The 72,089-nt window shown below is 40.1% G+C and overlaps 2 protein-coding genes across 3 annotated transcripts; one reads left to right on the top strand and one right to left on the bottom strand.

The window, feature by feature from the left end:
• Positions 1 to 13,644: 13,644 nt before the first annotated feature.
• On the bottom strand, positions 13,645 to 14,751 carry LOC133003735 (gap junction gamma-1 protein-like). Its single transcript, XM_061073537.1, has one exon. It carries the CDS (start codon positions 14,749 to 14,751, stop codon positions 13,645 to 13,647), a length of 1,107 nt encoding a protein of 368 aa, XP_060929520.1.
• Positions 14,752 to 19,418: 4,667 nt separating this feature from the next.
• LOC133003423 (vascular endothelial zinc finger 1-like) lies at positions 19,419 to 39,171 on the top strand. 2 transcript variants are annotated; one of them, XM_061073151.1, is made up of 7 exons: positions 19,419 to 19,487; positions 23,363 to 24,114; positions 24,698 to 24,767; positions 25,489 to 25,657; positions 33,543 to 33,584; positions 34,237 to 34,302; positions 34,490 to 39,171. In XM_061073151.1, exons 1-7 carry the CDS (start codon positions 19,455 to 19,457, stop codon positions 34,855 to 34,857), a joined length of 1,500 nt encoding a protein of 499 aa, XP_060929134.1. In that variant the 5' UTR covers positions 19,419 to 19,454; the 3' UTR covers positions 34,858 to 39,171. The 2 variants fall into 2 exon arrangements, with proteins under 2 accessions (XP_060929134.1, XP_060929135.1); XM_061073152.1 differs by lacking the exon at positions 34,237 to 34,302.
• The last annotated feature ends 32,918 nt before the right edge of the window (positions 39,172 to 72,089 follow it).

Genomic DNA, 72,089 nt, shown 5'->3' with positions numbered 1-72,089 from the left:
ATACGGTCTATAAAGAACTATATCAGTTTATCCTACCTTGGCCTTGTTAAGTCTGGTCTCCAGGCTGCTTTTTTCAGCCTCCAACTTAGTGACAACAAGACATAACTGGTGGCCAAGGAGAGAAGGAACAGGGAGACACATAACATATTAATATAATAAACTTTCTTTTAGAGCTCCTCTGAGTGATGACCATTTCCTGTGAAGTGGAGGATCTCTGCAGGGGACGAGCGTGTTCTCCTTTCAGCCTCCCTCTGAAGACAGACAGATTTTTTTTATGTCTTACTTAAATCTTACACATCTTATATCTATGTTTTTAGTGTGTGTATTTGACCATTTCAGGGTTCAACATTTTCAATTGCATCGTCATTGTTTCTGGCAGCATTTATGCCATCAGATAACACTGGATATGCTTCTCAGCATTGCAGACCATTATTTTGGTTGGCTGTGTTTGCAGCAGAATGATGCCAAAAAAGAGGCAAAAACCAAAAGAATACCATCATATCAGAGATGGATGTCAGACACTAAATTTGATTTTCAATAAAGGAAAACTATCATATATCAGTCTGAGACATTGTAAACCAATATATCTGTCTGAACCTACTCTTGTCAAATATTAATATTCCTCCTACTTCAATTACATGTGCTTGTTTTCCATGAGACATTGAACTTGGTGAATCAAGATAAAAGCGAGAAAAGATGGGAAACAGATGCTTCAGATTATAGTCCAATACATGGCTAAGTCTGCTGCTGTTGCAAGTCAGTTTATGTAAAAATTAATATATGTATGAATCTTAATTGTCCATATGCAGTATTATTCCTGTATCTGGACAATATTTTGGATGTATATTATTCTCTATTTTCTGATTGTTTTATTTTGTCCAAGTAAAACTTGGCGGTGTGCTAAAACTACATGGCGGTGCTGCCTCTTTTGCTGTAATCTTAAAATTACCAAAAAGTAACTTCCTCGAGTGTCACACGCTTATGTGCAATTCCAGCAAGTCCTACACGGCCTGATTTCTCTGGATTCTCATCCCGGTCAGTCTGTCCAGGCGCTCGATCCCATCCCGGATCCTACATACTCAGCTCATTTTACACTGTTAGCGTCGCGTGGTATACCGAGCACAAAATGTTGAGTCTTTTTCATGACGGTCATGCAGACTCATAAACTCTGGAGCGAATTCAATAACATTAAGTACTTCATGTTCCGATCAGGTCCTGATAACTAGTGATGAGTGTTTATTAGTTCAAGCAGGGCCGGCCCTAGCACATTTGGCGCTCTAGGCAAGCTTCACTCCTGGCGCCCCCACCCCCCACCCCCCCAAAAAAAAAGGTTTTCCATGAAAACGGAATTGCAACTCTAAGACTGCATTTCTTTCAAACAAACGCAACAACGATCGCAACAATGAACAATTTTTTATTTAAGAACAAAATCACTGACATAATGTTACAATATACAATCAAAACAAACAATAATGATAACAAACAATACAATAATATATGTAAATGTAAGAGTGTTAAATAATATAATATTAAAAAAATCTAATATTAAAAATAAACAAATAAATTGTATAATATAAAAAGTGCAAATGAACGTTGTCTAAAGAACTATATACATTTCACTCCCTTCACTTCAAGTGTTACAGTGCAGTCCTTCTGGCTTTCCTCGCTGCAAAGTCATCAATTACATCATTGTATTGAATCTGACCACCAACTTCATGGTTAATGCTGATGACAGCCAGACCACTGAGGCGTTCTTGAGCCATGGTTGACCTCAGGTATGTTTTCAAAAGTTTTAATTTAGAAAAACTCCTCTGGCTGAAGCTACTGTTATTGGGATGGTTGCACTGCACGTTTCTCTTCTTCTTCCTTTCTTTTCTTCTTAAATTGCGCTCCGGATGGCTTTCCCTGAGCGACGCATGCACGCTGTGGAGTTGCATAGACAAGCAGACCGTCCCGATCGATGTTCGTAACAACATCGTCAAGGGCGGCGGGCGCGCGGTTGCCCGCGCGGGCGCGCGGTTGCCCGCGCGGGCGCGCTCCCTCACTCAAGGGAGCGCGCCACCGCGGGCCGCGCTCCCTTGAGTGTGGAGCGCCCACCACACTCAAGGGCGGCGGGCGCGCGGTGGCAAAAAAAAAAAGGGGTACGTGCGCCGGAGCGTCCACGTAACTGCCTCTTGTCCAGTCGTGCGTTCGATCGGTAGATATTGGTTGGAGATATAAAAGGGGGTGCAAAAAACTCAGCTCAGCAAGTTTTGGCGCCCCCCTTCTGAGGGGCGCCCTAGGCAACCGCCTATGTCGCCTGTAGGAAAGACCGGCCCTGAGTTCAAGTGAGAGCAGAGTGTAGGACACAGAACTCCTGCTAGCTACAAACCAAGTGCAGCTTCTGCTCTGATCCCGAGCAGCCATGACCAGAGAAACCAACTAACACACACAACACATTTCCTGCGTCCCTGGTATTTCACTTAATGGTCTGCTACAATTATTTGAGAAACAAAATAAATATATATAGATAAATAATAAAAATTAAAAAAATTAAAAACACTATTAATAAATAAATAAAATCACATTCTTCATATGTAAATCGTTCAACTCATCGTTCACATAAAATTAAAAAAAAAAGAAAAAGAAAAAATTAAAAAAAATAAATAAATAAATAAAATAAATAAAATAAATAAAATAAATAAAATAAATAAAATAAATAAAATAAATAAAATAAATAAAATAATATATGAACGCGTTCACATATGCATTAAAATACAAACTATCTTCAGTGGCGAGATAATAGGCACGCCGTGATCTGACCAAGGTGCAAGTGCAACAGGTGACTTAATTTAAACTGTCAGACTCGTGTTCCTGAGAGGTCCTGCGGCTGGATGATCCCCCTGGTAGTTCCCCGGAGTCAGGTGCATCACTCTCCATCTAAACGCTTCATCACTTGACGTCCTGCAGTCCGAATTGAAAAAAAAAATAAAATAAAATAAAATCGTACAGCATATTTGTGACATCACAAAATCCTCCCTTTCAGCTAAAACGTCACAAAGCAGCAGCTGCTTTCCTCAGCACTTCGCGATGCACATCATCCCTAATGAAGCCATTTAAAAACTCCATCTATGGGACTCGAAATTTCACGCAAAGGTGCCGATCCAACCTGCATCTTGCCCCATTTTCACGATCACTAGCGACGTCACTTCTTTAAATAAATAAATAAATATATGAATAATAAAATAAATATTAAATAAATATTAAAAAATAAATTAAAAAATATATATATATTTATATCAGTGCATCCTTCTGATTATATGCAGTATTTACAAATGCACTCCATTTGTGAGTTTTTGGGGGATTTTTAAGGATAATGGCTGCAAGCCCTGGCCTCCATTTGTCCTGTTTTCTTCATTGCTGAAACCTCCCCTCTAAAACAAAACATGGATCTTCAGCAACAAGTTTAATTAAAGCAAACGCTTGCCTGCACTCTATTCAGCTCATGCATTCATGATAGGAACTGCTAATTCTTCAGCCTACAAAGGTATTTCCCTTGGTTCACTACAACAATTGGGAAGATTATCTTCTGCCTTCATTTCCTATATCCATCCTCGCATAAACACACTCCTTTTTTAATCAAAGTTTGAAAAACCAGATGTCAGAAAATCCTGCATATATCTGGTGGTGGTTCCGTATTATCTGCTCACTCTTTTGAGTCATGCTAGCTATACAGTTAAGTTCTCATTAAACACACACCTGGGCACTTGCTCTTTGCATACACGGTCTGTTACGGTGGTCGTGCCACTTTGCATTTTTGTTGACATTTAATTTCAGTTGGTCTTGGACCTTAATTTCTTTGGTCAAATGACCTTTTTATTTATGTTTGGTCCTCGCTGACCGTTTTGTAAGTTTACATCTTGCACTCACCATGGCTTAACTCGGTCAGTGGACCTTCATTTAAGTTTGCCATGCCACTTAATTTCTTTTGGCGGTGTGCCGAGCCGTTTTAATTTCTGTTTGTCATGCGACTTAATTTTTGTTACGGTGGTCGTACCGATTTGCATTTCTGTTGATATTTAATTTCATTTGGTCTTGGAGCTTCATTTCATTTCATTTCATTTTGGTCAAACAACCTTTGCACTCACCACGACATTCACTTCCGGTCCAGCGGACCTTTCTTTTTGTATCAAGCAACCTAAATTCTGGTTGCGGTTGCTTTACTGAGATATAATTCTGTTAGCATTTTATAATCTTGCCTTGGACCTAACACTTATGTCTGATAACCTTGCGTTATGTTCTACATTTCAGATCCCATAATAATATCTGCACATATGATCTTTTACTGTTGGTGTCCAGACCTTCGTCTCATATAATTATCACTCGGGTTGCAGGTGCACTCTAACGAGTCATCTCTATATTTCTATTAGATAAATGTTATAACGATTGTCTGTTTACCAAAGCATGTATTACTTCGCCAGAATACTGTAACACGAGGTAAGACTCATCATTATCTCACTTCCCCTGATCTACCTTCTTCGTCTTATTCTTTTGGGGGTATTCCTGTTCGATGCTCTGCTCCACCCCCTTCTAATCCTGATGACATCTCACAAGGGTCTAAATGCCACAGACTGTAAACATTCATATTCTTGTGTGTTTGCAAAATAAATATTGTAAATTGGAAACCAAGTCTCTCCTAATTGAAATGAAGCTTAGCGCAAGTTCAGTGAGGAAGACTTAAGCTGCAGACGATCAGCTGATTGTACGGAGCACTTAACCTGCAAAGTGATCAGCTGATTGTGGGTGTTCCTAAATGTCCAATCAGGTCTGGCGCGGGCTCTTCAGCCAATCATTCAGCACCTGTCAAACTTTAAAAATCCCTTCTCTTCTCTTCCGCAGCCAGGCGTCCTTCAGTGACGCGCATAACCCCTCCTCCACCCCTATCTCCTCCAGTCTCCAGTAGAATATTCATCGACCTCAACTGATCATACGCTAATCTCACATCATGCTGGCAGAGATCATGGACCTTGATGACGGATCCCAATACTGTCAGTGGATCGTGATTACGGCGGCACCCGATCACGGTGGTAGCTGATCGCGGACTAAAAAAGCAACAACCTGCCTGATAATATACCTATTACTCTTGGCATCCATTGCACTTCTGTCCGTCCTGGAAGAGGGATCCCTCGCATGCGGCTCTTCCTGAGGTTTCTACGTTTTTCCTTTTTAAGAAGGTTTTGTAGTTTTTCCTTACTCTTGTTGAGGGTTAAGGGCAGAGGATGTCACAACTGGCGAAGTCCAATAGGACAATTCTCACAAATATGGGCCATCCAAAACTATCGTTTGACTGATGAACCACCACCAGTGTCTAGACCCCAGGGGGTATTCCTGTTCGATGCTCTGCTCCACCCCCTTCTAATCCTGATGACATCTCACAGGGGTCTAAATGCCACAGACTGTAAACATTCATATTCTTGTGTGTTTGCAAAATAAATATTGTAAATTGGAAACCAAGTCTCTCCTAATTGAATTATAGTAGCCAAGACTGGACAAACTAAACACCCTTTGAGTTTTTATGAAAACTGAAGGTTACCACAGGTTTCATGTTTGGAACTCGAGGATGAGGTTAGTGTTCAGCTGCAACCTGCAACTTCACCACTTTATGTCACGAAACTCTACACACAGCAACTTTAACAGAAATTGCAAAAAATAATGAATATGACCCTCCTAAGTGGGTTCTTTGGAAGATATCAGGATGGTTAGATCAGATTACGTTTACGTTTGGAATTAAAAAGTGATCTTCGGCTAGAAAAGGTTGGTGACCACCGTTGTGCACAATATGTATACAACTTCTTTTGAAATAGTATGGCTGACATATGGAAGCAAGTTTAATCTCATTAAGGTTGCACTCAGACAAACACAGTTAAGAATATGCAATGAAAGACAATTATTTAAAGTTTCTCAGGCTGTGTTAATATTGAGGTCAAAATTATATGAATGGCATCTCGATCAGCACACGTTGGTGACAAGGTTTTCCCACCCTCCGGCGTGGGACAGGGACAGGAGCGAGGACAGAAGCAGGCACCGCGAGGACCTCCGACGCCTGAACTAGAGTGGCGTCTGCCGGGACCCTCCGGCGCGGGACAGGGACAGAAGCGAGGACAGGAGCAGGGACTGGAGCTGGCTGGGGCCCAGTCGGGGCTGGAGCTGAATGGGGCCCAGTCGGGGCTGGAGGTGGCTGAGGCCTCTCAGCCTGCTGCTGGAGAGAGAGGCTTCTGCTGTGGATGCCCCCTCTCCAACGTCCACCACCCACAGCAGAACCCTTCTTGAGGCTGCGGGGACCACCAACCGCAGAACTCCACCACGGGCCAGGCGGGTTCCCTCGAAGGGGTCCGTGGATGGAGCTGGAGGGTTGTGGAATCTATTTAGTCTGTACCGCACCTCGGAGAGGTACGGGACAAAATGACTCACCCAGGGGCGATCCTTTAGACAGGATTCAACACGTGAGATCTCCTCACAGGTCTCTGCCTGGTTCTGGGTTCCAGGAAAACACAACTCCTCCACCAAACAATCAAAATAAAAAACTTGATCATGAAAAAAACTTATCTCTGCTGAGTCCATATTGTGGTCGGATTGTTCTGTTACGGTTTAGATAAGGGGTGTCCAAACTTTTTGTCCCGAGGGCCACATACAGAAAAAAATAACAAGGACTGGGCCACTCACGCCGCCACGCCCCCCTGCCCTTGAGTAGACTGTTGAAGTCAGCAAAGCAATTCACCGCCAGACCACTAGGTGGAGTAACGTTTTTTGTCGAAGACGACCTGAGAGACACCTTCTTTGTGTGTGGCAGTCTTTGTCGACTGTTTATTACTTTTTCTGGAGGACAAATTTGTCCCTGATCATTCTGCACAGCTTCGTACACTCGTCGACCTGCAAACTGACGTCAGCCGAGATCTCCTTCCAGGAATTGCAGGTCATCTGCGTGTCCTTGTATTTAGTCAGTGACGGGTTATACAAGTTGTCATACTTTCAGATCTCTTCTGCCAAGTGCTCTTCTATTAGGTACATATCCGTTCTTCTAAATCTTCCTTGGTTTCTGCCGGTATTATGGGGCATGAAACCGGAAATATGACTCTGGAAAGGATGTAGTTAGCGGACCAATCACAGCCTTGCGGGCTGATAGTTACAAAAATTGGTGAACGCACGCAAGCACGAAAGATGGGACACGCAAGCACGCAAGGGGCTCTTGCGTGCCCCTTCTTGCGTGTCTCTGAAAACGCAGAAGCATGCACTGGCCTCTCCCCTGTCGACGAAGCCTGGTCCCATAAAGCAAAACAAAGTGCTTTAAGTGAGTACCATTTGAGCGCTACTAAATTTCGAGTTTCAAAAAAAAAAAAAAAAAATAAATAAATAAAAAATGGATGGCGGGCCGCAGTTGGCCCGCGGGCCGTAGTTTGGACACCCCTGGTTTAGATGAAGAGATGGACCCAAATGCAGAGATTATAAAATAAAAGGTAATTTAATCAAATAAGTTCTTCAAACAAAACAAAACATTAACACTAACAGGTAACAAACAAAACAAAAGGAAGCTTACACGAGGCTCAGGAGATCAGGAACGCAGGAATGGAAAAAACAGCACCAACAAACACCGCAGGAAACACAGACAATCCGACAGAGGACAAAGGGAAGACAGAGGGTTAAATACACAGGGAAGGCAGAGGGGGAACACAGGTGAAACACAGACCGCTGCTCAGTTGAAGTAACCCATCCGCTTTACTTTGGTCTCAACTGCGATCATTATCTTTTAGGTCTGCATTGATGGCCAGTTCACCTTTGGTATGTTTTGTAAAGGGTTCTTCTCTCTTGTTGGTTTTCCTGGCTGAATGGTCTTTATACCCTCTTCTTCTACTGCCTCTGTGCTTGAGTTAACTTCCTCAGATTCTGGGGGCTAATGTCAATCAATCAATAAAATTGTATTTGTATAGCCCATATTCACAAATCCCAATTTGTATCCTAGGGCTTTAACAAGGTGGGACATCCTCTGCCCTTAACCCTCAACAAGAGTAAAGAAAAACGAAAAAAAAATTATTTGAGGGATCCCTCTCCCAGGACGGACAGAATTGCAATAGATGCCACTTGTAATGGCGAACATCAGAAAGATAAGGGTATTTGCAGCATTGATTAGAATAAACACTTTTTCAGCATAATGTCATGCGAACTTTGGGTTGAGTCCATTTGCTGGACTTCATGCGACTGACTTGATTGACTTCTTAGAAAGTACTGATTAATTCCCTGCTCTCTTTTGACTTCATACCCCTCAGGCCTGATTATACCCCCATGATATCAGTAGTGTTGAGGCAGCAACTATATATTTGTTGCCGTGTGATGTTTCCTGAAGGGGACCGATCATATCATCCCGACTAAGCTCCATACTTTTCCAGGCACTGGTATACTGTTGAGTGGTGGAGCCTCCTTGCTGATTTTGCGATTCATGATAAAACATTGTTGTTCTTCAATCCCCTCCAGTAATAACGGTGTGAGATTTTGGCATACGTTTTATCTCTGCCAAAATGGCCACCAGAAATTGGGTTGTCATGACAGGCCTTTGGGATATTTGGCAGTCGGCTTTTAGTGAGAACCTCCTTTTACCCATGGTAAAGAATCCCTCCTTCTGCTCGATATGGCTTAGCTGTTTGTCTCAACTGGGACTTGGCATTTACATGTTTCTCTGGAGGTAGATCGTAGATCCACTGGGGATACCCCTGTTGTGTTGCAGTGTAAAATCTCAAAATCGGATAAAATCTTCCATGGTTGTCAAAACTGGTAAACTAAAGAGTTTGGTGTTAGAGGAAGCAGCTATCCCACTTCGCCTCAGCAAACTCTACTCCTCTGCTTGCATTAAGCTGGGCTTATATAGGCACGCTTCACCCCTGGCGCCTCCCCCAAAAAAAGAAAAATTCAAAACTTCTTAACAGTTCTACAGTAAAGTACTGCACCTTTATTTATCACAATAATGAGAGCTAAGAAGAAATGCAAAGTGCACACTAAAGAATCAAAACAAATGTCAAAACATAGCTAGCAAACAATAATAATTTAAAAAATATATAATAATAAATGCAATTTTGCTTTTAATTGAAATTATATATTGTAAAATGTTACACGTATTAAATAATCAAAATAGAATATGCAAAATAAACAAATAAATAAATAAATAGTACAAATTAACTTTGTCTCAAGAACTATTTACATTCCACTTCCTAGCATCACACTTCAAGGGTTACAGTGCAATCCTTCTGGCCTTCCTCGCTGCAAAGTCATCAATCACAACATCGTATGAAATCTGACCACCAACCTCATGGTTAACCACTGAGGCGTTGTTGACCCATGGCTGACCTCGTTTTCAACAGTTTTAATTTAGAAAAACTCCTCTTGGCTGAAACTACTGTTACTAGTAGCGTTGCACTGATCCACAGAGCAATACGCAAGTTGGGATATATTTTTCTGTGAGCTGCTTGCATGTATGAATGAGTTGTCATGCTCTTTGATGACCAGTAAGGTACAATTTTTAACTCCTGGGCCAGCTTATTTAGTTATTAAGCATTTTGGTGTATTTGGACAGCCTGACATACTTTTTTTATTCCAAGATAGCTGTTAATTAGTTGAATCAGGTCTGATTAAACTGTCTAGCTCGCTACACCAACACTAACGTTGCTATTATTACTCAAATTTCAACTTCATGACACCATTGATAATGTTGGCATCTATTTTACATTTAGTATAGTCTTTAGACGACAATGCAAATTAGTTACATTTAGTCATTTTTATCCTTCTTAGTTTTAGTCTAGTGTTCGTTGATGGAACCTTATTAATTTTAGTCTAGTTTAAGTCTCATTTAATAGTTCATCATATAGCCACATTTAACTCCTTTCCTTCCCTTCTCAGGCCCAGGGACCCCCTGTGTTGTGTCTACAACTGCATAATAGTCTAGCTTGCACTGCAGTACTTAAATTGTGGATACAATTAGTCTCTAAGATATATTTACATATCTCCTAGTATATGCCTACACAAAATTCCATTTAATGCAGTGTAAATTATGATTAAAATATAAAAGAATATCAAGTCTAGATTTTGAGGATTCAAATGCTTTGATAGCACAATACAACTCTTATGCCTACCTGACCTTAAAGCTAAATCAACCACATATCCACCATGTAAAGTTTTGCCTAGGACAGTTTATCCCCTGGGGTATACTCCGGCCTGGAGGGGTATAGTATGGCCTAGGATGTTTTACACCCCCAGGTATAGTTTGGCCTAGGTCAGTTTATCCCCCGTGGTATACTCTGGCCCTAGCTAAAGTATACCCGGGTTTAATTTGGGCGGGGGTTAATTTGGCCTATTACATCTGTAACCAATCCAACCTACGGCAGGGCCGACCCCGGCAATGTTGGCTACCCCCCCCCCCCCCCCCCCCCCCACACACACACACACAAATTCCTTCCTTTACTCCAGAGGTTACATTCATTAGTTAATAAAACGAGTTTACCAAAAACAACAGGTTACATCAAATACTGAATGTAGGCTATAAAAAACAATACAAATGTATAATAAAAAATATACAAAGAGTCTGAAATCTGATGTACTGACAGCTAGCTAGCTATTTATGTCAACAAAAATAACCATTAATGATGTCTGCCAGTAGCATATGCTTGTCTCAAAGATTAAGCCATGCAAGTCTAAGAACACACGGCCGGTACAGTGAAAGTGGGAATGGCTCATTAAATCAGAAAAAGCTTGAAAAGTTCAGGACATTTGTCACACATATTAAAGCCAGACAGTTTCAGCTGTTCACAGAGCAAGCGCATTTCTCCGCTGATGGTCTTCATAGGTGACTGACCTACACAAGCCTATAGACGCCCCCCACAAGAGATTGTGTGCTTGTGTGTTTCTGTTAAGACACAACTGACAAAGGTGTGGATTAAGTACATAATTAAAGATGGGCAAATTTCATCATCATGTGGGGGTAAAAATCAGGGAAATTGAAACTCCAGGAGAAGAGCCTGGAAATCGGAAGTATGTGATGCCTATTTAATCATTTATAAAATAAATAAAATATCACCTATTTTGTTTAAAATAGATTTTCAGTGTGTCTTACGGTCTGATTTGCTCGCGGTGAGCGAAAAAAATAGAACAGCCACCCAAAACCATCGCTGTAGATCGTGAGCCGGCCACTGAGCTTCTTGGCGCTTCCCAGTACTTCACTGCCTGTGCAAACAGCCCAACAGATTAACATGGGCGCAAAAATGAGGCGTACAGCTTTTCGAGGCACTTTGCGGCACTTCTGCCGCCGGTGTGTCTCCGGGGTTAGAGGACGATGGTGTGACGTTACAGAATTGGTTAACATTGCATTTATCACGTCATGATAAATCAGCCTCTTGTGGTGCCCTCTTGGTATTTTGTGGCCCAGGCAACCGCCTATGTAGCCTATGCCAGGAGCCGCCCCTGACCTACGGCGATTTATGCATGTCATCCCCAACTCTCTCACTATCCCCCCTTTCACAGGCTTACTCTGTCCTATTCATTAAAGGCGATAAAAAGCCAGAAAAATACATTTAAAGAAAAAATTGACACGGCCATATATTTTTGCATAACTTTCTTTGATGCAAATCATTGGCTGCCTACTGCCCTATGTAGAGGACCTTTTCACCTCCCTTTGCATCAGCAGAGAAGCCAACCTAATTCAAGACCCATTGCACCATTGACATCGACTGTTTTATCTGATTCCTCAGGCAGATGCTTCAACTCCATCATATCACAGACAAATAGACTTAGAAACACTTTCTACCCCATTGTAATACATGAACTGAGCACTGCCAGATACAAACACTGACCAGCTCATCACTTGACTACTTGCACACACACAATTCTGCAATGTTCACAGTTATGGGAAATTTTAACAGGGTAACAGTGTATTTAGCAGTGCAATACCTTTTCAGTAGGTTTGGATGAGAGCTGGTACAGCTCATTTTCCTCTGATGTCATGCTAGGATGGGAAATCACATTAACATATGTATTCTGAAAAAATTTGCTCTTTTTGATTGAACATACAAAAAAATTGGACAGTAAAAATCTGGAGGGATTTTCAGCCATGTTTCAAGTTAAAACAGCATATTATATGCATTAACTACAATTAGACAACAGCTAATGTTAGTGATTAATCACTTTCAAGCAAACATAACACATTGATGCTGTTTCATGATATGATAGGAAAGGTGTTTTAATGTTGATAAACCTCTTGGACATTTGCTTGAAACTACTTTTTGCCTCAGAAATGTTCTGGTCAATTCATTTACATCACACACATTTGCTTGTAATGTTCACACAGTTTACATCCTACACGTTTGTTTAAAGTTGATTTTACTGAAAACACATGATAATTGAAAACACACACATGCACACAATGACTCCTCCGGTTTAAATCAGGCTTTCTCATTGTGACATTTAATTAGCATTTCACACAATTATTGTATTGTAAATTACTGTTATTTAAAAGTGATAAATTGAATTATTGTATGCTGTATATAATTAGTATGCAGTACATACTCAATACAGTCACTTTGTATTATGGACCTAGAACACAGCTGAATAAACCACTCCACCTTGTTGTCTCCAGCCCTCACTGCCATACTTATAACACTTGCATCACATTAACAATTTCAAAATTTTACCACAACAATGATTAAAAGTGAAATGTGTAATGAATATGTTGACATATTTGTGTAAGGTTTGTTTCAGGTATTAGAGTTTCTTTTCTCAGTAGAACTGTCCATGTTACCACACGTCTCAGGTGATTAAATCACAAGTGGATCGTAAAGACATCAAGGCATATTTAGATCACTCAGAGCATTATTAGAGGTGTTCTGGAAAACACGTGGCCACGTACTTTTAGCAGTGTGAACATCAATGTGTCCTGAGCCACAATGAACAACTGCTTACTCAGCTGATGACCACTGACCTGCTACAATTTCATAATTTCCCAAAATTTGAGGAATGATTACCAAAGTCTTATTTTATTGTAAAGCTGCACTGTGCATAGAGTCACTCAGCTTCTGCTTTCCCAGTTCTCTCTCAATTTGACAATGTATCTCCTCCACAGACCACTGCTGCTTAGCTTTGGTATCCATAGTTCTCTGAAGACAATACATTACACAAGCTCAATGTTTAAAAAAGAATTATGGCCACAACAAAGTCCCGATAATCACGCCCCCAGACTCTGACGTAAGCAGTTCTTTCTTGTAGACCAGCAAAGAGTTTGGTGCCACTCTTCAAACAGTTTCTCTGACCGAGAGTAATTTCTTTGGCTGTCAAAACACAGAGAACCGGTGCGATTTTAATCTGCCTTGTGGAAAGAGGGGTATCCCTCTGTCTCTCTCTCGCGCTTTCTCTCTAACACAGACACACATACACAATGGATTAAACCGGTTAATCTGGACAGAGATAATGTACATGTTTTTTCCATGTGGGAAGGCTGATCACAAGTCACTGGAGACACACGTAGAGAGACATACTAATGCCAGGTGGGATTTGACATACTTCCACCTATGATAGGATAACCCAAGAGTCATTTTAATGCAGGTATAAAGGAAAGATATTGGCACTATTTCTGTCTCATAGCCATGACTTCTTAATAAGTCCCAGCCTGGACATCTTAGCCAGCTTGACCTTCAGTTTGTCTCTGCTCTCTGGACTTCTCTTGGAAGTGCATTCCACAGTTGAGTCTGTTTCAAAGGAGAAAGCTGGGGCATGAGTAAGCAGACCTCCTGTCTTCTCTTGGGCCATAGTTACTGGGGTCTGCAGAACAAGCTGGCCCCTTAAAGAATGCCTGAGCTGAAGCAAGAGGGGTTTATGGTTCGGGTACAGATTGACAGTGTCCCTCTCCTGACTGCAGCAGTTTGAGCAGGCTGAGCAGAGGATTCGAAAAATGTAGACCCAGCCCAGGTAGTGGAGCTCTGCGATGTTAAGCACAAAGCAACCAAGGCTGATGCTGAACATGAAGTTCAGGAAGATGGTCTTCTCAGTGGCACGTGATACAAAGCAGTCTGTACGAGTAGGGCAAGGGTAGGTCTCACAGCGGTACAGGTGAGGCACCTCAAACCCAAACAGGAAGTACTGCCCTACCAAGAAGGTGATTTCCATGATAGATCTAAGCAACACATGAAGGATGTAGATGAGAAGAACTTGATTGGACTGCTGGGTGGGGTCTTCTCCGACCTCACCATAATTATCCTGCAGAAAGCTTTGTTCTACGGCATCCCTCTCTCTCATGTCCCATTCCTCCACGTAATGAGGACAGTAAGTGGGCATTACAACACTCAAGGCCTCCATGCCATCCTTCCCCATGTGGCTGCATCTCTGTGTGGGAGGTTTCTGGGCTACCACCTGTTCTCTTTGACCATCCAGCTTTTCATCCTTGGCAATCTTATGCAGAACAAAAACAATATAGAAGATGGACGGGGTGGAGACCAGAACAATTTGGAAAACCCAGAACCGTAGGTGTGAAACAGGAGCAAAAGTGTCATAACAGACGTTGCTACATCCAGGCTGCTGGGTGTTACAGGTGAACTTGGACTGCTCATCGCTGTAGACGGCATCACCTACCAAGGCTACCAAGAGGATACGGAAAATGAGCAGCATTGTGAGCCATATCTTTCCTATCACTGTGGAGTGGTTCTGGACCTCAGACAGGAAGCGACCCAGTATGGACCAGTCGCCCATGGCTGAACCTTAGGGTGAGAAATTACAATAATGATACAAAAGGACAAGTCAAGAAATAAGGTTTCTGTTTACATCAGTACCTCTCACAGGCTTTCTTTCTGTTTGGGGGCAGACATGGCAGACATGTGTTACTGTGGCTCAGGAAGTAGAGTGGGTCATCCTCTCAACATAAGGTCAATGGTTTGATCCCCAATCTGCTGTAGTGGGCAAGACACTGAACACTAAATTACAGCTGACAGCTGTGTACTTCTCCTAAGGGGGGTTGACCCCATAGGTGTAGAACTACTGGTATAAGTAGGCAAGCTTCTAATGAAAACATGTTTTTAAGATTTGTTAAGTAACCTTGTAACTGTATGTAGTACTCAGTCAATAAAAGCATAAATATGATGATGATAATTAATGGTCTATGTTTATATAACGCTTTTCTCATCTTGATGACCCCTCATCATCTACCAGTAGTTTTAGTCATTCACCCACTCACACACATTCATACAGTGAATCTATATGCAGCACATTCTCTATCCCGACTCCATTTTAGATTTTGTTGGAGATATTTTAGTTTTTGCAGCTCCTAGAAAGTTTATTTTTATAAATAAGATTAAAGCTTTCTTTACTTTATTAGATATTAAAACCTAGCGGAGATTTGTATTAATATATGTTAACACTTTTATAGAGCTGTATGATCATTTTTTGTTGTATGAGTAAAGGTCTAAAAAAAAGGGAAGAACAATCACAAGCCCACATACCTCATACTTTACAGTCTTGTGTCCTTGCACTCTACCATGAAGGTTGCAGTATTTACAAATGTATTTTACAGACATGTATTACTCGTCCCTTGTATTTACATTTGAATATCAATATAAACCAGTCAGTAGGTTATGAGAACGTAATTTTCAAAGTGAAAGTAAGTTTTAATTTGAAAGAAAACTGACCAAACAAATATTTGTTTAAGCCTTGTCAAAACTTAAGTGTAAACTGCACTTCAGTTCCAATCCCAGAAATATTACTGAGGATATTTCGTCTGTGTCGTCAGTTAGCACGAACACTACTTTGCAAATATAAAAGTGTGAATTTGTGGCTAATTTTCAATCCTGTCAGACAAATGCATAAGCTACTTTTACACCGTAAACCGAGAGGAGGAAGTACATAAAAATAAAGCGTAATGGAATGATATTTGGACTCACCTTAATGTAACCTTGAGCTTTCCAAAATATATATTTACATCCAGACCTTGCCATGCAGGTTGCATGGCTATTTTTTTTATCTTTAAGCGTGATGAAATTAATCCTGTTGGGCTTGGTGAGGGAGAATAGGCTGACCACACAAATTGAGGCAGTCTATCTGAAACTGGCTTTGTGCTATGTGGCTACAAAGGCTGGCAATGTACAGTGCAACAAAGATTTCAAAACACAATGGGGGGTTCCTTTTCTGAACAGCCTGGAACAGTCGAACAAAAAGCAAATGGAACCAACTGGAAAGACAACACAATGCACGTTTATGCAAAAGTTCTGTGTTTAGCCAGCTTGAAAAGCACAAGTTAGAGAAAAGTAAATCATTCTACATTTCTTTTGTTTTCCAGATGATGCCTCAAACGTTTTCAAAACAGAGCAGGGCAGTAGCAGCATGTGTCAGCTAGAGCCAATTTATCTCTGTCCAATCAGCAATAAGTGGCTCAGAAAAAGAAAACATGCTCACACTTTCATGTCTCTCGTAGTACTCGTTGTCAACCAAAATATACTTGATATAGAGAATGCTCTCTGGATGTCATTGTTGGTAGTGAACAGGGTGTAAACAGGTTCCATTCAGGAATCTAGTCCACTTCCAGACACAATAATCTCTGTAAATATTCTCCGGGGATTTGTCAGTGATAACCACCGCTGCTGATTAGTAAGGGGCACAGGGGCGCTGCTCCTCAGACATCCTGAGACCCAAAAAACTGTATAAAAATGTTAAACATAATTTAATAGGATAATAATGTTTGTTTGTACAATGCTCCTGGTTGACCGTAAGTGCTGTTGAGCAATTTTTGAATTGTATTTAGTTCATTTCTGTCCAAATACATATACTTCCAGGTGTGTGGCGATGTCCAAATGAAGATGAATAGCAGTGCGTAAAGTTTTGGCAACCACAGGGCCTGATGCTACTCTTTAATAGTTTTTTCCAGATTTTCCACGCGATGCAGCTCTCTGCGCCCTGGACAATCCAACTTTTATTTACAGACAATATGTTTTTTTTATCTAATGTGATTGTGCGACTCTCGACGTCATCTCAGGTACATCCGTTGAGAGCTGATAGGCAAACATATGAAGACTTCATGGGGAACTGCGGCAAACCCTCTAATTTCTTTACAAAAACCCCCCTACAAGAATACAACAGGTTGGAGGAGATTGTTACGAACTGACCCAATTTGCAGATAAAAGAGCCGGAGAGTGATAAGGACAAGTTTACACCAGGGTATTATTTTATGAGAAACAGAGTTGACTAATTGGATTTGGTGTAAGAAATGTCTTTTATTGCTTCCCCTGTTTTGTGTTTCAAAGTGTCGGCACAGAGGTACTGTAGACAACGATGGGGATGCGAGACTCTGAGCATCTCTCAAATACAAACGGCCTGAAATTTGCCACAGTCATTTGGACACTGTGAGGCTCCATTTTTCCGGCAGGCTTAGTATTGCTCAGCAGCTCAATGTAGGCTACATGATTTATAACCAATTAATTGATGTTTACAATGGAATGTTTAAGATCTTCATCAGCATCCGCTCCATCATCTGCAGCCAAACGCACAGACTAACACTGAGGATGCTGGAATGGAAGCAGTGCACCAGTGACAGATCAAGCAGTTTGCTGTGGCTAGGAATTCAGTGAAAAGTAGGATTATTGAATAGTGTATTACAACTGTTTATTTATCGTGTCATCATTTATGCCACTATGTGTGTGTTGTATTTTATTCTTTATACAGAAAGAAATCAGAAAACAAGTTTGTTTTCATCAAGGGTTTAAAGGAATTGTTCAGCAATTTGTTAGAAAGTGATATTTGTTTGCTTTCGCAGTCTGCATGCAGTCACTACTGTCGGCAAAGCAAAACAATGCCTGGAGATGTTTATGTTATGTCTCTCAATGATTAAAACAAATTTATTTACCAGTGAGCTTGAAAAGGATTGGTGGGTGTGTTTTCAGCCATGTTGTGCAGCATGATTCAACTTTGAGCGATGGTGGATTATTTCTAGCAATGTTGGTGACTCCTAAAGTTGACATTTGTAGGCCTAAATAATTATTTATCTCAGCAACTTTTGGACACATTTTTTGAGAAATGTGGAACAGTTCAACGTGTCTCAGGGGGGAGTACAATAAATCTGATTCCCAAAAAATGTTATGGGTCATTATTGTGTCAATATTACCATTTGTCCTATACTCTTCTAAACATGCAGAAGATGGAGGGCTCCCCTTAAATGGACATGAAAGCCTTAGATGAGACAAGTTCTCTGTATCATAACTACATGTTTGAAATTTGAAACAAACTAAACTACTTGAAAATTCCGCCAGATATGATGATATTTATTGTGGATAGACCTTCCTGTCTTCATAGGTAACTCTCCCTCACCAATATGGCGACTGCACACGCAGTGACCACATGTATAACATGTGCAGAAATTTAAACAAAAGGGTTGTGTTTACTGTGTTCACAAGGAGAGTCCATACTAATTTTGACCTTTTAGGGTGTTCAAGACCTTGGATCTCAGAGTTTTCTGAAAACTCTGAGTTCAAGAGTTGTTACATTTTTGCTCACAGAGGGCAGAGGCCACAGTGTTAGGTGGAAAAGTTTCTATAGTGTAATTTGTGTCACTAAGACTTTGCATTTATTGTTTTACAGATTATACATTACTTTCAACAATGGAACCACAAGCTCATGACTTTAATTGGAGGGCAGCATCACATGCAGCATTCTGATTGATACATCTTTCACTGTTGTATGGGGTTTGTTAAGACTGGTAAATACATGGTAACAGGGGAGCTGCCATTTGTCTGGATAAAAATCTCTATAACAGTTACAACTTACCAATTTCAATATGTTTAATATTCAAGGGTTTCATATTTATTTGGAGTACAAAAAGATTTGTGTCCAGTTAGGCCTATATAGAGTTTCGAAAGTTATTAAGTTAAAATATATTTTCTCATATGACACCTTATTGTATCTATAGGCTATGAATAATTATAAAATCTACTATCTGTATAATTGTCAGACTGTATCTTTAGCAGTTTAATGCAGGCTGACTACCATTGCCTCACTATTTTTGCTTTAGTTGTTTTATTTATTTTACACACCAATTTTACAATTCCTATAAAAATGAGTTATGATGCAGACTCCCCTCTATTTAGATGCAAATCTAGCCGTAACTGTTAGTGTTTAATGTTGATCATATACCAGGGGATATATAAACATCACACCGTTATATGTAGAACTTTTTATTTGTTATGTCTATTTTTCATCATCAACTATTTGTCTCACATAGCACAATTTTTGGTGGTTTGTGACTGACCAGAAAACATTTGATTAGACATTTCTTGTAAAGTCTAGTATTGCGGATAAAAGTCCTGTGGACTTGATTCAGCCCCGGGGGTTACAGGAAGTTGTAGCTGCCATGTTTGGCTGCTTTGTTGTAGATTCCTTGTAGGTCTCCTGCAGATTTTAGCCTAAGTCTTGCAATGGAGCCGAGCTGGAGTACGTTTTTATTTCAGGTAAGTGGCATAGTTGAACATTAATCTGAGGCACCGCATCAACGTTTTCGACATGGCGTAAATGTTGTTAAGCAGATGTACTTTATCACTTAGTGAAATGAATTTGTTACCAAAGCAAAACAATGGTGATAGCATTAGCCTGCTTGCTAAGTCCACTGTGGGGACTGCTTTAGCAAACTGCTAAGTAGCTTGATCAAACCCCAGATATGTGGTCGAAACAGACTATATTTCTGCCTCCGTGGTGTTGGTTAAAGGTCTTCTGTCAAAGTGTGTTAGTTGCACTAAAATCACAGCGGAGTTCGTTTCTGGTACCAGTGCTGTTGATGCGCGCGTTAGCAACATGGCTAGCAGCTTGAGCCATTGCATGTTGGTGTGCTAAGCTAAATGGCTAATGGGATAGCTAACCAGGATGCTTCACCGTCTGCCACATATAAATTCACGCAACAGCACATATCGGTAGTTGGCGGTTAATTGTTAACCCAAACCAGTTAATGGAGCAATGGAAGAGATGGAATGTATTTACCAATGTGAACGTTATACCCGTTCATTACCGAGGAGTTAGCTAATGCTAACGCTGCAGCTGGAAGGCTGCCTAGCACGCGGACTGCTGCGATTAAACCACGCGTAAGTGACCAAACTTCCCAGTTTCACCATGGACGTATAGTCAAGGATCGCTTACTAGAAATAGCAAAATAAATCTCTGCCATCATTGACCACCCACTTAAAAAACGCTTTCCCCATCCACCTTGTAACTTAAAAGTTCCAATGTGGCCTTTTGTTTGAAAACAGAAATGTGCCGTTTACATCGCGTTTTAATAACTTTTTAAAGTTAATAATAAGGTACGTTAGTATGACACATCACAAGCACCAGGAAAGTATAGTTCAATGTTGTAGTTATGTCCCTTGCTCACGATATATGCAAGTAACGCTGTGTGAAGTACTATCTGAGTTGAGATTTATTGGAGATTCAGGCCTGAAAAGAACGGTAGTTATTCTTCTAAACCGTCAAGAGTTTAGTAAATTAAGCAACAATTGGTTCAGTAAATCCGGAATTGCTCCTGTTCGTTCTGCTCCTGACAAACTAAAGCAGCTCTTTCAGTCAAGCCTTTCTACCTGTCAAATGCTTTGGCAAATACAAGAGCATATCTCAAGAGTGTCTGTCCGGTTTGAATTGGCCACAACTCAACACGTTTTTGCTACTGTAGAATGTTACTGCAAGTGTGTTGCAGTGTCCGATGAAGGCATAAACACCTGTATAGTATGAATAGTTTCTCCTGCTCACAAACCGTTGTCTTTTGAGAACTTAAATCATATTCAAAGGCTTACTATTATTGGTAACATTAGTATTAACACAGAATGTGGATGATCTTGGTAATGTTATTAGGTTTGTATTTTTTCCACCTATCTACATTTTCTATTCGCTTCAACATCAACCGCATCAGAGCAAATGCCCTCCCTGTGAATATTGGCAACATTGATATGTAGCAGGGTTTGAAATGTGTGATTTGCTGTAATGAAAAACAAATCACTGCAAATAAGTCACTGAATTAATTTCACATTTTTTTGCAGAATTCATTGAATGACGAAAACTTCCTACATATATCCATTGATCTGTGTAAAACCTAACATGTAGTCTACTACTGGTGGTATTATTGGCGTGAGAGTCAAATTTGATGTAATGTTTGATAGTGTAGTGTGTACTCTATGGAACTAAAAGTGAACCCCTTCCCTCAAGTTGTTTTGCATTCTTGACAGGACCTGGCATAATTTTAGCTTTGTGAGGCATTTGGTAGTTTTAATTAGGTGGCAGATCAGAGCTTGTGTTAGTATTATTATTATTATTGGATAGGAGGCTGTTTTTGAGAAGACAGAAGTATTTCTATGGCAGTAGCTTAATACTTAATACACAAAATCTGTGCTGAAGTTCAATTTTGTTCATAGTTATGGAAATGCCCTAATTGCTAGTTCCTCATTGTCTGTTTAAAAATAAGAATAGAACCCAGTAGGATGACACATCCTCATTTGCCACTCAATAATTTTCCAATGATCTGAACTGGAAATGTATGATATCCCATTTGAGACTGTTTATCTGACTGAAAGACACAGTTAATTTCATGACGCTTCAGTTGCCATGGTATTTGTCATATTTGTAATGCAAAGATCACCATGAATGTAGGCTGCATTGCACCACTGCTAGTGCTGCAACTATTAGTTGTTAGTTTTTTTGATAGTTAGTTGTAGACATGGCCAGAATATCTGGAGCTGGTATGTAGGAGACTGTTAAGAGTCACCTCACATGATGAAGCATCCATAAGCTAATATATAGGTTGTTGTCAGGCGATGATTCTGTTATTATATAAATATTGCAATTTTATTAATAACTTCTCGATAGCTTGAAATTCTAGATAACTCTATTGCTCCTTAAATTTAGTTTAAGTGATAACTGTTTTCATCTGGGGTTTTTTCAAGTGTCAGTTAAAAGGCAGTGTATGTATAACAGCTTTGTAAACATAGCATTCTTTCAAATGGGACGCTGTTGTGGTGATTCTATATTCCTCCTTCCTGTGGGCGGACAAAAAAACAATGACTGGAGTATTTTTATTTGTACCATTTCGTGTCAATTTCCATGCTCTTAATTCTTTTTCAGTAGTTTCATTTGAAGGGGACCCCAGCCTTCACAGAAGATTTGTATCAAAATCATCAGAGTGAGTGTGATGGAACAGCAGGCCATGCTCTCTTTACTTGCTGAGAAAGGGTGTGCTTTTGGCCATCCAGGACGTGCATACACATATGCTTGGAGAAATGCTAATTGCATTAATGATTTTGTCTGAGTACAGCTACAGTGTGGCAGATATAAAAGCGAGTCGACAACCTGTGACGGCCCCCGGCTCTCTCCACCATGCCAAAACAAATGAAGTGGCCGCCTGCACCAAGTAGCCCCCCCCCCTTTCTTCAAAGGGCCATAAGTGCATCAGTGCTTGGATTTGTGTCGTCCATTAAAGAACACAGTGGGGGGAAAAGCAGCACTTGGGACCTTGGCCCCCTCAAACCTCATCCCCCTCCTGACTGACCGGGTTGTAATGCTTGGCTGAACCTGAAAAGCCATGGGTCAGGTCTTTAACCCTGCCCGATGGTGATTACAGAAAAGAACAAGGCTCTCTCAATCGCCAGGCTCTGAGCTGACCTGTTGTAAAGTTGCTGGTTACAATGTGAATCTCTGCTTTCTCCCCGGCCAAAATATTCATATAAGCCCCCACCTTCTGTTCGTCCTATCCCACTGGGGATCTGCCATGACCAATCAGACAATGCCTGCCAGCAGCTGCAGACTTAAGATGTCCTCCCAACAGTTTTTTAAAATGTTTTATTAACTGCTGTTGGGTAGCATATTCTGTGCTTGTCTTTGTGATAATTATTTCACTGGAACATTTTTCTTTTCTTTATTGTTCTTTATTATCTACCTACATGGTTATTTTAGATTTTCAGATATTAAGATGGGTGATTTTCCAATCTTATGTATTCCTCTGCAGAGCCCCTGCTAAACTACTAGTCCAATATGTTTTAAGTAAAGTAGAAAGTGGTTTAGTTGGTTTCTTTAAATATAATTCAATCTCATACATAAAATGACCTAAATTGATCAAGAAATCTCAAGCTTTCTTTGGTGGTTTCCTTTTATTTTTTCAAGTGTCACATAGTGTCTGTATATTTGTGGAGACAGGAGGCAACCAATATATCTTTATTAATAAATGTATATATATATATATGTGTGACTATTGCACAGTGTAGAATATAGTTTTTCCACTCTAGTGATGCTTTGCTTAATCTGTGGTTTATGGTGGTTTCCTAACATCATTGTAAACGGTTCTGTCTCATTACAGCAAGCCAATGAGGCTCTGCATCACCAGCATCAAGTAGCCGGAAACAGCCTCTTGCCTTTGCTCAATTCTGGAACGGAGCCACCTGATCAGAAACCAGTGCTGCCCATTCCTTTGGACCAGAAACCCCCTGTCAGCGCTGCAGAACTTCTTAAAGACAATGTGGCCAGTGGGACTGGAGGAGGGGGTGGTGGGCCTCCACTTACCATGATCAAAAAGGAGCCCAAGTGCAAGACGCCCTTCATCTGCGGCTACTGCAACAAGGCTTTCCGAGACAGCTACCACCTGCGGCGGCACGAGTCCTGCCACACCGGCATCAAGATGGTTTCACGACCAAAGAAGACTCAAACAGCCCCCACCATGGTGCCGCTTATATCCACTGTACCACGTGAAAATAGCGGAAACCCTTCATATATTACTACTGTAGCTGGTATCTTAACTACAGCCACCACGTCAACAGCAACAGGTACGAGCATCGTGACCCCAATGCAACACCAACAGCAGCAGAGCATCCCTAAAAAGCCCCCCAAGCCAGTGAAAAAGAATCACGGTTGCGACATGTGTGGTAAAGCCTTCAGAGATGTATATCACCTCAACCGCCACAAGCTGTCGCACTCTGATGAGAAGCCGTTTGAGTGTCCCATCTGCCAGCAGAGGTTCAAGAGGAAGGACCGCATGACATATCATGTCCGCTCCCATGATGGAGGAGTTCACAAGCCTTACATCTGTTCTGTCTGTGGGAAGGGCTTCTCCAGGTATTTGGACATCACAACCTTTTATATTTACCATCGCACCAGTTTGCAAAATAGCCCACCATATCCTATAATAGACAGTTTTTAATGAAGAATATGTTGAAATCAATATTTTTGAAGATTAAAAAAGGGATGTCCCCATCAAGTTTTTGATAAGCCCTTTCCTGGTCAGAAACTTTTATTTACCTATACGGAAAAGGACAGCTGATTTATTGGAATCTACTCGGCTGTAGAAGGGCATTATAATTACTCCAAATAGTTTTTGTTGATCAATCTGCTTTGACTCAGCTATAAACACCAAAACCAAAAACAAAGGGGTGTTAAAATAACTTAGTGTTGGCATTCTTAAAACTCTTTACATAAGACACAGTCACTGTTCCCAGCGTGTGTATTCTGATTGACATGATAAACTCCACAATATGTCCAATCTGTTGACTGATGCAATCAACACTATGACTGCGTAGCCCTATGAAATATTCTGCCATGTTACCGAGCCGTTATCATTTAAGTGACTGGAATGATCCTTCCAGCACAGCTAAAGGTAAATAATTTCCTGTCTCTTACCTGTCTTCATCTCAATTTGCAGACCTGATCACCTAAGCTGTCATGTCAAGCATGTCCATTCCTCAGAGAGGCCATTCAAGTGCCAAGTAACAGTAAGTCAAGACTTGGTCTCCTCTGCAATATTGCTGTCATGTTTGCTCTGCAGTTGGTCCTGGGTGTATCATCAACAACACAATCATGTGATTGAGATCTCTAAAGGCCAGGAAAGACGATACAAGCACCTAGAGGCTAAAGGCCGATATATGCTTCTCCGTTTTGACTGACACGGACAGAGAAACGCCTCCGAGCGCCTCTGATGTTTCTAACTACCCGTGGGCATTTCAGAGAGCCTAGGGACAGCCCTTGGCTTTGATTGGTCCGCTAACGACATAATTTCCGCACAACGTAATTTCCGGAATGTCACATTTCCAGACCTCAAACTTGTTTCATAAAATAAGTTACAAGCAAGTCCTCTTCCATGTCAAGCAGCTCCAGCTCCATCAACAGCCTTTGTCTGTTAGTTGCCATCGTTCACAGTATATGAGGAAAGCCGGGAGGAAGTATATAAACAAACATGGACTTCTTCTACATACAAATGAGGTAGGCTTCTCTAATCTCGTCTTCCGTTGCGCCACCTACTGTTCTGGCGGTGAATTGTGTTCAGCACCCAGCCTTCATAGAAGCATCAATGAAAGAGTCCGTGGGATCCGTGCGTCCCTCCTCGCGTAACTGAGTCGGAGTAGCATATTTCGGCCTTAATACAGCCTAATCACTGTTGGTGCATGTCTAACCATTTCTGAGCAGCAAATAATAGCCCCCATTTTTCTTTCACAGGCTTGTACCTCCGCCTTCGCTACCAAAGACCGTCTGCGCTCCCACATGATCAGGCACGAAGGCAAAGTGACCTGCAACATCTGTGGCAAAATGCTAAGTGCTGCCTATATCACAAGTCACCTCAAGACACATGGCCAGGCCAGCTTCAGCAACCCATGTAACAATAAAGGTAGGCCTTATTTCTCCTTTTACTCGTCTTTCTTCACTTCACACTTCAACAACATCCATGTATCCCTCCAATATCCACAACATCACAAACCGTTTTTAAAGTCTAGGGCCTAACAATGGCTGATAACCTGGGCCGAGGAGAGACACTAAAGCTGACTTCTGCAGTTACCTGGATGAAGATAACCGAAGATGGTTTAGAACAGGGGTCAGCAGCCTTAGGCACCATAATCATTGGCACACAGGCGAAAACTTATTAAAGAAATGTTCAAAGTTTTTGCCGTCACGAGGCCTGTATTATTTAGCTTGATTGATAACTCCTCCCAGCCACTAGGTGCCAGTTTATGCGCCATAGGTCATTACATAATAATAAGAAGAAGCCGTTCAGGTGTATTGGTGATGTCATGCCCGCTAGCTAAACAACGAAAGTACAGGCATTTCAGCCCTCATAGGCAGAAGGCTACGGCTTTGTTTTTCAGAAGAACCGTGCTGTGTGCACATTATGTTTTGAAAATGTTGTTTGCCGAACGTCCAGTATTGAGTGCCACTTTGAGACAAGGCACGGAAGAAGTTTCAAAGATCAGGGGTCTCATTTATAAAACAGTGCGTAGGATTCTTACTAAAAGTGTACATACGCACAAAAGCCATAAATGGCGTACCCCAAAGATAATTCTGATTTTTATGAAACCGTGCGCATGCACAACTGAACGCAATGTTCGCTTTATAAATCACAGTCCACCTGGAAACGTTCGTACGTGGATCTGCCTCCAAATCCGCCCTCCACACACCCACTTTGAACCATAAATGGTCAATGCAAAGCACAGTATGAATATTAAATTATGCTGCTGACCAATGGGTTTCCACCGTGAGTCCTGACGGAGTCACGATATCAAGCGATGATAAGAGGAAGCAAAGCTTTCTGACATTGACATCGAGGTGTTTGTTACTGAGGTGGAGGTGGAGAACGATTTTATGGGACAGCAGTGATGTCCCTAATAAAGAAAATACACTGATACTCTGCCGTTGCTGTGGATAACACAATGTGTGAGATCAGAAATCACTGAACCCTTGCTTCCTCCTCGTCCTTCCATTCACGTGCACACATCACGCAGATCCCCGCACCGGTGTCACGGCAGTATTTAGTTATTTAGGGCATCGGACCGATTCCCTCACATCAGTGGATCCTTACCTCCACTCTGGGATTTTAATTGGAAAGTTTCTTCATTTCTTGTAAGTGATCTCCAGTGCACTCTGTGCGCTGGGTCACTCTATGCGCCTGATGGCACAGTCACCTTCACTGCAGCGATTTGATAATACACGCACAGTGTTAGAAGATATTATTTAAACCTATTAATGACTTGGCTCCGTAAATCTGCTGTTAAATGGATTCGGAGCGTAATTTGTTGTAAGTTGTTTTATATATGTTTAAATTAAAAGGTTTGTGTGGAACAGATACGTCTCGCGAGCAAAACTAAGCTGTTGGTTTTAATGTAAATGATGAATTGGATCAATAATCTGGCTTCAGTTAACCATCCCACGTCTGCGTCGCCACTTTCCCGTCTCCAAAACGTTTGTACGCATGGGTCAGAGTTTGCTTGGAAATACGCAAATATCCCCATCAAGTTTGTTTTTATAAATCCTAACATTTGCGTGACAAATGGCGTAGGCACGTTTCAGGCCCCGTTTTGTGCGTACGCAACGGTTATAAATGAGACCCCAGGCAGACAAAGGAGAATCAATCAAACGTGCAGTGTCCAGTATGAGACGCAAGCCAACTCTCTCAAAGTCTTTGCCAATGCCAAAAAACATGCGACTGAAGCAGGCTTTCGCAAATCTGAATATGAGTGGGGTTGGTGGGGTTAATGAAAAACTTATTATTGCAATTATAATAATTGCCCGTCGTCGTATCGCAGACACCGCCACACATTATACAGGTTACTGACACTTTAGGTAGACGTAATGTCCATACGATAACGATAAACCGAGACTGGGAACATTGTGGTGACAAAAAGATAAACTTGCAGTAATTCTCAAATACATTGAATAAATCAATTACAGCATTAAAACAATGAATGACAACCAAATTGACTCATTTGGTTCAGCAGCCGGTATTGGCTACTTCGAATTCTTTCTCCCTTTCCTCTGTTCTCTGTCAGTCAAATCCTTTATTAGGGCCCGAGCACCGAATGGTGAGAGGCCCTATTGAATCTGTAAGGATTATTATTAGGGCCCGAGCACCGAATGGTGAGAGGCCCTATTGAAATTGTAAGGATTTTTCTTATTAGGGCCCGAGCACCGAATGGTGAGAGGCCCTATTGAAATTGTAAGGATTTTTCTTATTATTAGGGCCCGTGCACCGAATGGTGAGAGGCCCTATTGAAATTGTAATTATTATTATTATTTTTCCGGCAAAAGGATGGGCTTTTTGAGGGCTTTAACGTGCTCAAAAAGTTATGAAACTTTGCAGTAAATTAGAACGTGGTGAAAATTTACGTATTCTGGACTAATTTGAAATGGGCGTGGCAAAATGGCTCAACAGCGCCCCCTGGAACCCAGCCCCTAGGTTTCCACACAACAGTTTTTCACCAAAATCGGGCAAGAGGTGTATCGTGACTAATCATGAAAAAAAGTCACAAGGGGCATTATGAAAAACGCAACAGGAAGCCCGCCATTTTGGATTTAGTGGCCATTTTGGCGATTTTTACTTTTACTTTTACTTCTACTGATGATATCTACACTGAAATCATGACTTAATATCACAGCGCCCCCTGATGGCAACAGGAAATGTCTGTTTATTTGCATGTCTTACACTTCGATGTATTTCTCCTCATCCACTGACCTCAACCATGTCAAACTGTACCAAATGGGTCTCAAGACATTGATAATGAAGATATAAGATTACTGTGACTTTGCGTCAAACATAGTATTAATGGCGTGGCATCAAAGTTCATGAACTCGCTGTGAAACACGAAATTGCTGTAACTTCCGTGTTCATGGTTCCATCTCACTCAAACTACATGTGTGTGTTAACATCCCCCCCTGAAGATATTCATATGGTTTTTGAGAAATGGGCGTGGCAAAAAAACTGACTAGCGCAAGGTCGGCCCTGGCACTACAATTGGCCGACATGTACAAAAATTGAGTATGGCATGTGTCTTTTCATAACAAACAAATAAGTCTCTTGGATCGATATGTTAGACCAAACAGGAAGCCCGCCATTTTGGATTCAGTGGCCATTTTGACCATATTCCACATTTTTACTTTGACATACACCGCGTTCCACATTATTATGCAAATTGGATTTAAGGGTCATAAACATTCATTTTTTAGTTTTTGAATTAAACTCATGGATTGTATTGTGTCTCATGGCTATTTGGATGATTGACATCAATCTCAGACACCTGTGATAATTAGTTTGCCAGGTGAGCCCAATCAAAGGAAAACTACTTAAGAAGGATGTTCCACATTAAGAAAGCTACATGTTTCAGGCAAAATGGGAAAGAAAAGGGATCTCTCTGCTGCTGAAAAGCAGCAAATAGTGCAATACCTTGGTCAAGGTATCACAACATTGGATATTTCCAAAAGAATTGCGCGTGATCATCGGACGGTGAAGAAATTTGTCACTGATTCACAGCACAAGCGGGTTCGTTCAGACAAAGGCAAAATAAGGAACATTTCTGCCAAACAAATGCGTAGGGTTAAGAGAGCAGCCACTAAAATGCTATTGAATAGCAGCAAACAGGTGTTTGAAGTCGCTGGTGCCTCTGGAGTCTCGCGAACTTCAAGATGTAGGATGCTCAAGAGGTTTGCAAGTGTCCTAAACCTGTTATTCGTTCCTCTAAACCAAGCTCACAAGCAAACAAGGGTTGCAGTGGGCTCAGGACTACATGAAGACTAACTTCCAAACTGTTTTGTTTACGGATGAGTGCCGTGCAACCCTTGATGGTCCTGATCGATGGAGTAGAGGATGGTTGGTGAATGGCCACCATGTCCCAACAAGGCTGAGACGTCAACAAGGAGGTGGCAGAGTCATTTTTTGGGCCGGAATCATGGGGAGAGAGCTGGTAGGCCCCTTCAGGGTCCCTGACGGTGTGAAAATGACCTCGGCAAAGTACGTAGAGTTTCTGACTGACCACTTTCTTCCGTGGTACAAAAAGAAGAACCGTGCCTTCCGAAGCAAAATCCTATTCATGCATGACAATGTACCATCTCATGCTGCAAAGAATACCTCTGGGGCATTGGCTGCTATGGGCATAAAAGGAGAGAAACTCATGGTGTGGCCCCCATCTTCCCCTGACCGTAACCCTATTGAGAACCTTTGGAGCATCATCAAGCAAAATATCTATGTGGGTGGAAGGCAGTTCACATCCAAGCAGGTGCTCTGGGAGGCTATTATGGCATCCTGCAAAGACATTAAAGCAGAAACTATCAAAGAACTCACAAGTTCAATGGATGCAAGAATTGTGAAGGTGATATCAAAGAAGGGGTCCTATGTTGACATGTAACTTGACCTGTTAAGATGTTTTTGATTAAAACTTTTTTTGATTTCAGTAAATATGACCTTAATGCTGCAAATTCAACAAATGACAATTGTTAGTTCTTTACAACCTATAAAATATCTTGAAACTCTGAAACTCAGAAACTCTGCATAATAATTTGGAACACTGCATTTTTAGTTTTTTATTTTTGAAAAAAATACTGTTATCATTTGGAGGTTTGTTCAATAAAATTTGAATTATACTCTAACAGTTGATGACTTGAAAATTATACTGACTGGCTGTGCATTACTATTTAGGAAAATCTGAGCAAAGTGTAATCTGCATAATAATGTAATAATGTAACTAGACATGTAAGACTAGAGTCCCAGCCTGATGACATCTACACAGAAATCATGACTTGAAATCACAGCGCCCCCTGGTGGCTACAGGAAGTGAAGCGTTTATTGTCCAAACTAGACATGTAAGACTAGAGTCCCAGCCTGATGACATTTACACAGATATCATGACTTTAAATCACAGCGCCCCCTGGTGGCTACAGGAAGTGAAATGTTTATTGTCCAATTTAGTCCAAACTAGACATGTAAGACTAGAGTCCCAGCCTGATGACATCTACACAGAAATCATGACTTTAAATCACAGCGCCCCCTGGTGGCTACAGGAAGTGAAGCGTTTATTGTCCAATCGAGTCCAAACTAAACGTGTAAGACTAGAGTCCCGGCCTGATGACATCTACACAGAAATCATGACTTTAAATCACAGCGCCCCCTGGTGGCTACAGGAAGTGAAGCTTTTATCCTTGCCACAGAGAGGAAAACGCATCCAAAGCGGAGACGTGCGCTTGGTCATCGATCGCTCTCTCCCCCGACCGCAACAGACTTCAACGTGCAGGTGCTCGGGCCCGCAAGTGCTACAACGTAGCCCTAGTTAGGGCCCGAGCACCGAATGGTGAGAGGCCCTATTGAAATTGTAAGGATTATTATTATTATTATTATTATTATTATTATTATTGTGACTATGCGGAATTTGCTTTTTGAGGGCTTTCCCATGCTCAAAAAGTTTCTAAACTTTGCAGTATATTAGAACTTGGTGAAAATGACAGTATTCTGGAGTATTTGGAAATGGGCGTGGCAAAATGGCTCAACAGCGCCCCCTGGAACCCAGCCGCTAGGTTTCCACATAACCGATTTTCACCAAAATCGGGCGAGAGGTGTATTGTGACTAATGATGAAAAAAAGCCTCTTAGAGCATTATGAAAAACGCAACAGGAAGCCCGCCATTTTCTATTTAGTGGCCATTTTGACCAAATTCACCATTTTTACTTTGACATACTTGTCCCAGGGCTTTCATCAGATCAACTTCAAATTCAGATGAGTGTCATCACAACAAGATGGAGATAAAAAATGATTTAGGGATTTGTCCTTCGTCACACCATGTGAACGTGGCGTTGCGTCAAAGTTCATCAACTCGCCGCGAAACACGAAATTGCTGTAACTTCAGTGTTCATGGTTCCATCTCACTCAAACTACATGTGTGTATCAACAGCCCCCCCCGAAGATATTCATATGGTTTTAAGAAATGGGCGTGGCAAAAAAACTGACTAGCGCCCCCTAAAGGGCAGCCCCGGCGCTACGATTGGCCGACTTGTACAAAAAATGATTAGGGCATGTGTCTTTTCATAACAAACAAATAAGTCTCTTGGATCAATATAACTTCAGTGTTCATGGTTCTATCTCACTCAAACTACATGTGTGTATCAACAGCCCCCCCCCCTGAAGATATTCATATGGTTTTAAGGCCGTGTGACCGTGGCGTTGAAGTTTGATTAAACGCCATCAAAACACGTGATTCTGTATCTCGGACATATATTGTCCAATCGAGTCCAAACTAGACATGTAAGACTAGAGTCCCAGCCTGATGACATCTACACAGAAATCATGACTTTAAATCACAGCGCCCCCTGGTGGCTACAGGAAGCGAAGCGTTTATTGTCCAATTGAGTCCAAACTAGACATGTAAGACTAGAGTCCCAGCCTGATGACATCTACGAAGAAATCATGACTTTAAATCACAGCGCCCCCTGGTGGCTACAGGAAGTGAAGCGTTTATTGTCCAATTGAGTCCAAACTAGACATGTAAGACTAGAGTCCCAGCCTGATGACATCTACACAGAAATCATGACTTTAAATCACAGCGCCCCCTGGTGGCTACAGGAAGTGAAGCGTTTATTGTCCAATTGAGTCCAAACTAGACATGTAAGACTAGAGTCCCAGCCTGATGACATCTACACAGAAATCATGACTTTAAATCACAGCGCCCCCTGGTGGCTACAGGAAGTGAAGCTTTTATTGTCCAATTGAGTCCAAACTAGACATGTAAGACTAGAGTCCCAGCCTGATGACATCTACACAGAAATCATGACTTTTAATCACAGCGCTCTCTCCCCCGACCGCAACAGACTTCAACGTGCAGGTGCTCGGGCCCGCAAGTGCTACAACGTAGCCCTAGTTTGCTATATTTTTTCTTCCCCGTCTCTCCTGTCTTAGAAATTCTTTCTTTTAATTCTGGATGTGTACTAATTTTCTCTCTTTGCTCTTTTGATACTCTCTAATCCTACAGTGTAATATAAGAAGGTTCTTGAAAAGTATTGAAATTAATCTCAGGATTGCTGCATATACCCTGATATTGTTTAAGGGATCTTAAACCCTCCATTACCGGTTACCTCATATTTGCTTGTATTCTGATAGTTTTCTAATTTAACTACTGGAAAATACAAACAAAACACTAACAGTCCTTTCTATCAGTATTAAACCATAATTATCTTATTAACTATTGTAATAAGGCTTGGGGATAAAACAGTATAGATCATTTTCGCAATATGATTTTGAACACGTCAGATATATATTTGGTACAATGCTTTTGCATTGTGCAAACTCGGAGATGAGAAATGACGTGTGATTGAACTACCTAAGATCTGTAAAATGTTTGTCATTCAACCACAATCTTCATTCAAGAGCAAACATGACGTTAATCTTTAACTTCAAACTTAAAGAATATAAATATTTAGCAATTTAAACAATTATCAACATAATTATCAATATTTACCAAATTCCATTTTTTGTCTTGATATAAGTTTTGGCCCGAGCTCTGTGCTGAGAGATATGGCTATTTACCAGGTAGAGGAGACAAAAAAAAACACTGTCCCAACCACTGTCAATTATGAAGCCAATAGAGTATTTGTTTTGGGTATTTGGACTTGAGATGTTGTTTTCAAAAAACTCCACCCCATGAACAAACAACCTGACTAAGCCCAATTGTTGAAGATGACTCCCAGATGATGGCACTGCTGACCTGTGCTCTTGTAACCCCATATGTGTCTGTATTTCTGAATAGGCATAAGTGACTGGCAGTGGAACCACTCAGGGCCACGAAAAGGTAATCCAGTAGCTAGTAACAGAAACCCCTTAACACTCAAATATAACCCCTGCAAAATACACGTGGCCAGTTTTTCTTCACATTGTACCATGTCACTCAAGTACAGAAGCATTTATCTTCTCTGAGGACTTGTGTCATTAAGCTTTCTCTGATTTAAAGATGCTGTTTAGCATATTATGCTAATGTATGGTTAAATTCCATGAAGCAGGATCAGTAGAACAAACTGGACCATAACACTCAGCCTAGATTCACACTAACTGACCTTACATAAGATGCCATATTTCTTTACCGAACTGTTATCTTACTTTGACCTGATTGATAGCTCAGCTTTTTAAACCACTAATAAGAAATGAGAAATACAAAGTATAGAAACAAACATGTCTGAAGACTGGGACTTGCCAGTCTAGATTGGATCAGAAATGACTCCGCAGTGAGCGGATGCCCTCAGTTTGGGCTAGATAATGTTACAGTGAGACTGTGATGTGCTGTCCCAGACCTTATCTAATATGGTCTGTAGTGTAGTGTGAATCCAGGCAAACATTGAGACTAAGATGTCCTTTATAATGTGTAACTGTTTAAAATGAAAGTTTTGAATAAAAACAATAGACAGCTGGTTAGTCTATTGATCCTGCTTTTTGAATTTACCCCTCAGGTGAGTTGACAGTAGGAGAGATTTTAAATAACTCCTTCCAAGTCCTAATTGACAACTCTCACAAAGGTAGGTTTCTTCAACAATATTACCACAGTTGACATAACGTATTCATAACATTCACATTTTCAGTGACCCAGTAAAATGGCCAAGAATTGATAGGGCTGTTGGCTTTCCTTGTTTTGGAGGGGTAGCACATTTCTACAAGGTTGACAATCCCTAAATTGACTCTTGTGTATTTTTTGTCTCAACACAGATGCCAACAGTTTGCACAACAACTCCGCCACCACGACGCCGGTCAGCAACTCGGCAGCCATTACTTCATCTTTGAACCGGGTTGGACATTCCAGCAACCCAATCACCATCGCTGCGCAGATGAACATCGCCACCAGCACGGTCAACATCACGTCACCAATCAACCTACAGCACCCTGTTACCATTACCGGCCCAGTGAACCTGGCCTCTGTCAACATACCGACAACAGCACACATGAATATTGCTCACCCAGTTGCTATCACCTCTCCCATGTCTATGAATATCACAGGGCCACTCAACATTGCCATGCGGCCCATGGATAGCATGCCTTTTCTATCCCAAGTCCTGCCTTCCTCCCCTCCTTGGTAGAACTGTGATTGCTCATGTAACAGCAGATAATGTTGGAACTGCCCAATAATACATCAGCCTGTCAAATCTATGAAATGTCTCTCAAAATGATTGATAGTGCGTTTAATTAAAAAAGGTGATAATGAATGTTATACGACCATAAAAAATAGTAACCAGTGATCTTTACTGGCAGGAGCCATTTTTATGGCAAATGTTGGCAGTTTTTATGTAATAACGGGATTTTTATGTGGTGAGGTGAAGATGATCTTCAGCACTAGATGTGATGTCCGCCACTATCCAAGTCAACTTGTCACACTCGGATAGACATTAAATTTCGTACCTCTTAACTGCCTGAATGACCTGAATGGTGTCAAAGGCTGCAGAGCATTTTAGAGAACGTATTTCATATGTCATAACATGACCTCATGGGATACAGTAACTGTGTAAATAAGGACTATTTTATACCAAAGATTTTCTAATTATAGGGTTTCCACCAAATTATATATTTTGAAAGATAACTAAACCTTTAAACAGCATTTAAACCATCAAGGATCAAAACGTTTTCTTTAGAAATTGTAATGAGCCTGGTGAGCTGTCTCATCTACTCTGGAACTGTGAGAGGACGGGTGCCATGGGTAGCCTATGTTTCTAAAAAATATAACCGTAGCAGCCAACATGTTCAAATGTTGCGTCTTTCCCGAGACTCGTGTACCGTATGTTGCCATTATAATGCTACTTATTGCAGCATTTCAGTATGTGAAATGTTTACCTGCTTGCATAAATGGCAATTAATCGTGAACTTCATAACACTTCAAAACCAAAAGTGCATTTTCTTACACTTTGATTAGACAATGGTTAGTTGGGCAGTTCATACATTTTCAGCTGCTGCATTTTCACCTGTGTTTTGCCTCTTTTTATCCGATGCTCTCCGCTTTCTACAAATGTGGGCAGTTTGTGTTACTATGGTAGTTGTCAGTTAGCTGGCTCACTGCAGCAGTGATGGCAGTTAACACAATATATGCTTAGAGAGTCTAACCCTCTGCGGGTGTTTTTGCACCTACACTTTCCAGAATGGTTTAATCGGACTGGTGGCACGATTTGTTTGGACAGGTGTGAACATGCATATCACACCAAAATCTACCCCACCAAGACCCTTGAAAGGGGGTCGATTTAGTCTGGTCCCAAACAAATTCTGGAGCGGTATGTTTGTGGTGGAAACGTGGTCCGACCTGGGTCTGTGAGCTTTGCATTTTCGAATGCCACTTACAAAGCACCTTGTGTATTAATGGTAGTAACAGAAAATTGGTCTTACTTGGACCAGTGATAAGCAACAAGAAACCTCCTAACAATCTTACTTTTTGCCCCCAAAACATCTGACCAGTAGGTGGAAAGAGTTTTGATGTTTGTAGTGATGCATTTTGGCTCAAAATTTTCTGTGTGAATAGGAAACGAACAAAGGAAAATTAGCCAAGTTCACAAACTCCCCAACCAAATCGGACCAAAGCAAACAAACTATAGGTGTGAAAATGCCCTCTGAGCCTTTTCCCCACAATTCTTCAACTATTCTTCAGCCATTGAAGTGTCGGGTCTTGTAAAAATGACTAGTTGAAATTGATTTCCTCAACTGGCCATCTGACTTCAAACATGGATGACGTGTGATAGCTTAGCTACACCTAAGGCATTGTTTAGCAACTGTTTCAATGGAATCGATTGCCAGACATGTTATGAATTGTTTCCTCTTGAGGCATATTTTTTCATGTTCATGTTTTTTCCTATTGTTATTTTAGTGGACTTATCAGTATTTAATAGTTAATGTATTTTAAAGTTTAACAACAGAAAAACAAAGCTTCCACTTTGGGGAAGGGTGAGTGATATTGTGGATTTCACTGTTGGTTCAAAGGCTGGTTAGATCCATCAGCTTCTACCATGTCTGTATTTTTGAAATATCTGTAAACCAGTCACTCCTCACTGCTGGATATTCTACATAAGTTTATCTGTGACATTTGTTAGGACTTTTTTTATGTATTTATATCAGGACATGACAGTTGAAGGTACAACTAGGAGGAAGTGTCTCGTACTGAAAGCACGTCTTCTTGTGTGTCCCTTAAAATCGCAGTATTATCAAACGTCAAATGATTTGAAATTTTGATTACTGTGGACCTTTGTTACTGTAGAGGTCAGAAGAGCTACACAGTGGCTCATGAGACCTGTGTGCTACAGAAGCATTTCCAAAGTCAACTATTTTGGTGTGTTTGTTTGGGTAGGTTGTTTACTTTAGCAGGTATAGGATCCCATCACTGTCAGTCAAACTCAGGGGGGTTACTGAGAATAGTCTTTTAAACCATGTTCAACAATTTACACACTGACCATTTCTTTGTAAATATGAAACACTATTTTATTGCCTTTTACCTGTGAGAGAGTGAACCTCTCGACTTACCACAGGCTAGCAATGCAAGAACTAATTCACCACTGGTGTGGCCGTCCATCCTGGAGCGGACAGAAAAATGAGCAGAGGCTAATGAAAGGATAAGAAAGGTGACAGTTTCTTTTGATATTAAGCAAATTGCATTAAAGGCCAAAAACCAACAATTTACATGCCAACAAGTACCATCTGTTGAAGGCTACAGCTTGATATACAGGAGCTTGTGTTTCCACTATCACACAATTTCATTGTTCAAAAACTATTAACACGCATGAAGCAGCTTTACTGTTTAGTTGAGATAAACACAGGCCCTGTCCAGACCTGGCATCATCACCTGTTTCAGGTGATCTGTTTGCTCAGCACATTTGGGGAAGTGTTGGACATGTGCCCACATTCCTATACTGACAACAGACCTGCCTGTAGACCCACACTGACTAAAACAACATAATTTGGTCTTTATGAACAGAAATGTATGATTATAACTGCACATGCATTTTAATGCCAGGTGAACTGATGAAATCAGAGCTAAACACACTAGCTTGGATCACCAGAGACAGTTATTATAACCAGGTCTGAACAGGTTCTCAGTGTTATTCTTGCCTAACTAACAAAGAAGCAGAAACACATGTTTGCAAGTGCATGTCACCTGCTTTATGTAGTGCTTTGCCTAATGGAATACTTGTTTTAAACACACTCGTAGATAAATATGTCACAAGTATGGCTCTTCTTTCATTTATCTCCTATGGTACAGTTAAGCCTTGTCAGGCTGTAGCTACACAGATCCAACTTTTCAGCATGCTGAACTAATTGTTGGTTAGAGCCTCTTCAGGGAAAGTGTCAGTTATATAAAGAGGTGAGGTAATTTCAGACTTGTCCTTTTTAATCTTAATTCTCTGTAGATGTCACTTGCTTACTCATTGTTTTTTTGTTTTTTTATCCTGGCGGTTGATCTTAACAGGAAAAATGGAGGCTGTGATCACAAAGAATGTATTCAAAGCTCGGGTGTACCTGAAAGAGCAAAAGTGTAGAAGTATTATCCATGTTGCCAAGATACAGATTGGTTGATAACCTTGGTGTGATGATTGAACATCATGTGTTGAACCACTGAACTATTCAGTGGAGACCACAAAGGACACCAGAACACAAGACCCCCTTATCCAAACAGCTCTCACTGGGATCTGGGAGACATTGGGCAGGTTATCTGATAGGTGATTTTTCAGTCCTAGAACATCATGACAGTGGCACACAAAGACAAATGCCAAAAGACAAAGCTGCCTGGTCCAGTGACTCTTGATCAGGGCTGATATGTCTAATGAATCCTGGTCCCTGTTGTATGCTGTAATGGTCGTATTGGGGTGTGGCGCAAACATAAGAGGGGCCATTTGATTCTAGAGCGGAGCTGAACATGCGGTCTTCCAGCCGCCTCCTCACTTCAACCCAAAGCTTTATCTCTCAATGAGACCTTTTTTTTGGTGTCTGTAGTGACGAGGCCATGAACAGAGTTGAGCATGTGCAATCACCTACTCAATCAATCACTGAGAGACGTGGGTCTGATTATTGGAGAGGCTGTTTTTGAAAGTTGCACAAATTGTCTGATACAGCCCCTCGAATTCCAACTTGAAATGAGGAGTTGTCAGATGTTGTTACATGAGCCGATTCATTTGAGTTTAGGTTGTAAGAAGTGGAATCATTAGAGTGAAATAGGTCAGAATGATGATGTGAGGGCTGCGATGTGTCATTCACAATTACTGGAAACACTTGGTACACTTCACTTGAATACTAGGTTGTGCTTTTCATGGACAGTGACTAAACAAAGGCCTGGATATGTTCACAGGTGTCTTGTGATCTCAGCCTCAACAGTTCCTACACCAGACTCACAAATTGTCCCACAGTTCCGTGTGTGTGTGTGTGTGTGTGTGTGTGAGCCTGTGTGTGTGTGAGCCTGTGTGTGTGTGAGCCTGTGTGTGTGTGAGCCTGTGTGTGTGAGCCTGTGTGTGTGAGCCTTTTTCAGTGCAGGAACTCTGAAGCACCTGCAGCAAACTGTGGGATGTGCACACTACAGAAGCGTGGTACTTATCAAGGGCATTTCAGTTTAATGGGTAAAGACGATCTGTGTTTGTTTTACAATTCAACCGGCCACATCTGCATTTTGTTTTGGCTCAATAATTTAGCCGTATGCATGTACATCAAGGGAAATGCTCTGATGTGGAATGGCATTATGATCTTTGAAACCATTTCATGAACCATCTTTGTTATTATTATTATTTTTTTTATCCAATGTTGTGGATGACTGTGCTAGTCCAGAGTAGGTTTGAGTTCAAAAACCATATTAGAAGACTAGTGACTTAATGAAAACAAAACACTAAAAAAATTTAGGATGAAAGGAAATATGGCGTCATTTGTCCTTCTCCAGTGGCCGTAAACATGTGTGCCTGAAATACTTTGCAAGACTTTTCCTCATGTCAATGCTTCCTCTAGATGTGCTGTGTGATGGAACAGTTTTGTGAAGGAAGCCTTCATAATTTTAGACAGCTGAGGGCCATGGTCTGGCAACCAAACAATATTGTGATTAGCTTTTTGTTTTTATTATTATGTTTAAACCTAATGATTGTGACGTTATCATATTCTCTTTAAGAACAACCTTGAAACATGAATTACAATCTTAAAGTCAAGGTCATAAATGTATCAGTTACATTCACCCATGTGGTTTAGTTTTTAATTTGACTCCAACCGTTTATTGGCCAAACTATGATTTGGAAGATGATTCTTATTTTCTGTGAAGTTTGTATGATGAATTTGGCAGATGTGAAGGCAAATGAATGTATATCTTTGTACAAACCATTTAGTTCAGAGGACATGTTAGTTATGACAGACATGCAAGAAAAAAATAACCTTTTATAAATCTTTTTGTATTAGAACATTAACAATGGTAATTTTGTATATACGAAGGCTAGGCTTTCTGATTAGCAGAAAGGTAAAACATTCCTACATTTTTTTTTAAATGTATGTCCATTGAGAATAATTATGTAAACATGCGCAATGTTTTATGTGCCTTTTATTTGGGTTTGTCTAAATAAAAGAAAACAAAACATGATTGTGGAGTCTCCATACTGAGTGGTACCCAGGAAATAAATGCTGTCCATCTCACCTGAATCTTTGGACTGACCCATCTACCCCCCGCGCCCGCCACACTCAGCACGTTCGCCTAATCAGGAGCCATGTACTCTTCTGGATGTCTTCGCTCTTTTCGTAGCTTTTCCTGAGGACTCTGGGAGGCTGCTGAGGTTGCCCCAAAAGTCTCCTATGTGTGTGCATGCTCATGGGTGTTTCTGGTCTCGAGGCTCCTCAGTATCTTTACAGTTTAAACTTCAGGGGATTATGTGACAATTCATGGTCTGTGTGGGAATACAAGAACATTTCAGAGTTTTTTCAGTCATTGACGATTAAACTTGGGAAATGTTATGTGTAGAGTTAATTGTGTCGTAGCTGAACTGGTGGTTAACTGACATCTGAATGAGAAGTATTTTTAATAAGAATAATAGTAACTTGAATATGTATATAGCGACTTTGAAGAGACCCAAGAACACTTAAAGTGTCCCTAGGGGCAAAAAATAATTACATTTTTTGCAGCAAATGAGATACTCTCATACTACACATGCATTCTATACGCTACATGGGCAAAAGTATTTCCAGTTCAACTCCCTGCTTCCAAAATGTGGTGGAAAGACCGAATCCAGAGCAGCTGGGCTGATAGACAGATGATTCGGTCTGAAGTATTGAATGACATTATTATTTACAAAACAAGTAAGCAAAAGTGACACTTGGCAAACCATGTCCGCAACCATGTTTTGAGTCTGTCCTGTGTTCAGTGTTGGGAGGGTATGTAACAGAGATACATATGTAAAGAGCAAAATGTGAGTAAGTGGTTAGTTCCAGTTTAAATAAGATGGTAGTTACATTCTTTAAAGCCAACAGAGTACATAAACTCTGTGCAGTATTAGTTTTATTTTAAGAGTTTGTGAACTACAACCTTTTGGAATGTGAGATAGGCTAGCTTCATCGCTATGTGCAGCCAATATATTTGACCCATCCCTTTCTAGGATTTCAAGTGGTTAACTTCCAGTATAACATGTACAAACCATGGAAAAAAGAAACAGTATTGTGGCCCTTAGAGAACACTCGACAAAACATACTAATGGAGAAAGCTATCAATTTGACATCACATGCACTGCAAATACAAATATGACCAAACCAAATACAAATGTGATTATAGGGGACACAAAACGGCTGGGACACATTTGTTGCCATAGCTGTATCTCAATTCAGGGGCCGCCCACTTGCAGTTGCGTCACAGTAGCACGACTAGACTGTCCAATTGAGAAGGCTCCTTCAAATGTGGCAGACAGATGTGTCCTTCCATTCCCAAGAAACAATGATTCCAGTGGGTGGGTCCTGCCCCAGTCCAACGTATTCCAAGATTCATTGCATTTCGGCGGCAATAGCGTTTTTCAGAGGTAACGATGCTGGCAGGCAACAAGACTTCCAATGCTTCAACTAAACTTCATATTCTCTAACGTAAACTAACAGTTCAGTCAGACAGACCGCATTCAAACTTTTATTGCAACAGTAGAACAGGTTTAGTGTTTGACGTCTGGCCTCCCCCATATGATTACACAGGAATGAAGGGAGTGATGAGCAAAGACTTGTAACCCCCCGTCAGAGTCTACAGGTGGCTAAAGCAACTGGTAGCAATACTGCAGCAGAAGTGCGAGCAAAAGGGAAGATGGGAAATTTCTCTGCTTAAATAGACCACCTAATAAGGTGTTTGTGTGTATTATATATGGTTGTGGAGAGTGAGGTATGTCACATGACTCCACATGATTGGAGCGGCACAGCTCGAGCTGGCTGCCTAAACTAGCTTGCGGCCTCGCTTCATTTTTGGCTTATGTTAAATTGTTTATTGGTCTATATTTCCTCGGTCACTACCTACAATTCCTGGTGCCATGAAATTGTGCATCTGTAGTTGGATTTTAACTGAATATTGGTTACCATAAAAAATCTGACAAGAGCTTATAAAATTATATTTATATATATTTAGTATAGAGTTCTGCTCCAACTTTCCAACCCTCAAAGAGGTGCTCTACAATGACATGCACACCCACACAAGCCCTGTGATAGAGCACATACTTTGGTAGCTCAGGGGTCATTAGATGTGCTTTGACCCAGCTGGAAGCAAGCTCCTTTATACACCTGAGAAGGTGCAGAATTATCCTGGCGTGCTGTGTCCTGCACAGCCTATGGCTCATGGCATCCTCTTACCACCTGGAGCAGATCCACAACCAGACAAGCACAAAGACACACAGCCAAATGTCGGGCTTCCTGGTAGGGATGTAGTGCTGGCTCGCTACGACATTATGCTTTTCTGATGGTAAGTTAAAAAGCCTTATTTCAAAATGTATACTGACAAACACACACACACACATATTCAGTCATGCACTAATTTATTAGTGAGACATCCAATAAGTGTTGGTATTTAATTTATGTTTTCTATTCATGTCGCAATTTCCTTCACTGTATTCCTGAGAGCCAGCTGATGTTTGGAAATCACAGGAAAGTGGACTGGGAAGTGGACTGGGTGGTTGACACTTGCAACTAGGAGTGAGAGGTCGTCTGCGCAACATGCTCCTCTATCACATCATCTGGGCCTATAAATGATATTGTTTACCCCAATTAATGAACTGTTGCGAAAGCAATGCTATTTAAATTTAAATAAAAATGTGTTATATTTGAATTGCACTCGTTTATCACAAATATCATCTTAACAATTATGATATAAATTACTTCTGGGTGATGGTTCATGGTGGAAGTCATCGATTTCTCCCTCATTCCTTGAACAAATTCCACTTAACCCTAGAACACTAACGTCGGGTGTTTTTTACCCGAGCGGGTGTGGTCATGGGATTTTCATTGTGTTGCTGCTGTCTGAGTGGCGTTGGTCCTTGGGTAGCTGCATGCTGCTCACTGGCGTCATAGAAGGTAGACTAGTTTCCCTGCTCCCATCCCTGTTTTTTTCAATAAGCACGTGTTCGGGTGATTTTCACCCGACGTTGATGTTAGAGGGTACTTTTTTTTATGAATATGATATAAGCTGTAAATGATACAGGGAGACTGTGTCTTGACCAGACATGTCCCAGGAACAGCTGGACCGAAGAACAAGTTCCCAGCTCTATTATTTATTATTTTTAGGAATTTTTCTTTAACGACCCCCTAATTTTTCCAAATTTAAGAGCCTTTTTATAGGGTCCCCCCATGATACCTTTCTTTTTTTTTGATGAGATGTTGTATCAGGGAATATAAAAGAAGAGTACTTCAAATTGCCATGTATTGTTGTACATTAATATATTTTGATGAGAAGTATTTTTTATCTGGTATATTATATCGGGTCAAATTTACCCGACGTTAGTGATGGTGTAACTAATTTTACGTAAGTGTTCGAGGGTTAATGACAGGGTTAATGACTGTCCAGTAATTGCTGCGAGCCTCTCATCCTGTCAGATCTGATGTTCCTTTTCTTCCTCTTTCATTATTTTCTTTTCCTGTCTGTGATCGTTTTTTGGGAATCAACTTTCACGTAATCTAATCTTGTTGTTGATCCGGATCAAACCTTGAGTTTGGGTTTTTCAAAACTTTTTGGTAGGATTGGGATCACTTTGATCCCAAAAATCAGGATTAAACTGATCCCAGCAGGAGGGTGGATTCATGGTGGATATCAGTAATAAAACTAGGTAACTAAAATTGGTTAGTTAAATCATACAACATTTATATCATGCATTTTACAGTATTTATATTTATTCAGCAATTTTACTTTAATTGTTCAACAGGAAGTACATAAAGTAGGTAGGCTATGTAGGCTAGCAACCTTTCATTACAGCAAATTATAAATTAATTAGGCTGGCCAATGCAGTTGACACACTTTTCACACCCATGTAGTCACCCACAACTTGGTAAAAAGTCCCACACGCATAGAAGCGAAGAGCAATGAGGACCTGTTCCTCCACAGACAGACCAGGACTCCTTTGGGTTCTGCGTTGGAGGTTGGGCCTGAGAAGGTCCACAATATACTGAATATCAGCTCTTCCGAAGCGAAACCGAGCATACAGCTCCTCATTGGTTTATTTCTGAGTCCTCTGAGAAAGGCTGGATATACATATGGCTGTGTAAATTGGTCTTCCCAAACACACCTGTTAGCTTAATTGCTTTGGCTTGTGTTCAATTAATGGAATCATACCCAAGGCCTATAAAATGATGCTTGCTACATCAAAGCGGTGGAACCATGGACTCAAAAAGCCCAAATTTCTCTGCTGCTGAAACCCACGCCCTACTGGAGGGTGTTAGGTGCCATTATAGGTCATTTGTAGGATCTTTTAGTTCTGCCAAGGGTGGTGAAGTGAGCAGTAAAATGAAGAAGGAAATTTGGGCTGAAATCACACAACATGTGAATGCGATGGGGTTTGGCCAGAAGAGGAAAACAGAGCAACTAAGATTTTGGTGGAAGAATCTTAAGGCCAGTGCAACAAAAGACCACGCTGAAGCCAAGAACAGCCAAACAGGCAACAACCCATATAAGAGGGATGAATACACAGACATAGTCCTTGATATTATTGGAGGTGAAAAGTCGGAAGCTCTGCATGGGATCCAAGATGTTGCAGAGGATGGTGAGCCTGTGATGACAGCAGAAAGTGATCCTTCTTCAGAAACATTTATTCTTAATCTCAGCCCTGTAATCGAGGGAGAAGGTCAATCACAGGTGGAGCCAGAAGGCCTAGTTCCCAGAGGACCCCCAGAGAGAGGCTCAAAGCACCCAAAGAAAGATGACGCCTATAAGGTACTTCTGCTAAAAGAGACTGAAAGGGCAGAAGAACAGATCCATCTAGCAGAGGAACAGCTTATTCTTGCCCGACTGCAGCAAACCAAGGCCAGACTTGAGATCCGCCTCCTAAAGGCCAAGCTTGGACAAGCTGGTCTCTCCACAGCAGACGAAGCAGATGATGATGATGAAGAAGAAGGAGAACTCATAACAAGAACTACTCATAACAAGAACTAAGAAGTAATTTATTTTGTTACGTATTGGACATTTAAGCCTTTTTTTATCCAGTTCAATTCAATAAATCTTTGTTTGAAACCTGTTTGAAACATCCATAATGTATTTGTGAGTAAAGTATGTATTTGTTTATTTATTTGTTGTAGGTCTCAGATGAGTGGACTGCCTGTTTCCAAGAAATGGACAATGGAGGGGGATGTTTATATTGTTTGTTTGCTGTTCCGTTCAGTCCTATTTTCTGTTAAAATAAAGCATATTGGAGTGTAAGTACAAAAAGCAGTTATTTTTAATTAAAGGAGAATCTTTACGAATATAAGTGCATATAAGTGCAACATTAAACATGTCAAACATTAAACATTTAACATGTCAACACAACATTTAAGAACTTTTTTGGAGGACATGTCAAGACACAAACATGTCCTCCAAGCTAAAGCTAAAATAAAAAGTTTAAATGCCGTTGTCCCACTGTGTATTTAAACTTTTGGACCACCTTTAGAGCACTAGTCCACAAACTTCTTGTTGAGTTTGAGCATTATATAGCTGTTGCCTCTTTTGCATTTGAAGGCAAACTGCTTGCTGAGATGTGGTTTTCTTCATCTGCTTTAATCTCAACTGGCAGAAAGTTTGATGCTCCTGCTTGTTGGTCGTCCGCATGATGATGATATTATCCTTCTCTAGCTCTCATGACTCGGCACCGGCGGCTTGCATCGACTCCATCATCCACTCTGTGCAGCATCTACCACCAGTGTTGTGCAAGTTCACACCTCTCATGAACTAGTTCAAAGTTCAGTTCATACAAGTAAACATGTATAGTTCACATTCATAGTTCACCATTTAAATTCTGAACTAGTTCATAGTTCAGTTCATTTCATAGTTTTAAGTTTCAAATGTTCAGGGGGGGAAGAGGGGTGGCTGAAGGGGTTTGTTTTCTTGTTGAATGTTGGTGCTTTGGTTTATCTTTTTTTCTTTCATCACGGGAGATACACTGGCTCTTGCACAGTGCATTTACAAGGAGGCTATGACACTCTGATGTACACAGTTAGTATTTATGAATAGGGTAGTTAAGTTAGCTTTAATGTGAATGGGCTAAATGGACCAGTTAAGAGGAAGACAGTTTTGACACAACTTAAAAAACTGCAAACGGACATCGCTTTTTTACAAGAGACTTATTCCCACATTTATTCCAACTTTTATCTATTTCAACATTTATATATTTCAACATTTAATTGTCCATATGTAAATGAGGTAGGGGGTCCAAAACTCAGTTTTGAGCAGGATTGGTCAACTGAGCTAAACACACACACTCACACACAGGCCCCGGGGCTCCGCTCCTCACAGCGCAACAGACTCGCTCAGAGACAGAAGCAGGGACTGAGAATTGAGTGAAAAGTGAAAAACACACAGTGAAAACACAGAGTTTCTCTGGTCACATCTGCTCAGAGATCAGCTGCTTCATGATCAGAGCAGAAGCTGCAGCTGGTTTGTACCGAGCTGGAGTTTCTGCTTCCTCCTCTCTACTCTCTCCTTGTGCTCAGTATATACTCGAGACGTGACGCTCACAGTCAGGATTACTGACACCTTAATCATCCCAATAAAAAATAACCTGAACTAACCCTCTGAACTTGAACTAGTTCATTTTTTTTTTTTTTTTACAACTTTATTTATCATTTTTCCATATTGAAAACAATTACATCATTAGTTAGGCATTTCTTACAAAAGTTGTGCACCCGCCCCCCACCCCAACCAGGTGGCATCCCCACAAATATATCCACAAAAACACTCGTGTATCACACTGACAGACAGAGCACCAAAAGAAGAAAGCAAATATAGACAAATACAAAAAAGAGACAGTGTAACGGCCCCCCGCTTCTCCATACAAACGCTGAGTCTCTTGAACTGATGTTACACGGCTCTTTATTTTCACATCTGGCTTTCCGTAGTGACACAGTAAAACTGTAATGACAGTTACAAGTTACAAAAAGATTTTAATCATTAAAACACGAACGTTAAAATACAATAAACCAACAAATCAACACGTGAGACACATCTGACGCGTTAACGTGACATAGCGACTCCCTTCCGCACTACCCGCAGCAAAGTGAAAGAGACCAGCTTTCCTACCTCCTTCCGCTTGCGAGGGGTGTTAAGCTATAGTTGTTTGGTTGGTTCTTTAGGTCGGAGAAATGCCTCAAAGCTGGTGTCTGGTTTGGTTTCCGCTCCTATCTGGGCCAGGCTGTACGGCCGGTATTTTATTGCACTGGGGCGGAAAGAGGGATATGGTGTGTCGAATAAAGCCGTCCGCTCTTTTGCTGCAGGTATTAAAGCGAGGGGAGTCACTACGTGTAAAAGACAACAAAATAAAAGAATAAAACAGTCTGCATAAACTGGCCGGTTAGCTGACAGTTACAGATAGGCCAAAAAAAATCGACCTGATCGATCCCCAGTCTGAACCATCTGCATGCCAAAGTGTCCTTGGGCAAGATGCTGAACCCTCAATAGCCCCCATAGAATAACGAAGTGCTGCAAGTAGATGCACTGTATGAATGTGTGTGTGAATGGGTGAATGTGAAACTGTACTGTAAAACGCTTTGAGTGGTCTTCATCAGACTAGAAAAGCGCTATATACAAATCCGAAATCTTGACTATTTCACCACACATCATCCCAAATGTCACTAAACAGCTGGAAAAGGGGAGATAAGCCTTTTTTGGAAGCAATGGTTAACATCTTGACTTTTTCTTCACATATCAGCTCAAGTGTCACAAAAGCGCTGGAAACAGGGAGATAAGCCTTTTTTTGGAAGAAATGGTTAAAATCTTTACTTTTTCATCACACGTCATCCCAAATGTCACTAAACAGCTGGAAACGGGAAGATAAACCTTTTTTGGAAGCAATGGTTAACATCTTGACTTTTTCATCACATATCAGCTCAGGTGTCAGAAAAGCGCTGGAAACAGGGAGATAAGCCTTTTTTTGGAAGAAATGGTTAAAATCTTGACTATTTCACCACACATCATCCCAAATGTCACTAAACAGCTGGAAAAGGGGAGATAAGCCTTTTTTGGAAGCCATGGTTAACATCTTGACTTTTTCTTCACATATCAGCTCAAGTGTCACAAAAGCGCTGGAAACAGGGAGATAAGCCTTTTTTTGAAAGAAATGGTTAATATCTTGACTTTTTCATCACACATCATACCAAATGTCACTAAACAGCTGGAAACGGGAAGATAAGTCTTTTTTGGAAGCAATGGATAACATTTTGACTTTTTCATCACATATCAGCCCAAGTGTCAGAAAAGCGCTGGAAACAGGGAGATAAGCCTTTTTTGGAAGAAATGGTTAAATTCTTGAATTTTTCATCACACATCATCCCAAATGTCACTAAACAGCAGGAAACGGGGAGATAAGCCTTTTTTGGAAGCAATGGTTAACATTTTGACTTTTTCATCACATATCAGCTCCAGTGTCAGAAAAGCTCTGGAAACAGGGAGATAAGCCGTTTTTGGAAGAAATGGTTAAATTCTTGAATTTTTCATCACACATCATCCCAAATGTCAATAAACAGCTGGAAACGGGGAGATAAGCCTTTTTTGGAAGCAATGGTTAACATTTTGACTTTTTCATCACATATCAGCCCAAGTGTCAGAAAAGCGCTGGAAACAGGGAGATCTGCCTTTTTTTGAAAGAAATGGTTAAATTCTTGAATTTTTCATCACACATCATCCCAAATGTCGCTAAACAGCTGGAAACGGGGAGATAAGCCTTTTTTGGAAGCAATGGTTAAGATTTCTGACTTTTTCATCACATATCAGCCCAAGTGTCAGAAAAGCGCTGGAAACGGGGAGATAAGCCTTTTTTGGAAGAAATGGTTAACATTTTGACTTTTTCATCACATATCAGCTCCAGTGTCAGAAAAGCGCTGGAAACAGGGAGATATGCCTTTTTTTGGAAGAAATGGTTAAATTCTTGAATTTTTCATCACACATCATCCCAAATGTCACTAAACAGCTGGAAACGGGGAGATAAGCCTTTTTTGGAAGCAATGGTTAAGATTTCTGACTTTTTCATCACATATCAGCCCAAGTGTCAGAAAAGCGCTGGAAACAGGGAGATAAGCCTTTTTTGGAAGAAATGGTTAAATTCTTGAATTTTTCATCACACATTATCCCAAATGTCAATAAACAGCTGGAAACGGGGAGATAAGCCTTTTTTGGAAGCAATGGTTAACGTTTTTACTTTTTCATCACATATCAGCTCCAGTGTCAGAAAAGCGCTGGAAACAGGGAGATATGCCTTTTGTTGGAAGAAATGGTTAAATTCTTGAATTTTTCATCACACATCATCCCAAATGTCACTAAACAGCTGGAAACGGGGAGATAAGCCTTTTTTGGAAGCAATGGTTAACATTTTGACTTTTTCATCACATATCAGCTCCAGTGTCAGAAAAGCGCTGGAAACAGGGAGATGAGCCTTTTTTGGAAGAAATGGTTAAATTCTTGAATTTTTCATCACACATCATCCCAAATGTCAATAAACAGCTGGAAACGGGGAGATAAGCCTTTTTTGGAAGCAAAGGTTAACATTTTGACTTTTTCATCACATATCAGCTCCAGTGTCAGAAAAGCGCTGGAAACAGGGACATATGCCTTTTCTTGGAAGAAAAGGTTAAATTCTTGAATTTTTCATCACACATCATCCCAAATGTCACTAAACAGCTGGAAACGGGGAGATAAGCCTTTTTTGGAAGCAATGGTTAACATTTTGACTTTTTCATCACATATCAGCTCCAGTGTCAGAAAAGCGCTGGAAACAGGGAGATAAGCCTTTTTTGGAAGAAATGGTTAAATTCTTGAATTTTTCATCACACATCATCCCAAATGGCACTAAACAGCTGGAAACGGGGAGATAAGCATTTTTTGGAAGCAATGGTTAACATTTTGACTTTTTCATCACAAATCAGCTCCAGTGTCAGAAAAGCGCTGGAAACAGGGAGATAAGCCTTTTTTGGAAGAAATGGTTAAATTCTTGTATTTTTCATCACACATCATCCCAAATGTCACTATACAGTTGGAAACGGGGAGATAAGCCTTTTTTGGAAGCAATGGTTAACATTTTGACTTTTTCATCACATATCAGCTCCAGTGTCAGAAAAGCGCTGGAAACAGGGAGATATGCCTTTTTTTGGAAGAAATGGTTAAATTCTTGAATTTTTCGTCACACATCATCCCAAATGTCACTAAACAGCTGGAAACGGGGAGATAAGCCTTTTTTGGAAGCAATGGTTAACATTTTGACTTTTTCATCACATATCAGCTCCAGTGTCAGAAAAGCGCTGGAAACAGGGAGATAAGCCTTTTTTGGAAGAAATGGTTAAATTCTTGAATTTTTCATCACACATCATCCCAAATGGCACTAAACAGCTGGAAACGGGGAGATAAGCCTTTTTTGGAAGCATTGATTAAGATTTCTGACTTTTTCATCACATGTCAGCCCAAGTGTCAGAAAAGCGCTGGAAACAGGGAGATAGGCCTTTTTTGGAAGAAATGGTTAAGTTCTTGAATTTTTCATCACACATCATCCCAAATGTCACTAAACAGCTGGAAACGGGGAGATAAGCCTTTTTTGGAAGCAATGGTTAACATTTTGACTTTTTCATCACATATCAGCTCCAGTGTCAGAAAAGCGCTGGAAACAGGGAGATATGCCTTTTTTTGGAAGAAATGGTTAAATTCTTGAATTTTTCATCACACATCATCCCAAATGTCACTAAACAGCTGGAAACGGGGAGATAAGCATTTTTTGGAAGCAATGGTTAAGATTTCTGACTTTTTCATCACATATCAGCCCAAGTGTCAGAAAAGCGCTGGAAACAGGGAGATAAGCCTTTTTTGGAAGAAATGGTTAAATTCTTGACTTTTTCATCACACATCATCCCAAATGGCACTAAACAGCTGGAAACGGGGAGATAAGCCTTTTTTGGAAGCAATGGTTAACATTTTGACTTTTTCATCACATATCAGATCCAGTGTCAGAAAAGCGCTGGAAACAGGGAGATAAGCCTTTTTTGGAAGAAATGGTTAAATTCTTGAATTTTTCATCACACATTATCCCAAATGTCAATAAACAGCTGGAAACGGGGAGATAAGCCTTTTTTGGAAGCAATGGTTAACGTTTTTACTTTTTCATCACACATCAGCTCCAGTGTCAGAAAAGCGCTGGAAACAGGGAGATATGCCTTTTGTTGGAAGAAATGGTTAAATTCTTGAATTTTTCATCACACATCATCCCAAATGTCACTAAACAGCTGGAAACGGGGAGATAAGCCTTTTTTGGAAGCAATGGTTAACATTTTGACTTTTTCATCACATATCAGCCCAAGTGTCAGAAAAGCGCTGGAAACAGGGAGATAAGCCTTTTTTGGAAGCAATGGTTAACATTTTGACTTTTTCATCACATATCAGCTCCAATGTCAGAAAAGCGCTGGAAACAGGGACATATGCCTTTTTTTGGAAGAAATGGTTAAATTCTTGAATTTTTCATCACACATTATCCCAAATGTCAATAAACAGCTGGAAACGGGGAGATAAGCCTTTTTTGGAAGAAATGGTTAACATTTTGACTTTTTCATCACATATCAGCTCCAGTGTCAGAAAAGCGCTGGAAACAGGGAGATATGCCTTTTTTTGGAAGAAATGGTTAAATTCTTGAATTTTTCATCACACATCATCCCAAATGTCACTAAACAGCTGGAAACGGGGAGATAAGCCTTTTTTGGAAGCAATGGTTAAGATTTCTGACTTTTTCATCACATATCAGCCCAAGTGTCAGAAAAGCGCTGGAAACAGGGAGATAAGCCTTTTTTGGAAGAAATGGTTAAATTCTTGAATTTTTCATCACACATTATCCCAAATGTCAATAAACAGCTGGAAACGGGGAGATAAGCCTTTTTTGGAAGCAATGGTTAACGTTTTTACTTTTTCATCACATATCAGCTCCAGTGTCAGAAAAGCGCTGGAAACAGGGAGATATGCCTTTTGTTGGAAGAAATGGTTAAATTCTTGAATTTTTCATCACACATCATCCCAAATGTCACTAAACAGCTGGAAACGGGGAGATAAGCCTTTTTTGGAAGCAATGGTTAACATTTTGACTTTTTCATCACATATCAGCTCCAGTGTCCGAAAAGCGCTGGAAACAGGGAGACGAGCCTTTTTTGGAAGAAATGGTTAAATTCTTGAATTTTTCACCACACATCATCCCAAATGTCAATAAACAGCTGGAAACGGAGAGATAAGCCTTTTTTGGAAGCAAAGGTTAACATTTTGACTTTTTCATCACATATCAGCTCCAGTGTCAGAAAAGCGCTGGAAACAGGGAGATAAGCCTTTTTTGGAAGAAATGGTTAAATTCTTGTATTTTTCATCACACATCATCCCAAATGTCACTATACAGTTGGAAACGGGGAGATAAGCCTTTTTTGGAAGCAATGGTTAACATTTTGACTTTTTCATCACATATCAGCTCCAGTGTCAGAAAAGCGCTGGAAACAGGGAGATATGCCTTTTTTTGGAAGAAATGGTTAAATTCTTGAATTTTTCGTCACACATCATCCCAAATGTCACTAAACAGCTGGAAACGGGGAGATAAGCCTTTTTTGGAAGCAATGGTTAATATTTTGACTTTTTCATCACATATCAGCTCCAGTGTCAGAAAAGCGCTGGAAACAGGGAGATAAGCCTTTTTTGGAAGAAATGGTTAAATTCTTGAATTTTTCATCACACATCATCCCAAATGGCACTAAACAGCTGGAAACGGGGAGATAAGCCTTTTTTGGAAGCATTGATTAAGATTTCTGACTTTTTCATCACATGTTAGCCCAAGTGTCAGAAAAGCGCTGGAAACAGGGAGATAGGCCTTTTTTGGAAGAAATGGTTAAGTTCTTGAATTTTTCATCACACATCATCCCAAATGTCACTAAACAGCTGGAAACGGGGAGATAAGCCTTTTTTGGAAGCAATGGTTAACATTTTGACTTTTTCATCACATATCAGCTCCAGTGTCAGAAAAGCGCTGGAAACAGGGAGATATGCCTTTTTTTGGAAGAAATGGTTAAATTCTTGAATTTTTCATCACACATCATCCCAAATGTCACTAAACAGCTGGAAACGGGGAGATAAGCATTTTTTGGAAGCAATGGTTAAGATTTCTGACTTTTTCATCACATATCAGCCCAAGTGTCAGAAAAGCGCTGGAAACAGGGAGATAAGCCTTTTTTGGAAGAAATGGTTAAATTCTTGAATTTTTCATCACACATCATCCCAAATGGCACTAAACAGCTGGAAACGGGGAGATAAGCCTTTTTTGGAAGCATTGATTAAGATTTCTGACTTTTTCATCACATGTCAGCCCAAGTGTCAGAAAAGCGCTGGAAACAGGGAGATAAGCCTTTTTTGGAAGAAATGGTTAAATTCTTGAATTTTTCATCACACATCATCCCAAATGTCACTAAACAGCTGGAAACGGGGAGATAAGCCTTTTTTGGAAGCAATGGTTAACATTTTGACTTTTTCATCACATATCAGCTCCAGTGTCAGAAAAGCGCTGGAAACAGGGAGATAAGCCTTTTTTGGAAGAAATGGTTAAATTCTTGAATTTTTCATCACACATTATCCCAAATGTCAATAAACAGCTGGAAACGGGGAGATAAGCCTTTTTTGGAAGCAATGGTTAACGTTTTTACTTTTTCATCACACATCAGCTCCAGTGTCAAAAAAACGCTGGAAACAGGGAGATATGCCTTTTGTTGGAAGAAATGGTTAAATTCTTGAATTTTTCATCACACATCATCCCAAATGTCACTAAACAGCTGGAAACGGGGAGATAAGCCTTTTTTGGAAGCAATGGTTAACATTTTGACTTTTTCATCACATATCAGCCCAAGTGCTAGAAAAGCGCTGGAAACAGGGAGATAAGCCTTTTTTGGAAGAAATGGTTAACATTTTGACTTTTTCATCACATATCAGCTCCAGTGTCAGAAAAGCGCTGGAAACAGGGAGATATGCCTTTTTGTGGAAGAAATGGTTAAATTCTTGAATTTTTCATCACACATCATCCCATATGTCGCTAAACAGCTGGAAACGGGGAGATAAGCCTTTTTTGGAAGCAATGGTTAAGATTTCTGACTTTTTCATCACATATCAGCCCAAGTGTCAGAAAAGCGCTGGAAACGGGGAGATAAGCCTTTTTTGGAAGCAATGGTTAACATTTTGACTTTTTCATCACATATCAGCTCCAGTGTCAGAAAAGCGCTGGAAACAGGGAGATATGCCTTTTTTTGGAAGAAATGGTTAAATTCTTGAATTTTTCATCACACATCATCCCAAATGTCACTAAACAGCTGGAAACGGGGAGATAAGCCTTTTTTGGAAGCAATGGTTAAGATTTCTGACTTTTTCATCACATATCAGCCCAAGTGTCAGAAAAGCGCTGGAAACAGGGAGATAAGCCTTTTTTGGAAGAAATGGTTAAATTCTTGAATTTTTCATCACACATTATCCCAAATGTCAATAAACAGCTGGAAACGGGGAGATAAGCCTTTTTTGGAAGCAATGGTTAACGTTTTTACTTTTTCATCACATATCAGCTCCAGTGTCAGAAAAGCGCTGGAAACAGGGAGATATGCCTTTTGTTGGAAGAAATGGTTAAATTTTTGAATTTTTCATCACACATCATCCCAAATGTCACTAAACAGCTGGAAACGGGGAGATAAGCCTTTTTTGGAAGCAATGGTTAACATTTTGACTTTTTCATCACATATCAGCTCCAGTGTCAGAAAAGCGCTGGAAACAGGGAGATAAGCCTTTTTTGGAAGAAATGGTTAAATTCTTGAATTTTTCATCACACATCTTCCCAAATGTCAATAAACAGCTGGAAACGGGGAGATAAGCCTTTTTTGGAAGCAAAGGTTAACATTTTGACTTTTTCATCACATATCAGCTCCAATGTCAGAAAAGCGCTGGAAACAGGGACATATGCCTTTTATTGGAAGAAATGGTTAAATTCTTGAATTTTTCATCACACATCATCCCAAATGTCACTAAACAGCTGGAAACGGGGAGATAAGCCTTTTTTGGAAGCAATGGTTAACATTTTGACTTTTTCATCACATATCAGCTCCAGTGTCAGAAAAGCGCTGGAAACAGGGAGATAAGCCTTTTTTGGAAGAAATGGTTAACATTTTGACTTTTTCATCACATATCAGCTCCAGTGTCAGAAAAGCGCTGGAAACAGGGAGATATGCCTTTTTTTGGAAGAAATGGTTAAATTCTTGAATTTTTCATCACACATCATCCCATATGTCGCTAAACAGCTGGAAACGGGGAGATAAGCCTTTTTTGGAAGCAATGGTTAAGATTTCTGACTTTTTCATCACATATCAGCCCAAGTGTCAGAAAAGCGCTGGAAACGGGGAGATAAGCCTTTTTTGGAAGCAATGGTTAACATTTTGACTTTTTCATCACATATCAGCTCCAGTGTCAGAAAAGCGCTGGAAACAGGGAGATATGCCTTTTTTTGGAAGAAATGGTTAAATTCTTGAATTTTTCATCACACATCATCCCAAATGTCACTAAACAGCTGGAAACGGGGAGATAAGCCTTTTTTGGAAGCAATGGTTAAGATTTCTGACTTTTTCATCACATATCAGCCCAAGTGTCAGAAAAGCGCTGGAAACAGGGAGATAAGCCTTTTTTGGAAGAAATGGTTAAATTCTTGAATTTTTCATCACACATTATCCCAAATGTCAATAAACAGCTGGAAACGGGGAGATAAGCCTTTTTTGGAAGCAATGGTTAACGTTTTTACTTTTTCATCACATATCAGCTCCAGTGTCAGAAAAGCGCTGGAAACAGGGAGATATGCCTTTTGTTGGAAGAAATGGTTAAATTTTTGAATTTTTCATCACACATCATCCCAAATGTCACTAAACAGCTGGAAACGGGGAGATAAGCCTTTTTTGGAAGCAATGGTTAACATTTTGACTTTTTCATCACATATCAGCTCCAGTGTCAGAAAAGCGCTGGAAACAAGGAGATAAGCCTTTTTTGGAAGAAATGGTTAAATTCTTGAATTTTTCATCACACATCTTCCCAAATGTCAATAAACAGCTGGAAACGGGGAGATAAGCCTTTTTTGGAAGCAAAGGTTAACATTTTGACTTTTTCATCACATATCAGCTCCAGTGTCAGAAAAGCGCTGGAAACAGGGAGATCTGCCTTTTTTTGGAAGAAAAGGTTAAATTCTTGAATTTTTCATCACACATCATCCCAAATGTCACTAAACAGCTGGAAACGGGGAGATAAGCCTTTTTTGGAAGCATTGATTAAGATTTCTGACTTTTTCATCACATGTCAGCCCAAGTGTCAGAAAAGCGCTGGAAACAGGGAGATAAGCCTTTTTTGGAAGAAATGATTAAATTCTTGAATTTTTCATCACACATCATCCCAAATGTCACTAAACAGCTGGAAACGGGGAGATAAGCCTTTTTTGGAAGCAATGGTTAACATTTTGACTTTTTCATCACATATCAGCTCCAGTGTCAGAAAAGCGCTGGAAACAGGGAGATCTGCCTTTTTTTGGAAGAAAAGGTTAAATTCTTGAATTTTTCATCACACATCATCCCAAATGTCACTAAACAGCTGGAAACGGGGAGATAAGCCTTTTTTGGAAGCAATGGTTAACATTTTGACTTTTTCATCACATATCAGCTCCAGTGTCAGAAAAGCGCTGGAAACAGGGAGATCTGCCTTTTTTTGGAAGAAAAGGTTAAATTCTTGAATTTTTCATCACACATCATCCCAAAGGTCACTAAACAGCTGGAAACGGGGAGATAAGCCTTTTTTGGAAGCATTGATTAAGATTTCTGACTTTTTCATCACATATCAGCTCCAGTGTCAGAAAAGCGCTGGAAACAGGGAGATCTGCCTTTTTTTGGAAGAAAAGGTTAAATTCTTGAATTTTTCATCACACATCATCCCAAAGGTCACTAAACAGCTGGAAACGGGGAGATAAGCCTTTTTTGGAAGCATTGATTAAGATTTCTGACTTTTTCATCACATGTCAGCCCAAGTGTCAGAAAAGCGCTGGAAACAGGGAGATAAGCCTTTTTTGGAAGAAATGGTTAAATTCTTGAATTTTTCATCACACATCATCCCAAATGTCACTAAACAGCTGGAAACGGGGAGATAAGCCTTTTTTGGAAGCAATGGTTAACATTTTAACTTTTTCATCACATATCAGCTCCAGTGTCAGAAAAGCGCTGGAAACAGGGAGATCTGCCTTTTTTTGGAAGAAAAGGTTAAATTCTTGAATTTTTCATCACACATCATCCCAAATGTCACTAAACAGCTGGAAACGGGGAGATAAGCCTTTTTTGGAAGCATTGATTAAGATTTCTGACTTTTTCATCACATGTCAGCCCAAGTGTCAGAAAAGCGCTGGAAACAGGGAGATAAGCCTTTTTTTGGAAGAAAAGGTTAAATTCTTGAATTTTTCATCACACATCATCCCAAAGGTCACTAAACAGCTGGAAACGGGGAGATAAGCCTTTTTTGGAAGCATTGATTAAGATTTCTGACTTTTTCATCACAGGTCAGCCCAAGTGTCAGAAAAGCGCTGGAAACAGGGAGATAAGCCTTTTTTGGAAGAAATGGTTAAATTCTTGAATTTTTCATCACACATCATCCCAAATGTCACTAAACAGCTGGAAACGGGGAGATAAGCCTTTTTTGGAAGCAATGGTTAACATTTTGACTTTTTCATCACATATCAGCTCCAGTGTCAGAAAAGCGCTGGAAACAGGGAGATCTGCCTTTTTTTGGAAGAAAAGGTTAAATTCTTGAATTTTTCATCACACATCATCCCAAATGTCACTAAACAGCTGGAAACGGGGAGATGAGCCTTTTTTGGAAGCATTGATTAAGATTTCTGACTTTTTCATCACATGTCAGCCCAAGTGTCAGAAAAGCGCTGGAAACAGGGAGATAAGCCTTTTTTGGAAGAAATGATTAAATTCTTGAATTTTTCATCACACATCATCCCAAATGTCACTAAACAGCTGGAAACGGGGAGATAAGCCTTTTTTGGAAGCAATGGTTAACATTTTGACTTTTTCATCACATATCAGCTCCAGTGTCAGAAAAGCGCTGGAAACAGGGAGATCTGCCTTTTTTTGGAAGAAAAGGTTAAATTCTTGAATTTTTCATCACACATCATCCCAAATGTCACTAAACAGCTGGAAACGGGGAGATAAGCCTTTTTTGGAAGCAATGGTTAACTTTTGACTTTTTCATCACATATCAGCTCCAGTGTCAGAAAAGCGCTGGAAACAGGGAGATCTGCCTTTTTTTGGAAGAAAAGGTTAAATTCTTGAATTTTTCATCACACATCATCCCAAAGGTCACTAAACAGCTGGAAACGGGGAGATAAGCCTTTTTTGGAAGCATTGATTAAGATTTCTGACTTTTTCATCACATGTCAGCCCAAGTGTCAGGAAAAGGGCTGGAAACAGGGAGATAAGCCTTTTTTGGAAGAAATGGTTAAATTCTTTGAATTTTTCATCACACATCATCCCAAATGTCACTAAAAAGCTGGAAACGGGGAGATAAGCCTTTTTTGGAAGCAATGGTTAACATTTTGACTTTTTCATCACATATCAGCTCCAGTGTCAGAAAAGCGCTGGAAACAGGGAGATCTGCCTTTTTTTGGAAGAAAAGGTTAAATTCTTGAATTTTTCATCACACATCATCCCAAATGTCACTAAACAGCTGGAAACGGGGAGATAAGCTTTTTTTGGAAGCAATGGTTAACATTTTGACTCTTTCATCACATATCAGCTCCAGTGTCAGAAAAGCGCTGGAAACAGGGAGATCTGCCTTTTTTTGGAAGAAAAGGTTAAATTCTTGAATTTTTCATCACACATCATCCCAAATGTCACTAAACAGCTGGAAACGGGGAGATAAGCTTTTTTGGAAGCATTGATTAAGATTTCTGACTTTTTCATCACATGTCAGCCCAAATGTCAGAAAAGCGCTGGAAACAGGGAGATAAGCCTTTTTTGGAAGAAATGGTTAAATTCTTGAATTTTTCATCACACATCATCCCAAATGTCACTAAACAGCTGGAAACGGGGAGATAAGCCTTTTTTGGAAGCAATGGTTAACATTTTGACTCTTTCATCACATATCAGCTCCAGTGTCAGAAAAGCGCTGGAAACAGGGAGATCTGCCTTTTTTTGGAAGAAAAGGTTAAATTCTTGAATTTTTCATCACACATCATCCCAAAGGTCACTAAACAGCTGGAAACGGGGAGATAAGCCTTTTTTGGAAGCATTGATTAAGATTTCTGACTTTTTCATCACATGTCAGCCCAAGTGTCAGAAAAGCGCTGGAAATAGGGAGATAAGCCTTTTTTGGAAGAAATGGTTAAATTCTTGAATTTTTCATCACACATCATCCCAAATGTCACTAAACAGCTGGAAACAGGGAGATAAGCCTTTTTTGGAAGCAATGGTTAACATTTTGACTTTTTCATCACATATCAGCTCCAGTGTCAGAAAAGCGCTGGAAACAGGGAGATCTGCCTTTTTTTGGAAGAAAAGGTTAAATTCTTGAATTTTTCATCACACATCATCCCAAAGGTCACTAAACAGCTGGAAACGGGGAGATAAGCCTTTTTTGGAAGCATTGATTAAGATTTCTGACTTTTTCATCACATGTCAGCCCAAGTGTCAGAAAAGCGCTGGAAACAGGGAGATAAGCCTTTTTTGGAAGAAATGGTTAAATTCTTGAATTTTTCATCACACATCATCCCAAATGTCACTAAACAGCTGGAAACGGGGAGATAAGCCTTTTTTGGAAGCAATGGTTAACATTTTGACTTTTTCATCACATATCAGCTCCAGTGTCAGAAAAGCGCTGGAAACAGGGAGATCTGCCTTTTTTTGGAAGAAAAGGTTAAATTCTTGAATTTTTCATCACACATCATCCCAAATGTCACTAAACAGCTGGAAACGGGGAGATAAGCCTTTTTTGGAAGCATTGATTAAGATTTCTGACTTTTTCATCACATGTCAGCCCAAGTGTCAGAAAAGCGCTGGAAACAGGGAGATAAGCCTTTTTTGGAAGAAATGGTTAAATTCTTGAATTTTTCATCACACATCATCCCAAATGTCACTAAACAGCTGGAAACGGGGAGATAAGCCTTTTTTGGAAGCAATGGTTAACATTTTGACTTTTTCATCACATATCAGCTCCAGTGTCAGAAAAGCGCTGGAAACAGGGAGATCTGCCTTTTTTTGGAAGAAAAGGTTAAATTCTTGAATTTTTCATCACACATCATCCCAAATGTCACTAAACAGCTGGAAACGGGGAGATAAGCCTTTTTTGGAAGCAATGGTTAACATTTTGACTTTTTCATCACATATCAGCTCCAGTGTCAGAAAAGCGCTGGAAACAGGGAGATCTGCCTTTTTTTGGAAGAAAAGGTTAAATTCTTGAATTTTTCATCACACATCATCCCAAAGGTCACTAAACAGCTGGAAACGGGGAGATAAGCCTTTTTTGGAAGCATTGATTAAGATTTCTGACTTTTTCATCACATATCAGCTCCAGTGTCAGAAAAGCGCTGGAAACAGGGAGATCTGCCTTTTTTTGGAAGAAAAGGTTAAATTCTTGAATTTTTCATCACACATCATCCCAAAGGTCACTAAACAGCTGGAAACGGGGAGATAAGCCTTTTTTGGAAGCATTGATTAAGATTTCTGACTTTTTCATCACATGTCAGCCCAAGTGTCAGAAAAGCGCTGGAAACAGGGAGATAAGCCTTTTTTGGAAGAAATGGTTAAATTCTTGAATTTTTCATCACACATCATCCCAAATGTCACTAAACAGCTGGAAACGGGGAGATAAGCCTTTTTTGGAAGCAATGGTTAACATTTTAACTTTTTCATCACATATCAGCTCCAGTGTCAGAAAAGCGCTGGAAACAGGGAGATCTGCCTTTTTTTGGAAGAAAAGGTTAAATTCTTGAATTTTTCATCACACATCATCCCAAATGTCACTAAACAGCTGGAAACGGGGAGATAAGCCTTTTTTGGAAGCATTGATTAAGATTTCTGACTTTTTCATCACAGGTCAGCCCAAGTGTCAGAAAAGCGCTGGAAACAGGGAGATAAGCCTTTTTTGGAAGAAATGGTTAAATTCTTGAATTTTTCATCACACATCATCCCAAATGTCACTAAACAGCTGGAAACGGGGAGATAAGCCTTTTTTGGAAGCAATGGTTAACATTTTGACTTTTTCATCACATATCAGCTCCAGTGTCAGAAAAGCGCTGGAAACAGGGAGATCTGCCTTTTTTTGGAAGAAAAGGTTAAATTCTTGAATTTTTCATCACACATCATCCCAAATGTCACTAAACAGCTGGAAACGGGGAGATGAGCCTTTTTTGGAAGCATTGATTAAGATTTCTGACTTTTTCATCACATGTCAGCCCAAGTGTCAGAAAAGCGCTGGAAACAGGGAGATAAGCCTTTTTTGGAAGAAATGATTAAATTCTTGAATTTTTCATCACACATCATCCCAAATGTCACTAAACAGCTGGAAACGGGGAGATAAGCCTTTTTTGGAAGCAATGGTTAACATTTTGACTTTTTCATCACATATCAGCTCCAGTGTCAGAAAAGCGCTGGAAACAGGGAGATCTGCTTTTTTTGGAAGAAAAGGTTAAATTCTTGAATTTTTCATCACACATCATCCCAAATGTCACTAAACAGCTGGAACGGGGAGATAAGCCTTTTTTGGAAGCAATGGTTAACTTTTGACTTTTTCATCACATATCAGCTCCAGTGTCAGAAAAGCGCTGGAAACAGGGAGATCTGCCTTTTTTTGGAAGAAAAGGTTAAATTCTTGAATTTTTCATCACACATCATCCCAAAGGTCACTAAACAGCTGGAAACGGGGAGATAAGCCTTTTTTGGAAGCATTGATTAAGATTTCTGACTTTTTCATCACATGTCAGCCCAAGTGTCAGGAAAAGGGCTGGAAACAGGGAGATAAGCCTTTTTTGGAAGAAATGGTTAAATTCTTTGAATTTTTCATCACACATCATCCCAAATGTCACTAAAAAGCTGGAAACGGGGAGATAAGCCTTTTTTGGAAGCAATGGTGAACATTTTGACTTTTTCATCACATATCAGCTCCAGTGTCAGAAAAGCGCTGGAAACAGGGAGATCTGCCTTTTTTTGGAAGAAAAGGTTAAATTCTTGAATTTTTCATCACACATCATCCCAAATGTCACTAAACAGCTGGAAACGGGGAGATAAGCTTTTTTTGGAAGCAATGGTTAACATTTTGACTCTTTCATCACATATCAGCTCCAGTGTCAGAAAAGCGCTGGAAACAGGGAGATCTGCCTTTTTTTGGAAGAAAAGGTTAAATTCTTGAATTTTCATCACACATCATCCCAAATGTCACTAAACAGCTGGAAACGGGGAGATAAGCTTTTTTGGAAGCATTGATTAAGATTTCTGACTTTTTCATCACATGTCAGCCCAAATGTCAGAAAAGCGCTGGAAACAGGGAGATAAGCCTTTTTTGGAAGAAATGGTTAAATTCTTGAATTTTTCATCACACATCATCCCAAATGTCACTAAACAGCTGGAAACGGGGAGATAAGCCTTTTTTGGAAGCAATGGTTAACATTTTGACTCTTTCATCACATATCAGCTCCAGTGTCAGAAAAGCGCTGGAAACAGGGAGATCTGCCTTTTTTGGAAGAAAAGGTTAAATTCTTGAATTTTTCATCACACATCATCCCAAAGGTCACTAAACAGCTGGAAACGGGGAGATAAGCCTTTTTTTGGAAGCATTGATTAAGATTTCTGACTTTTTCATCACATGTCAGCCCAAGTGTCAGAAAAGCGCTGGAAATAGGGAGATAAGCCTTTTTTGGAAGAAATGGTTAATTCTTGAATTTTTCATCACACATCATCCCAAATGTCACTAAACAGCTGGAAACAGGGAGATAAGCCTTTTTTGGAAGCAATGGTTAACATTTTGACTTTTTCATCACATATCAGCTCCAGTGTCAGAAAAGCGCTGGAAACAGGGAGATCTGCCTTTTTTTGGAAGAAAAGGTTAAATTCTTGAATTTTTCATCACACATCATCCCAAAGGTCACTAAACAGCTGGAAACGGGGAGATAAGCCTTTTTTGGAAGCATTGATTAAGATTTCTGACTTTTTCATCACATGTCAGCCCAAGTGTCAGAAAAGCGCTGGAAACAGGGAGATAAGCCTTTTTTGGAAGAAATGGTTAAATTCTTGAATTTTTCATCACACATCATCCCAAATGTCACTAAACAGCTGGAAACGGGGAGATAAGCCTTTTTTGGAAGCAATGGTTAACATTTTGACTTTTTCATCACATATCAGCTCCAGTGTCAGAAAAGCGCTGGAAACAGGGAGATCTGCCTTTTTTTGGAAGAAAAGGTTAAATTCTTGAATTTTTCATCACACATCATCCCAAATGTCACTAAACAGCTGGAAACGGGGAGATAAGCCTTTTTTGGAAGCATTGATTAAGATTTCTGACTTTTTCATCACATGTCAGCCCAAGTGTCAGAAAAGCGCTGGAAACAGGGAGATAAGCCTTTTTTGGAAGAAATGGTTAAATTCTTGAATTTTTCATCACACATCATCCCAAATGTCACTAAACAGCTGGAAACGGGGAGATAAGCCTTTTTTGGAAGCAATGGTTAACATTTTGACTTTTTCATCAAATATCAGCTCAAGTGTCAGAAAAGCGCTGGAAACAGGGAGATCTGCCTTTTTTTGGAAGAAAAGGTTAAATTCTTGAATTTTTCATCACACATCATCCCAAATGTCACTAAACAGCTGGAAACGGGGAGATAAGCCTTTTTTGGAAGCATTGATTAAGATTTCTGACTTTTTCATCACATGTCAGCCCAAGTGTCAGAAAAGCGCTGGAAACAGGGAGATAAGCCTTTTTTGGAAGAAATGGTTAAATTCTTGAATTTTTCATCACACATCATCCCAACTGTCACTAAACAGCTGGAAACAGGGAGATAAGCCTTTTTTGGAAGCAATGGTTAACATTTTGACTTTTTCATCACATTTCAGCTCCAGTGTCAGAAAAGCGCTGGAAACAGGGAGATCTGCCTTTTTTTGGAAGAAAAGGTTAAATTCTTGAATTTTTCATCACACATCATCCCAAATGTCACTAAACAGCTGGAAACGGGGAGATAAGCCTTTTTTGGAAGCAATGGTTAACATTTTGACTTTTTCATCACATATCAGCTCCAGTGTCAGAAAAGCGCTGGAAACAGGGAGATCTGCCTTTTTTTGGAAGAAAAGGTTAAATTCTTGAATTTTTCATCACACATCATCCCAAAGGTCACTAAACAGCTGGAAACGGGGAGATAAGCCTTTTTTGGAAGCATTGATTAAGATTTCTGACTTTTTCATCACATGTCAGCCCAAGTGTCAGAAAAGCGCTGGAAACAGGGAGATAAGCCTTTTTTGGAAGACATGGTTAAATTCTTGAATTTTTCATCACACATCATCCCAAATGTCACTAAACAGCTGGAAACGGGGAGATAAGCCTTTTTTGGAAGCAATGGTTAACATTTTGACTTTTTCATCACATATCAGCTCCAGTGTCAGAAAAGCGCTGGAAACAGGGAGATCTGCCTTTTTTTGGAAGAAAAGGTTAAATTCTTGAATTTTTCATCACACATCATCCCAAATGTCACTAAACAGCTGGAAACGGGGAGATAAGCCTTTTTTGGAAGCATTGATTAAGATTTTTGACTTTTTCATCACATGTCAGCCCAAGTGTCAGAAAAGCGCTGGAAACAGGGAGATAAGCCTTTTTTGGAAGAAATGGTTAAATTCTTGAATTTTTCATCACACATCATCCCAAATGTCACTAAACAGCTGGAAACGGGGAGATAAGCCTTTTTTCGAAGCAATGGTTAACATTTTGACTCTTTCATCACATATCAGCTCCAGTGTCAGAAAAGCGCTGGAAACAGGGAGATCTGCCTTTTTTTGGAAGAAAAGGTTAAATTCTTGAATTTTTCATCACACATCATCCCAAAGGTCACTAAACAGCTGGAAACGGGGAGATAAGCCTTTTTTGGAAGCATTGATTAAGATTTCTGACTTTTTCATCACATATCAGCTCCAGTGTCAGAAAAGCGCTGGAAACAGGGAGATCTGCCTTTTTTTGGAAGAAAAGGTTAAATTCTTGAATTTTTCATCACACATCATCCCAAAGGTCACTAAACAGCTGGAAACGGGGAGATAAGCCTTTTTTGGAAGCATTGATTAAGATTTCTGACTTTTTCATCACATATCAGCTCCAGTGTCAGAAAAGCGCTGGAAACAGGAAGATCTGCCTTTTTTTGGAAGAAAAGGTTAAATTCTTGAATTTTTCATCACACATCATCCCAAATGTCACTAAACAGCTGGAAACGGGGAGATAAGCCTTTTTTGGAAGCATTGATTAAGATTTCTGACTTTTTCATCACATGTCAGCCCAAGTGTCAGAAAAGCGCTGGAAACAGGGAGATAAGCCTTTTTTTGGAAGAAAAGGTTAAATTCTTGAATTTTTCATCACACATCATCCCAAAGGTCACTAAACAGCTGGAAACGGGGAGATAAGCCTTTTTTGGAAGCATTGATTAAGATTTCTGACTTTTTCATCACAGGTCAGCCCAAGTGTCAGAAAAGCGCTGGAAACAGGGAGATAAGCCTTTTTTGGAAGAAATGGTTAAATTCTTGAATTTTTCATCACACATCATCCCAAATGTCACTAAACAGCTGGAAACGGGGAGATAAGCCTTTTTTGGAAGCAATGGTTAACATTTTGACTCTTTCATCACATATCAGCTCCAGTGTCAGAAAAGCGCTGGAAACAGGGAGATCTGCCTTTTTTTGGAAGAAAAGGTTAAATTCTTGAATTTTTCATCACACATCATCCCAAATGTCACTAAACAGCTGGAAACGTGGAGATAAGCTTTTTTTGGAAGCATTGATTAAGATTTCTGACTTTTTCATCACATGTCAGCCCAAGTGTCAGAAAAGCGCTGGAAACAGGGAGATAAGCCTTTTTTGGAAGAAATGGTTAAATTCTTGAATTTTTCATCACACATCATCCCAAATGTCACTAAACAGCTGGAAACGGGGAGATAAGCCTTTTTTGGAAGCAATGGTTAACATTTTGACTTTTTCATCACATATCAGCTCCAGTGTCAGAAAAGCGCTGGAAACAGGGAGATCTGCCTTTTTTTGGAAGAAAAGGTTAAATTCTTGAATTTTTCATCACACATCATCCCAAATGTCACTAAACAGCTGGAAACGGGGAGATAAGCCTTTTTTGGAAGCAATGGTTAACATTTTGACTTTTTCATCACATATCAGCTCCAGTGTCAGAAAAGCGCTGGAAACAGGGAGATCTGCCTTTTTTTGGAAGAAAAGGTTAAATTCTTGAATTTTTCATCACACATCATCCCAAATGTCACTAAACAGCTGGAAACGGGGAGATAAGCCTTTTTTGGAAGCATTGATTAAGATTTCTGACTTTTTCATCACATGTCAGCCCAAGTGTCAGAAAAGCGCTGGAAACAGGGAGATAAGCCTTTTTTGGAAGAAATGGTTAAATTCTTGAATTTTTCATCACACATCATCCTAAATGTCACTAAACAGCTGGAAACAGGGAGATAAGCCTTTTTTGGAAGCAATGGTTAACATTTTGACTTTTTCATCACATATCAGCTCCAGTGTCAGAAAAGCGCTGGAAACAGGGAGATCTGCCTTTTTTTGCAAGAAAAGGTTAAATTCTTGAATTTTTCATCACACATCATCCCAAATGTCACTAAACAGCTGGAAACGGGGAGATAAGCCTTTTTTGGAAGCAATGGTTAACATTTTGACTTTTTCATCACATATCAGCTCCAGTGTCAGAAAAGCGCTGGAAACAGGGAGATCTGCCTTTTTTTGGAAGAAAAGGTTAAATTCTTGAATTTTTCATCACACATCATCCCAAAGGTCACTAAACAGCTGGAAACGGGGAGATAAGCCTTTTTTGGAAGCATTGATTAAGATTTCTGACTTTTTCATCACATGTCAGCCCAAGTGTCAGAAAAGCGCTGGACACAGGGAGATGAGCCTTTTTTGGAAGAAATGGTTAAATTCTTGAATTTTTCATCACACATCATCCCAAATGTCACTAAACAGCTGGAAACGGGGAGATAAGCCTTTTTTGGAAGCAATGGTTAACATTTTGACTTTTTCATCACATATCAGCTCCAGTGTCAGAAAAGCGCTGGAAACAGGGAGATCTGCCTTTTTTTGGAAGAAAAGGTTAAATTCTTGAATTTTTCATCACACATCATCCCAAATGTCACTAAACAGCTGGAAACGGGGAGATAAGCTTTTTTTGGAAGCATTGATTAAGATTTCTGACTTTTTCATCACATGTCAGCCCAAGTGTCAGAAAAGCGCTGGAAACAGGGAGATAAGCCTTTTTTGGAAGAAATGGTTAAATTCTTGAATTTTTCATCACACATCATCCCAAATGTCACTAAACAGCTGGAAACGGGGAGATAAGCCTTTTTTGGAAGCAATGGTTAACATTTTGACTCTTTCATCACATATCAGCTCCAGTGTCAGAAAAGCGCTGGAAACAGGGAGATCTGCGTTCTTTTGGAAGAAAAGGTTAAATTCTTGAATTTTTCATCACACATCATCCCAAAGGTCACTAAACAGCTGGAAACGGGGAGATAAGCCTTTTTTGGAAGCATTGATTAAGATTTCTGACTTTTTCATCACATGTCAGCCCAAGTGTCAGAAAAGCGCTGGAAACAGGGAGATAAGCCTTTTTTGGAAGAAATGGTTAAATTCTTGAATTTTTCATCACACATCATCCCAAATGTCACTAAACAGCTGGAAACGGGGAGATAAGCCTTTTTTGGAAGCAATGGTTAACATTTTGACTTTTTCATCACATATCAGCTCCAGTGTCAGAAAAGCGCTGGAAACAGGGAGATCTGCCTTTTTTTGGAAGAAAAGGTTAAATTCTTGAATTTTTCATCACACATCATCCCAAATGTCACTAAACAGCTGGAAACGGGGAGATAAGCTTTTTTTGGAAGCATTGATTAAGATTTCTGACTTTTTCATCACATGTCAGCCCAAGTGTCAGAAAAGCGCTGGAAACAGGGAGATAAGCCTTTTTTGGAAGAAATGGTTAAATTCTTGAATTTTTCATCACACATCATCCCAAATGTCACTAAACAGCTGGAAACGGGTAGATAAGCCTTTTTTGGAAGCAATGTTTAACATTTTGACTTTTTCATCACATATCAGCTCCAGTGTCAGAAAAGCGCTGGAAACAGGGAGATCTGCCTTTTTTTGGAAGAAAAGGTTAAATTCTTGAATTTTTCATCACACATCATCCCAAATGTCACTAAACAGCTGGAAACGGGGAGATAAGCCTTTTTTGGAAGCATTGATTAAGATTTCTGACTTTTTCATCACATGTCAGCCCAAGTGTCAGAAAAGCGCTGGAAACAGGGAGATAAGCCTTTTTTGGAAGAAATGATTAAATTCTTGAAATTTTCATCACACATCATCCCAAATGTCACTAAACAGCTGGAAACGTGGAGATAAGCCTTTTTTGGAAGCAATGGTTAACATTTTGACTTTTTCATCACATATCAGCTCCAGTGTCAGAAAAGCGCTGGAAACAGGGAGATCTGCCTTTTTTTGGAAGAAAAGGTTAAATTCTTGAATTTTTCATCACACATCATCCCAAATGTCACTAAACAGCTGGAAACGGGGAGATAAGCCTTTTTTTGGAAGCAATGGTTAACATTTTGACTTTTTCATCACATATCAGCTCCAGTGTCAGAAAAGCGCTGGAAACAGGGAGATCTGCCTTTTTTTGGAAGAAAAGGTTAAATTCTTGAATTTTTCATCACACATCATCCCAAAGGTCACTAAACAGCTGGAAACGGGGAGATAAGCCTTTTTTGGAAGCATTGATTAAGATTTCTGACTTTTTCATCACATGTCAGCCCAAGTGTCAGGAAAAGGGCTGGAAACAGGGAGATAAGCCTTTTTTGGAAGAAATGGTTAAATTCTTGAATTTTTCATCACACATCATCCCAAATGTCACTAAACAGCTGGAAACGGGGAGATAAGCCTTTTTTGGAAGCAATGGTTAACATTTTGACTTTTTCATCACATATCAGCTCCAGTGTCAGAAAAGCGCTGGAAACAGGGAGATCTGCCTTTTTTTGGAAGAAAAGGTTAAATTCTTGAATTTTTCATCACACATCATCCCAAATGTCACTAAACAGCTGGAAACGGGGAGATAAGCCTTTTTTGGAAGCAATGATTAAGATTTCTGACTTTTTCATCACATGTCAGCCCAAGTGTCAGAAAAGCGCTGGAAACAGGGATATCTGCCTTTTTTTGGAAGAAAAGGTTAAATTCTTGAATTTTTCATCACACATCATCCCAAAGGTCACTAAACAGCTGGAAACAGGGAGATAAGCCTTTTTTGGAAGCAATGGTTAACATTTTGACTTTTTCATCACATATCAGCTCCAGTGTCAGAAAAGCGCTGGAAACAGGGAGATCTGCCTTTTTTTGGAAGAAAAGGTTAAATTCTTGAATTTTTCACCACACATCATCCCAAATGTCACTAAACAGCTGGAAACGGGGAGATAAGCCTTTTTTGGAAGCATTGATTAAGATTTCTGACTTTTTCATCACATGTCAGCCCAAGTGTCAGAAAAGCGCTGGAAACAGGGAGATAAGCCTTTTTTGGAAGAAATGGTTAAATTCTTGAATTTTTCATCACACATCATCCCAAATGTCACTAAACAGCTGGAAACGGGGAGATAAGCCTTTTTTGGAAGCATTGATTAAGATTTCTGACTTTTTCATCACATGTCAGCCCAAGTGTCAGAAAAGCGCTGGAAACAGGGAGATAAGCCTTTTTTGGAAGAAATGGTTAAATTCTTGAATTTTTCATCGCACATCATCCCAAATGTCACTAAACAGCTGGAAACGGGGAGATAAGCCTTTTTTGGAAGCAATGGTTAACATTTTGACTTTTTCATCACATATCAGCTCCAGTGTCAGAAAAGCGCTGGAAACAGGGAGATCTGCCTTTTTTTGGAAGAAAAGGTTAAATTCTTGAATTTTTCATCACACATCATCCCAAATGTCACTAAACAGCTGGAAACGGGGAGATAAGCCTTTTTTGGAAGCAATGGTTAACATTTTGACTTTTTCATCACATATCAGCTCCAGTGTCAGAAAAGCGCTGGAAACAGGGAGATCTGCCTTTTTTTGGAAGAAAAGGTTAAATTCTTGAATTTTGCATCACACATCATCCCAAATGTCACTAAACAGCTGGAAACGGGGAGATAAGCCTTTTTTGGAAGCATTGATTAAGATTTCTGACTTTTTCATCACATGTCAGCCGAAGTGTCAGAAAAGCGCTGGAAACAGGGAGATAAGCCTTTTTTGGAAGAAATGGTTAAATTCTTGAATTTTTCATCACACATCATCCCAAATGTCACTAAACAGCTGGAAACGGGGAGATAAGCCTTTTTTGGAAGCAATGGTTAACATTTTGACTTTTTCATCACATATCAGCTCCAGTGTCAGAAAAGCGCTGGAAACAGGGAGATCTGCCTTTTTTTGGAAGAAAAGGTTAAATTCTTGAATTTTTCATCACACATCATCCCAAATGTCACTAAACAGCTGGAAACGGGGAGATAAGCCTTTTTTGGAAGCATTGATTAAGATTTCTGACTTTTTCATCACATGTCAGCCCAATTGTCAGAAAAGCGCTGGAAACAGGGAGATAAGCCTTTTTTGGAAGAAATGGTTAAATTCTTGAATTTTTCATCACACATCATCCCAAAGGTCACTAAACAGCTGGAAACGGGGAGATAAGCCTTTTTTGGAAGCAATGGTTAACATTTTGACTTTTTCATCACATATCAGCTCCAGTGTCAGAAAAGCGCTGGAAACAGGGAGATCTGCCTTTTTTTGGAAGAAAAGGTTAAATTCTTGAATTTTTCATCACACATCATCCCAAATGTCACTAAACAGCTGGAAACGGGGAGATAAGCCTTTTTTGGAAGCAATGGTTAACATTTTGACTTTTTCATCACATATCAGCTCCAGTGTCAGAAAAGCGCTGGAAACAGGGAGATCTGCCTTTTTTTGGAAGAAAAGGTTAAATTCTTGAATTTTTCATCACACATCATCCCAAAGGTCACTAAACAGCTGGAAACGGGGAGATAAGCCTTTTTTGGAAGCAATGGTTAACATTTTGACTTTTTCATCACATATCAGCTCCATTGTCAGAAAAGCGCTGGAAACAGGGAGATCTGCCTTTTTTTGGAAGAAAAGGTTAAATTCTTGAATTTTTCATCACACATCATCCCAAAGGTCACTAAACAGCTGGAAACGGGGAGATAAGCCTTTTTTGGAAGCATTGATTAAGATTTCTGACTTTTTCATCACATGTCAGCCCAAGTGTCAGAAAAGCGCTGGAAACAGGGAGATAAGCCTTTTTTGGAAGAAATGGTTAAATTCTTGAATTTTTCATCACACATCATCCCAA

The sequence above is a fragment of the Limanda limanda genome, chromosome 6, assembly GCF_963576545.1.
Source record: "Limanda limanda chromosome 6, fLimLim1.1, whole genome shotgun sequence".
Taxonomy (NCBI): domain Eukaryota; kingdom Metazoa; phylum Chordata; class Actinopteri; order Pleuronectiformes; family Pleuronectidae; genus Limanda; species Limanda limanda.
Note: the sequence above shows the minus strand (reverse complement) of the source record. Positions and strands in the feature narration are given on the sequence as shown.

Coding starts and splice junctions, on each gene's coding strand:
- LOC133003735 (XM_061073537.1), bottom strand. CDS start 14,751: ATGGGCGACTGGTCCATACTGGGTCGCTTCCTGTCTGAGGTCCAGAAC.
- LOC133003423 (XM_061073151.1), top strand. CDS start 19,455: ATGGAGCCGAGCTGGAGTACGTTTTTATTTCAG. Junction 25,658..33,542: donor CAACCCATGTAACAATAAAG/GTAGGCCTTATT, acceptor ATTTCTGAATAG/GCATAAGTGACTGGCAGTGG. Junction 33,585..34,236: donor CCACTCAGGGCCACGAAAAG/GTAATCCAGTAG, acceptor TTTACCCCTCAG/GTGAGTTGACAGTAGGAGAG.